General features: G+C 41.3%; 6 protein-coding genes across 8 annotated transcripts; 2 read left to right on the forward strand and 4 right to left on the reverse strand.

The window, feature by feature from the left end:
- Positions 1-4,760: 4,760 nt before the first annotated feature.
- Positions 4,761-7,593, reverse strand: kcnk3b (potassium channel, subfamily K, member 3b). The gene is made up of 2 exons (XM_076108421.1): positions 7,311-7,593; positions 4,761-5,629 (listed from the first exon to the last, which is right to left on the reverse strand). The coding sequence occupies exons 1-2, from the start codon at positions 7,591-7,593 to the stop codon at positions 4,761-4,763; spliced, it is 1,152 nt and encodes a 383-aa protein (XP_075964536.1).
- A 1,265-nt stretch (positions 7,594-8,858) lies between these two features.
- On the reverse strand, positions 8,859-20,939 carry LOC142967889 (ezrin-like). The gene is made up of 13 exons (XM_076107498.1): positions 20,857-20,939; positions 19,128-19,211; positions 17,537-17,632; positions 16,478-16,752; positions 15,479-15,562; positions 15,056-15,202; positions 14,606-14,702; positions 14,004-14,167; positions 13,745-13,875; positions 12,546-12,706; positions 11,955-12,047; positions 10,494-10,772; positions 8,859-9,651 (listed from the first exon to the last, which is right to left on the reverse strand). Exons 1-13 carry the CDS (start codon positions 20,866-20,868, stop codon positions 9,487-9,489), a joined length of 1,788 nt encoding a protein of 595 aa, XP_075963613.1. The 5' UTR covers positions 20,869-20,939; the 3' UTR covers positions 8,859-9,486.
- Positions 20,940-21,341: 402 nt separating this feature from the next.
- nenf (neudesin neurotrophic factor) lies at positions 21,342-23,820 on the reverse strand. Its single transcript, XM_076107497.1, has 4 exons — positions 23,587-23,820; positions 23,435-23,495; positions 23,078-23,181; positions 21,342-22,490 (listed from the first exon to the last, which is right to left on the reverse strand). The coding sequence occupies exons 1-4, from the start codon at positions 23,725-23,727 to the stop codon at positions 22,314-22,316; spliced, it is 483 nt and encodes a 160-aa protein (XP_075963612.1). The 5' UTR covers positions 23,728-23,820; the 3' UTR covers positions 21,342-22,313.
- Positions 23,821-24,703: 883 nt separating this feature from the next.
- Positions 24,704-30,456, forward strand: pacc1 (proton activated chloride channel 1). 2 transcript variants are annotated; one of them, XM_076107496.1, is made up of 8 exons: positions 24,704-25,002; positions 26,250-26,367; positions 26,494-26,703; positions 28,061-28,179; positions 28,617-28,759; positions 29,074-29,215; positions 29,302-29,409; positions 29,497-30,456. In XM_076107496.1, the coding sequence occupies exons 1-8, from the start codon at positions 24,967-24,969 to the stop codon at positions 29,656-29,658; spliced, it is 1,038 nt and encodes a 345-aa protein (XP_075963611.1). In that variant the 5' UTR covers positions 24,704-24,966; the 3' UTR covers positions 29,659-30,456. The 2 variants fall into 2 exon arrangements, with proteins under 2 accessions (XP_075963611.1, XP_075963610.1); XM_076107495.1 differs by having other exon boundaries at positions 24,724-25,002; positions 28,061-28,215.
- Positions 30,457-30,773: 317 nt separating this feature from the next.
- On the forward strand, positions 30,774-45,880 carry znf106a (zinc finger protein 106a). Its single transcript, XM_076107493.1, has 22 exons — positions 30,774-30,887; positions 32,535-32,617; positions 33,049-33,110; positions 34,699-34,893; positions 35,659-37,572; positions 37,655-38,114; positions 38,234-38,303; positions 38,518-38,672; positions 39,296-39,356; positions 39,453-39,752; positions 40,098-40,887; positions 41,102-41,151; positions 41,888-42,033; positions 42,122-42,256; positions 42,450-42,566; positions 42,759-42,950; positions 43,136-43,198; positions 43,329-43,448; positions 43,561-43,632; positions 43,869-43,940; positions 44,132-44,278; positions 44,369-45,880. Exons 2-22 carry the CDS (start codon positions 32,564-32,566, stop codon positions 44,420-44,422), a joined length of 5,229 nt encoding a protein of 1,742 aa, XP_075963608.1. The 5' UTR covers positions 30,774-30,887; positions 32,535-32,563; the 3' UTR covers positions 44,423-45,880.
- Positions 45,881-45,904: 24 nt separating this feature from the next.
- On the reverse strand, positions 45,905-59,451 carry capn3a (calpain 3a, (p94)). Of its 2 annotated transcripts, none has more exons than XM_076107500.1 (21): positions 59,200-59,451; positions 58,781-58,850; positions 57,775-57,893; positions 57,069-57,202; positions 56,078-56,246; positions 55,418-55,501; positions 55,203-55,297; positions 54,431-54,508; positions 54,103-54,263; positions 53,573-53,742; positions 53,224-53,235; positions 52,835-53,043; positions 50,926-50,962; positions 50,537-50,614; positions 50,237-50,294; positions 49,739-49,803; positions 48,742-48,810; positions 48,522-48,600; positions 47,495-47,611; positions 46,689-46,747; positions 45,905-46,522 (listed from the first exon to the last, which is right to left on the reverse strand). In XM_076107500.1, exons 1-21 carry the CDS (start codon positions 59,449-59,451, stop codon positions 46,496-46,498), a joined length of 2,142 nt encoding a protein of 713 aa, XP_075963615.1. In that variant the 3' UTR covers positions 45,905-46,495. The 2 variants fall into 2 exon arrangements, with proteins under 2 accessions (XP_075963615.1, XP_075963614.1); XM_076107499.1 differs by having other exon boundaries at positions 50,237-50,311; positions 50,512-50,614.
- Between the last annotated feature and the right edge of the window lie 9,898 nt (positions 59,452-69,349).

The following is a 69,349-nucleotide window of genomic DNA, read 5'->3' on the forward strand; positions in this document are numbered from 1 at the left end:
GGTGGACAGAAAAGCAGAAACACAATTACAAAGGCAATACAGTATCCATGTAGCAGCAATTTAAGCACCTAATGTCTATTTTTACTTCATAGAAATGGTGATTGAAGACATCAGTTAAAACTTATACATTTTGTTACCTAACAGCTCAATTTAAGTAGATCTCCGTTCAATATTCATTTAATTTGGTAAACTCTTATCCTTCATGTATGTTGACTTTGATTGTAGAAAAAAATTAACCAATTTCCATATTCTTTATACGATTATAACCAAAATACATTGTTCTTTTCAAAAAACGTATTGAAACTTCCTAGGGAATTATTTGGATATTATGCACCCGTAACATAAAGCATTAACATATAACCATGCTGAATCAACACCTTAACAAAAAAACAATATTAGAGGTGTTGTGGTGTCCTAATTAGAAACTATATATTAACAGCTTTTTCCATAACAGTATTTGCTGCCGTAAGTGTTTCTGCTATTTTGTCCACCCCCTGCTCGCTGTACCACATGGTGATATACCAAATATACATACTGACATAAACCATGACATAATGATACACCTCCATACTTTCGGCTCGTGACTAACCTGCTGTAGTTTGTCCGGAACTGGACTTCAGTCAGAAATCCGAGGGGGAAACCATCTGGACCAAACGGTTATTTCTATACATTCAGCAGGCTTTTCTCACACATCACAGGGGGATACACAGCATGAAGATGGTAAAATCACATGACTACATATTATATTTTACTTACACTGAATACAGAAATTCTCTGTAAATTATGATTTGTTTTAAAGGTGGTTATCCGGTGATCAGGACATCCAGTAAAACAACATTACAATTTTTGGATGAAATAGCCATGTCTTTAATGTTTTCTCTGGATGTTCTTTTCTATACTTGAGCAAAATAGTACAGTATTGTTTTGAATAAGATGTAGTGTTTATGATTTATCTTGCCACACACATTATTAGTCTGAACTCAGCACACATTTCTTAGCGAGTTAAGATAAATAAAAGAAGTTCATACAATTATGTCAAGTGCTCTGTGTACGTTAAAGTACTACTTTGCCCCCTGGCAACCTGAAACGTTATCTTTTCCAAGAAACCTGTTTGTGCTTGTGCAACATGACGTAGTTCTAAAACTAATATAGTACTTGCATAAAATATACAAAAAAATATAATGTATTTCTAAAAACAATGTAAAACAAAAAGCATCTAACTCAACCCATTTATGACCTTTGAGATGTATATGAGTTGTAAGCACCTCCTTGTTATCTTAGACTTGTATAGTTGCACTCTTCACACTTTTTATTGCAACTGTTGCACAGCAAATCTTATTTTTATGGTACTGCAATACTCACAGGACACGAATGCAGGACCTTTACTTGTAATAAAGTATTTTCACATTGCTGCACTGCTACTTTTACTGTGGTAAAGGCTCCTCTATGATGGATTTCTCACCGTAAATTTGTTGAACTGTAGTTAAAATATGATCAAATTCCTCGTAATAAAGGAACAAAAGTTTATCTTTTTTGACAAAAAATTGTCAGAAATCTCATTTGCACCTGCCAGAAATAAACTTAACGTAATGTCACGTCATGTCGCCTACAGACAAATATCACAACTTGACACCAAAATAGGCCCAGAAATACAACAATTGGTATTTGAGGGTGGATCTTTTTTTTCTCTTCCATCAATCGGAGAGACCAAGTCTATTGTGGCATAATTATCTGTGATTGACAACCAGTTTGTCAACCATTGTCAAAACACAGAAAACCTCTTGCCATCTGCCACTCCAAACTGCTCCCATAAGTAGTTTGCATCTGCGGATGGATCCAGATGTGATTTGTACAGCTCTGCACACTTCATGTCTGAATAGCTCATGTGTTATGTTCGACAGTCAAGACTTCTGTGACGCATCATCGTCCTCCAGCTCAAATGAGCAGAGTGGAAAAAACGGAAAATTCGTACACAAAACCAATGAATTACATTTTGTGACCCTTTCACGACCTGCCATGACACTGGGCTGGATAATTTGTGGTTTAAGTGGGAGCTTTGTGCAACCACTATCATTTGACAAACACCAGTTTATTCATCCATCCAGCACTTCAGTGCAGCTTCTCTGCTGGTTGCCTGCAACTGTATTCAGTTTGAATACAAATTAAAGAACTAGTTCAACATTTTGGTGGATATGCTCATGTCTGTATGCTAAATAAGAAGCTGGAGTCAGCAGCTGGTTAGCTTAGCTTAGCATAAAGACTGAAAACGGTGGAAAACATCTAGCCTGGCTCTGTCCAATCAAAGGTAAAAAACCGAGCCAGGCTAGATGTTTCCCCCTGTTTCCATTGTCTATGCTAGGCTAAGCTAACCAGCTACTGGCTCGCTCCAGGTAACTATCTAATAAGATATTTGCCGTAGAAAGTCAGAGTCAGGCTTGAGGAGGAACGGATACGGAGTTATGTAATTAGGATACAAAAAAGGTAACTGTATTCTGTAACAGTTATAGAAAAGAAAGTTTCTAAATATACCATTTAACAGAACGAACAATACACTACCTTATTTATGCGGACACATTACAACACTTTACGCCACAAGTCTCACACAATGGCCTCAAATGTTTGTGAAAAAATGCTTTAACGGAGTGGGTGGGTCCCAAAGGATATGAAAAGACAATACCCACCACAGCCACAGCCTGTTCACCCTGCTGCCGTCTGGCAAGAGATACAGAAGTATCAGCTGCCGTACCACCAGACGTCAGAGCAGCTTCTGAAGGCTGAGACTCCTAAATTCCTCCTCCTCCCTCCCTCATATATACTTTTGTTTTTGTGTGTTTGTCTTATGAAGCAATATGGGACTACTTACTGCATTTCGTTGCACAACCCTGTTGAGAATAAATGAGCCTTGTACCCGTGTGAATGTTGCCATTACTTTGTGTGTGAAGCAGAGAAGGGTACAGTACAATGAGAGTTATCTCAAAGCAGGATCGTTTGCACACTTTTCCAGTTCATCCAGATTGTTCTTGTTTGCCAAGAGGCATCCCAGCGTGAAAGGACTATTCGTAGGAAGCGAGTGAACCGCTTCAACCTTTTGGTCAAGCAAACATGATACAGGGCAAACGGGGAAATTAGCATGCAGGTTAATATAATTCAATGTAATTTACATGTGTGCTGCTGCTGCTCCGAGTTAAGATCCGGCAACACTAATGTGCCAAATGATTCGAGTCCTTGGATGATGAGAGCATTTTCACAGCTGGAAGGCAGAACTTGCACTGTACTGTGACCTGGTTCCCCTTATTCTGCTATGCATACAAAATAAGGGTGGAATTTAAGTATTCAAGTTACATTACTTTATGATACTTGCTTTAGGTCACAGACTACATTTTTTAGCATACAGACGTGAGAGTATTGATCTTCTCATCTGACAAGGAAGTAAATAAGCATGTTTCCCAAAATGTTGCACTGTTCCTTTAAACAATCAATATGCAGCATGTTAATATGTGAGTAGAGTTTTACCTTTGGTCAGAGCCAGGTTAGCTGGTTTCCCTGCTACCTGCTATTCTAAGCTAAGCTAATCACCTCCGAGCTCCAGACGCATATTTTCCAAAATGTTTAACTATTCCTTTAACAGTGTACTTCACAAGTACCTGGATGATTGTTGTGTATTTACTGCACTCTGGTTCCCGAAGGACTGATGGAAGCATCACAATAGAAACACCATGAAGCAGACCACTACCGGCTCCAAACTGACTTCTGAACCACCCGTCAGCTACAGGAGTGGACAAATTAACAGAAACACCAATGACCCTGCAGTGAATACCACGTTAGTCAAGATAACAGTTTTTGTTGAAACCGTCAGAGTTGTTGACTTAGCCCGATGATCTTCTTTAAGAGCTTAGTCGTGTTGTTAAACAAGTCCAGTTCAGTGCGTTTCAGTCAGTGACGGTGAGGATCTACTTGTGTTAATGCACTTTTACTACGTTAGGGATATGTCATCGTGATTTTTATTTTTTTATTTCCACGTTACATAACACTGCAGAGTTTATGACTGATGCTCCAGCAGTTTGGGTCGAGAGCTCTGAAAATCACACTAATAGAGGCGGCTACACAGAAGTAATGAGTCATATTGAGTTATCAGTGTGTGTGTGTGTGTGTGTGTGTGTGTGTGTGTGTGTGTCAGCTTTAGTACAGTTCTGACAATCACGATTTGTTTGAATAAGGTTTTAGGGCAACATGAGGCGACTAGAAACCAGAAAGTTGTCTGAAATTGTGCAGCCTCAGTCACAAATACGACGAAGGAAAACTATAACTTTAAGGAATAACCCCTGACTTAAATCAGCACCTCTGGAATGATTAACAAAAACACTAAATTGGAAGTTACTGCAGAGCTGAGCTGTTTTATCTCGCCATTTCGTTGTTAACTCGACCTGAACATCTTCCCAGCAGCACCTGCATTGAGAGCACCGCTCTGCTGTTCACCTTTGACATGTGCACAACCTCATGCACTGCAACGTGTTCAGATGACTTCTTACACAATTAGACCTCAAGTCAAAATATTGCATTTCTTAAAACACATTTTTGAGTAAGTCTTTGCTGTTTACAGTACTGTATGCTTTTCCCCTTCCGTGTGCCCTACTGTTTACTGGGATTATAGCACCACAAACATCTCAAACATGTCTATGTTGCGAGGACTGCCAAGTATCTGTTGTCCCCTCGGCACTATAGACGCACTGTGCTGTAGTAAAATGTGCTGCGCTGAAAGGCTAGACGGAGCTGCGTCTCTTGAACATCCTGAACGGGGAGAGAATGTGTAGGCCCGTTGTTATGGAGCTTATGCTCGAACACTGACGCGGACTGCAGACGCAGCCTGTTGAGCCGGTCTCCATGTAGTGAGGACAGTTACTGTAGGCATCAGAGAACGTCAGCTCCTGAGGGATCATGGTGGGTACGGAGCCCTGCAGCTTCTCCTTGCTGCGGTACCACAAGCAGGAGCATATAGTCTGGAAATGCAGCACCTCGGTGTAGACACCTTTTAAATCTTTAGCCTTGGCGGAGTCGTCTGCTACAGGTGTGGAGGAGGTCAAGGCTGAGACCGGCAGTAAGCGAGCCACCTCTCCTCTGGACATCAGGGCCCTCTGCTTGGCGTCCCTGCGCTCGTCCTCGGTGTTCATGGTCAGGAAGCGAAGCACCACCAGGTTCAGGAACGCTCCGACCACCGTCAGGCCCATCAGGATGTAGACAAAGCAGAAGGCCACGTACCGGGGGTCTTTCTGCAGCGTGTCGTCCCGCTGCAGAGCCACGTAGTCTCCGAACCCGATGGTGGTGAGCGTGATGAAGCAGTAGTAGAAGGCGTTGAGGAAGCTCCATCCCTCGCAGTGGGAGAACGCCACGGCCCCCACGCACAGCGTGCTCATGCAAGAGAAGAAGCCCACTGTCACCATGTTCGCCATGGAGACCTCGGTGTGACGCATCGCCAGGCACTTCTTGGCTTCGTGCAGCAGGTACCTGACGAACGTGTTGATCCGCTCGCCCAGGCTCTGGAACATGACCAGGGTGAGCGGGATCCCCAGGAGGGCGTAGAACATGCAGAACACCTTCCCCGAGTCGGTGCTGGGCGCCGCATGGCCGTAACCTGAGGGAGCAGACGTCAGAGTTTTACACCTCAGCACACGTGATGTTATGAGTTGTCTGAGCAGCTGTGATGCAGAGAGGCAGTTTGACCTCAAGCTCCTTTGATAAAAAGATTATTTCATCTTGACGTAATTCCACAGGAAACTAACACACACTCCCAGTTAATAAAATTGGTTGGTCACCTGGCATCAGATCAGCCAATATCTAAATTAAATTGCAATAGTCTGGTTTCAACCACTAGAGGGCAGTCACTACGGATATTAATAACACAATATGTAGATGTCAAGAACACTACTAAATACTACTAAATAATTGGTTTTCAGATGAAATAAATCTTTTGAGGGGGTTTAGTTACATTTTAAAGCCAATATAATAAGACAGAAAGAACAATACATGAAGGAATTTGAGTTTTTGTCTCACTCAAATTATATTCCTAGTATTTTATTTATTTAACAGCTTAATTGAGATACAATTTTTCTAGTAATGTATGTTTTTGAGGGTTTCTTTGTAAAGAAAGGCAGCAAAAACAATGAGTTACAAACAGCATTAGACAGATTAAACCAAATATTTTACAAAATAAAACAGAAATGTGATTCCAAAATCATGAAGGCAAATTTCTAATAGTCATGTGAATGATTTCATCCTAGAAACAGCATCAATGGTGCCTTAAAACAACCCAAGAGGTGTCTGACGATCATATTAAATAACTAAGGAGATAAAATCTACCAAAAATATGTTTAAACAGGATGTAAAAATGTGAAAAAAATGAGCATGTTGCAACACTTTTTTTGTTTGCTAGTGAAAAATGTATTAAAGGTGTTGGTTTGGCTCGCATGAAGGTAACAGTTTGTTTCTTCCATTTACCTGAAGGGTCTAAGGGAAGAGGGTGTCCTATGCTGATTGTAAAGTCCTTGAGGCAAATCTGTAATTTGTGATATTAGGCTATATATAACTATTAACTATCGTTATCTGGGTTTGGAAATAGTGGCACAATTTGAGAAATGGCTTAAAATTCTTTGTTGTCATGCAGCAAAAGAGTCTTTGTGGATTCTGTCAAAGTGACATTTTTTCTGAAGCTTAGCTCTATGACTCAAATGCAGTGGTGGAAAGGTCCTGCATTCAGAATTTAAATAGATTTAAATCGATTAAAATACAAAAGTACAAGCATCAAAAAAATATACTTAAAGTACCAAAAGTAATCATGATGCAGAATGGCTCATTTCAGAATAATGTATGTTATATTATTGGATTATAATTATCGATGCATGAATGTATAGATTACTTGTGAATGTGGAGCTATTTTTTAATTCTACAGCCTAAACTGCTGGCATTGTGAATTCCCAAGGAATCAATAAAGTCTTATCTTAACCTATAATAATATATCATAATTCATTTACTGATTATATTTTGTATTATTAGTCCCAATCTGCTAATAAACTATAGAATATGCCTCTGAATAGTGGAGTAGAAGTATAAAGTAGTAGAAAATGAAAATAGCCTTTTCAAGTAAAGTTGAGTAAATGTACCTCTACTCGTGTGTAATGTTTAATGATGTGCACGAGCTGAGACAGAGAGAGGGGGAGTATACTTCGGTATTCTTAAATCCCCGTCTCCGGCCCTGCACTGAGCATCTTTAAAACATGCTTTTAATTTGTGTGAATCGAGAAAAACTTCCGGCTCACCTATGGTCGTAATCACAGTGATGGCGAAGTAAAAAGACCCGGCGAATTTCCACTGGACCCCCGCCTTGTGCGGTTTGAGATGCAGTACGACGAGCTCCAGCTCCTCGAAGTTCTCTTTGGTCAAGTTGTACTTGCGCATGAGCTCGTGCTTCCTGGCGTCGAGCCTCCGCTTGTGACCCTTCTCCTGCTTCGACTCCAGGGTCTCGAAGACAGCCGCTCCCACCACCAGGTAGGTGAGGATGCTGACGATGAGCGCGAGAGTCCTGGCGTTCTGTCTCTTCATGGTAATCAAAGAGTTGCAGGTACAGGTAGGTGGGTGGGTGGGGGTGTGTGAGGGAGGGGAGGGGGGAAGACTCCTCTGCGACCTGCTCCTGATGGACTCCGGATCCAACAGAAGAGGGGGAATCTTTGGAGACGGAGCTGTTCTCTCAGCACCACCCACACATCACAGTTGGGTTGCTACTGTATTTGGACTATTTGTCACCGACTTATATTTAGATTCTGCAGAAAAGAAACACAAGGGGCAATCCCACACTGTCAGAGAGGTAGTGGCTCTAATCAACCGTTACACAAAACACACACACACACACACACACACACACACACACACAGTTCTTACCTGAGGCCAAAATAAACAAGTTGACTCCTCAGCAGAGCCTCCAACGAGCTCCTAACGTCGATACATATACCTTATGTGTGTCTGTGTGTGTGTGTGTGTGTGTGTGAGAGAGAGAGATTCACGTAAAACATTTGCCCAGTGGCTATTTACACAGAGTGGCTCTCCTGGCTTCACAAGTTGTCTAGCAACCCGAAAGACAACCTTCTTTCTTCCGTGAGTAAATATTTAAAAAAGCTACATCCTTTTTCCTTCTTCTTGCCTTCAGGTGAGCTGGCTGCAGGATTCTTCAGCTCAGACTTTAGTCACACACACAGAAAATGAAGGATTTAAAACTGTATCAGGGTTAGGGCATGGAAGAAGACATGATTTATGAGATGTTATACATGAAGTCAGAGACTTCACTGTTAATGCCGGTTTAATAGGATATTCCGCTTTAAATTGTAGCTGTAATTAGTGTTTTATTTTGACAAAAAACCCGGATGATGTCATAGTGATGTCATCAGGGTTATGGTTTAAGACTACACACATGTATTTAAAACTGAAAGTGTAGGCTAAGAAGGGGGGGGTCTGAGTTTGAAAGTTAGCGACTACACAAAAATATACAAAATGGCTTTATTACAATTAACTCAGATTATCTAGATACGGGAAGTCTCAAAGCAGAAGGTTGTTTAAATAGAAACATTATGGGATTAGATGATGTTGCTGTGTGTGTGGGGGGGGGGGGGGGGGGGGGGGGGATTTTCTTCTATCTCTGATGTGAAAATCATAAAACCATGTGAGATTGTAAGTGTATTGAAACTAGTTAAATACATTGTATTGTTATTTGGACACAGATGGAAACAGGTGCACGAGGAGCTGAAACTATTAACGGAAAAAAAGGTGACAAGAAAGAATCAACAACAATTTTTGATCATCGATAAATTGTTTTATGTCATTTATCGAGAAAAAATGCCATTCAGCATCTCAAATGTGAGGATTTGCTGTTTGACTCTCATTTATGTTTTTATAAATGGAATATGTTTGGGTTGGTTAAACAAGCAACATAATGACATGACATAATAATCAAAAAAAGAATCAATACAAGAATCAATAAGTGAAATTATTGTTAGTTCTGGTTTTACAAGTCACTGATTGCAATATGGGATGTTCATTGAATTAACCTAAATTTAACCTCTTCAGTTTGGTATAATAACAAAACTGAAAAGCCAAATTGCAATAAAGTTTTTGATCGTTTATCATATTTAATTTGTTCATACAGGATATCGGGAACACATCAGCTTTCTGATATGTTGTAATGGGACTAAACAGCACATTGGAGATGTTTGAGTGCTACAAAGAAAACAAAACACAACAGTGCTTGAAAGTTAAACCGACAAAATAAAACTCACGGAGGTACTCTCACGCAGATCAGCTTCACGCTTTTCTGGGTCTTTAAAATCAGGTGTGGCTGCAATTACATCACACTTAAGTTAAAGAAAGCATTGCTGAACGGGGGCGGGGGGGGGGGGGCCTTCATGAGGTATTTGGGCGAGCTCTTCATCAGGTCTCTGAGGTGTTCTACAAGGACTCAAACTCATCAATCCTCTGCTTGGTGTTGCCCATGCGGATCTGACGCAGGGTCTTGTACTTGTCGCGGCCAGCTCGGCGGTTCTCGGCGTGGAGGAGGTCGTTCTGGGTCTTCTTGTTGTCGTCTCGGGCTTCTGCCAGCTCTGAGCTCAGGGCCTGTGGACGGAGGACATTTCACTCATTAAACCAGAGAGTTTTACACTGTATCCACTTCACCAGATCAAATCTAAATGTGATATATTCTCACATTGGTACATTTCATCCGATTGTTTCAACGTACTTCACAAGACTTGAACTTGTGCTGTCGTTTACTTGAACTACTTTTCTATCAGTTATTGATTTCCTCAAATGTCCCACAATCAATTTGTCAGAAAGACTTGCTCGTTTTCCAGAGAAAAAGCTTCCTCTTGTAATTCTTTACTTGATACTCAACTCATGTCTGGTGGCTTCCTGATCGACTGACAGACTAATGTCTCTTTGTGTGGTTGTTGATTACGGTGAAACATTTTTTCCTGTCAGATTTTAGACCACTGAAAACATTTTGAAGTTACAATCTGGAAGATCTCTGTTCGTCACTACGCTCCATTCACAAACACAATCATTTCCCCTCACAGAACATGGCCACTTCACAAAACCTGAACCCACCCTTTCAGTTATTTTGTAACATGACTCAGCTAGTCGTGTTAACGACTGAGTGGGTGCTTCCGTTTGAAAAACCCAGAAAAGAGAGCAGATGGACCCACCCTTTAACTGTGGATGATAAATAAATGTTCTCTTTTGTGGGGTAGGGGATTGTGTCAATTCTTGTCTTATTTTTTGATCATCATGTATTTTGCAAATCAAATCAAATCTAATGTAATATGAGTTCTAGTGTATATTCGAATGGAAGTATATAGAACAATTCACTTGAACTGTGGTTGATCAGGTTTTTATGCAAACTTTTATGCTACTTCAGTAGCTTGCTTTAGGTGGGTTGTATGCTGGGACCCTGAACTCACCAACAGCTGTTTCTGCAGGCGCTGGTTCTTCTCGGCCTCGGTAAGTCGCTCCTCCTCCTGGCGGTGGTCGTTGATGTCCTGCGTCTGCAGCTCGGCGCTGCAGGTGCTGTTCTCTTCGCTGTGCTCGTGGTCGCTCTCGCTGTCCGAGGAGGAGGAGGAGGAGGAGGATGAGGAAGCAGGAGCCTCAACAGGAGCTTGAACAGGAGTTGAGATACTAGAACTCCTCACATTGTGCAGCTCCTCCTTTGTCTTCATCAGATTCTCCTCCACTTCCATAACCTGGGACGAAGAGGAGAGGTTTTGTTTAGTTTATTTGACAGGGACAGAACAAAACAGTGTTAATGAACCAGAGTTAGCCTGAAAGCACATTTGTCACTGGACAGATAAAGATAGATACATTAAAAAGGATATCAGCGTCTTTCACTGTGTTATAGTACAACATCGGATCTAAACATACAGACTATGAAGTAATGGCATGTATTGCGTATCAGTATGTCTGTGACCAGTTTATGGTCAAATGAAACTAGCAGGCAGAGCTGGACTCTGATCTCAGGTCTTAATTTCGCTTTTGAAAAACTGGTTTATGACGACTTGACTTTATCTTTTTCACGAATGGATGTTGGTTTTATTCATTTATTCAAGGATTCTAAGCTTCATTTGCCAAGTAAGATATTTGACGAAACGCAACGCGAAAATATAAATATAGGGTGTAAAATCTTGCATGTAAGTAAGTTCAAATATGAAACATACAGGGCAGTGCATGGGATTGTTAGCTGGTTAATTCATATGCATGTATATTTTTCTTCCAATATCACAAGCTATTAACGGGTCTTTCCCTTTAGAAAACTGAGTGTAAATGGCCTCCAGCCTTTATTGATGGGTCGGTCAATATCAATGTATTAATTAACTGGATGATAAGCTGTCACAATAACATTTCTGGAGAGCAGTATACAAACATTTCATAACAGGTTTATAGCACACTATGAGGTAATTGTACACAACTATAAGGGCATTTTAAGTGTTTTGTAATGTACATTATTTTGAGCCATTTTAAGACATATCTTGTTCTATTGTTGTATTTATTACAACTGTGTAGATTGACATTTATTATCTTTTCATACACCAGCATCCATTTGCAGTAATTAACACTTATATCTGCGTACCAAAACATTAAAGTGTGTTCTTAAACATTTCATAAGTATTTATATACTGCTCATAAATGCTTAAAATGAAGTGTTGCCCAATTTGCTCCGGTCTTAAACACATCCCAGATAGCCGGTGAACTAAATATAAATTAATCCATTTTTGTTCTAACAACACGGAAGATATAGAGAAAAGAAAATGCGTGATCGCAGAAAAAAAACACCAACTGAAAAGTTGATGAGCGGGAAAGAGAATGTTATGACATATTCCTGGTAATACCGTACAGGTAGATCTTTTGATCAGATTTTGAAATGTCACCTTGATGTGCCATGACTCAGCCTCTTCCTCCTTGACTCTCTTGATCTCCTCCAGCAGAGTGATCTTGGCGCTGTACTCGGCCAGATCTGCAGACTGAGGGGGGGGGGGCACAAACCGACAGTGTCGTTAAAAAGCCAGAGAATAGACACTCGGCTATCTGAACACGGTGTCATTTTATGAATGGATGAACAAAACCAAACAACCCACGATTAAATAAATGTAGTGCTTCTCATTCCAGTGCGTTTACCTGAAGGCAATTTACAAATGAAGACTTCACATTTAACTTCCAATAAGCTCAGAAAATGTCATAAAAACATAAAAGTATCCTTGTTTTGCTCAGTGACATCATGGATATTTGAATAAGGAGTTTTAAAGTGAGAAAGAGTCTAAAAGAACTTTCTCATGCTGCAAGAGAAACTAAATCCCAGACAAATCCCCCAAACTAAAAGAACGCATTAGTTCAAACTGCAACCAAAACAGTTAATATGTGTTTATCCTGAATGTAGGAGCTTTGTGTGTGTAATGAGTGTTTTTCTATCACGACTTTTTCTCACGTGAAAGATTTGAGTGCTTCTTGCACCGTGTACTCACCAGCTGCTCCTGGCTCTTTATCTGGTCCTCAGCTTGCCTGACCAGCTCCTCCTTGGCTATTACGGCCTCCATCCTCTCAGCCTCCAGCCGGGCCGCCTCCTGCTCCGCCCTCCTCCTCTCCTCCTCCAGCCTCATGGCCCTGTCCAGCTGCTCCTGAAGCTCTGCAGGACAAAGTCAGTGAAATTATTCTACAGGGTGAACTCTTTACTGCATTCTGCTGCAATTATAAATCATTTGTTTTACTTGAGGTGGTGGTTCCTGTTCTTTGTGGCTTATAAACCCTAAATATGCAGCATTTTGAATGTAGGTGATGTAGTTTCTGATGTATTTGATGATGAATATGACACAGTGTCTATAAATACCATATAAGTTGATAATAATAAGTATGGCTTTTGTATTATTGTTTTTATGTACTTTTTCTATGTATTTTATTGCATTGCTAATTGTTTGTGGATGTTTGATCACTCTGCTTTTTTTGGATGAACCACACCTGCCGGCACAGAGCTTGTTAGCTTATTGGTGTACATGATGTAGAGATACGAGTGTGTGAAAGGTGGGAACCACAAACTTTCTGACCTGACGAAGATCAAAGTAGAATTGAAACGTAGTCATTTATAAATCTTTGGTGCACGGAGTAGAGTGCAGACGTTGCCTTTTTTTCTGATTCTTGTTCTGACAGGCTTTTATCTGCGTGATGTGCGTTTAATTCATCTTCAACACCCAGGTTGGGAACTTCTGATTTGATGCATATGAGCAAAAGTGTTTCCCAAATCAGACCATCCCGCAGCCTGGGACTTGTTCTTTGTGCTTTGCATGTTGTCGCACCATTTTCTAGTGCAGGAAGCTGCATTCTTATTTGTTTTACGAAAATACTCGGTTATTTCTTGCTCAGAAATCAGCTGCAATCATTGTTTCAAAGCCATTCGATGCAAATTTAGGGAACTTTCAAAGACAAGTCGGCCCTGTTAATCTCTGGCTCAAGTATTTGTAAGCAAATACAAACATATTCACTTCACTGTTAACCTTTTTAATATAAAGATGTATTTCAGTAAACAGAAGAGGGCGGTAAAGCCTTGCTACTTATTTAAGTTTGAAACGTGTAAGACAACACAACATAACTTATACTGTTGATTAACTTCAGTAGCGTAATATGACCAGTATGGTCCATAAGGAGTCCGAGTTGAGCTTCTCCGTCTCACCTCTCTCTGCTCTCTTGGTTGTCTCTTCAAACTGGTAGAGCTTCATCATCAGCGCCTGCTTCTCTCTCTCCATCTCGTCCTTCTCTTTCTCCATGGTCGCCCTCTTCTTCTTCTCACTCTCCAGCTGATCCCTGCAGAACACAAGAACAAAAGACTGATCATACATATTAATCACGGCCTGAAGATTCAAATCCTAATGCTGAGAGACCATGACAGCAACACGTGTGACTTTAAAACTTTTAAAACCCCTCCCCCTTACCTCTCCATCTTCTTGTGCAGCCTCTCCTCTTTGGCCTGAGCCTTCATCTGCTGAACCTCGATGGTGTCGGTCTTGCGGCGGCGCATGTACAGCTCATGGTTGCCAATGCACAGCTGCAGGATGCGCTTGTTGACTCGCAGTCGTGGAGCGTAGAATAGAAAATCCTTTAGAAATGAACAAAGTGTCAGGGTTCGTCTGTATAGTTGTGGTTCCATTTTCTTAACCTCTAACTAAAATGTAGTATATCCAACTTATTTGACAAATAAACGTCCTCAAGGTTTATGTTTGATTTCCTATATATCAAGGATGTAATTATGAAAGGAAACGGTAAAAAGCTTTTCTTTTGTAAGAATGTTTGAATTGAACTTTAAGTGTGTCAGAGTCTCTTTGCACAGATACCTAAAAACATGTACATACAAATGTACCTACAATTGTTGCATATGGGCTTTTTCAATACAATTTGTACAACTTTAATCCCGTTCTTTTTCTGTAAATGTGCACCACATTACTGCTGCTTCATGGTGCAAATCTGCAACATATCTTTACACATTTTTACATACACATGATATGCTACGGAGGACTAAGACTCGTTACATACTTACAGGAGCTTTCTTATCTATGGGCTTGATGACGAATTTCTTTTCGTTAAAAGAAATGTTTCTTATTTCACTCCAGGGGAATCCAATCTTTGGAGTAAGTCTAGAGGACGAAGACAAATCAGACAAACTCAACAGGATGTTTAAAACGTTGGTTTGGGCTTACAGAATATTCACAGGCGGAAAAGTCTTTGCACGTAACATACTGACAACAGTGTTCATGTTGTAGTGGAATCAAGAGAATTCGGTCAATGGCCATTCGGTCAAACGTTATTTAAAACTTGACCGACTGGAAAGGGATAGCAGAGGTCGATGACTGCTCGTGTGTTGCCCTCCCGTCTGCAACTCTTTGTCATCAAATCAATAAACACTACACTTATGATGTTAGGAGATACGTTGAGAAGTAAGTTCTGTGCGGCAAAACCAGTGAATCAAGTCACTGATTTGTTGACTCACTTGTCGTCCTTCTCATAGATGTTCAGTCCCAGAGCGTCGACTCCCAGCCACAGGTCTGAGCCCTTCTTGTTCTTGATCTCAAAGTAGTTGACGCCGTACATTTCCAGGTCCTGAGCGATCTTCAGGTACTCAATCATGGACTCTTCCCTGTTCAGGGTGAACAGACGGATGAAAACATGGAACAACACACACTGATTTCATCAGTTTATGGTAGCATTTCCTTTTTAATTAAAGCATTTATCTTTTACTCAAACAGGTGAGATGAAAGAGTTGATTCTTTTGAGTTTCATAGACTAACACAATAAGTAGGGTTGGCTTCCATTTCCAGCTCCATTTAGGTTCAAAGTTGGTAAAATACACAAACTTGTTTAAAAATGTATTATCGAATATTTTCAGTTTAACATCAGTGAATTTATCACTTACTTCAGCATCGATCTGTGCTCCTCGTGCCAAACCTGGATCCTCTCCTCCCACTGCTCCTTGGACAGCTTGTGTTGTTCCAGCACTCTGAGGGGAGAGACCGGTTATCAGCAACCCACTGGTGAACATGTAAACAGTCTGTGTATACCTACACAGCTAAATCAAACGCATGCTGCATTGTCTTGTCTTGTTATATCTATCGTTGGCGATTGCGAGTGTGTAATAGTACACAGGTTCATATTTGAGCCATTGAGGGAGCTATTCAGCTGGAGGATTTACATTATTTTCCAATTTATGGAAAGTAAATTCACAGTAAATGGTAAAGTTCCTTTTCTTTGTTGGTTAACCCTGTTTAAGTCAGTTAAAGCAATATATTTATCATTCTTTGCCCACAGAAATCAAAGCAAAGCACATATTTAGACACTTAAACAAGTTGCTTCTCCGACAATAGAACAGTCCTTTCATACATTGGTGCTTCATTAACTCATTTCACGTATAGTTACTGTCTGGAGAGCAGGGCTTCCACCAAGTCGTTTTTCTCATCATCTATCACATTAGCTATATAAACATGTCAAACACATCCTGTTTGCTGTTAGTATACGAGTAACCGCTTTATAACAGACTATTAAAGACTTAATAGTATCTGCCTCGCATATTGTTTAACACTTGGCCTGTTTCCAAAACAGTACAATCTGTCTTTTGACTTGAAGAAAACATGATTTGTTTCATTTAAATAAAATTGTGTTCTTCTGGGAGTATTTTACTGGGAGGTTCTTGACCTTTTCCATTACCTGCTATCTCTACTATCCACCTCTTCGTGGATCAATCTTGAACGCCTCTGAACAGCGTTATTACTTTCTATATTAACTTATCAATACGTTTATTATCAATTACACAGATAATTAACACTTTCAAGGATTGAAAAGTTGTACTTGACAGGTGATCTCAGGCAGTGAAGTAGACACCAGAGATCACACAGAGCTCATACATTCTCACACTCACCTCTTGGGCAGCAGGCGCTCGGAGGACAGGTAGCCGGGCTTAAGCGCCGACTTGTCCTGCTCTCCGTACTTGGACTGGACGGCGTAAGAGGCCAGCAGCACAGCGGACTCTGGAGGGCAGTAGATCTCCTCCCCCAGAACGTCCTCCTTCACCTGCAAGAAGAAAAGCCTGCGGGTGACGTCCTGGATCAGCTCCTCGGTCACGTCCTCTGGGTAAAACTTGGCCCTCAGCTTGAACAGCAGGGGAGTCTCCTTCCTCACATCCTGGACCATCACCTGAGCAGAGCACATGTCATAAAGGAGTAAGGCAAGGTGTTGGAACAAAGTAGAGTAGAGAAGGAAAAGAGTGAAGCAGTGTTCCATTACAGTCTGACGGAGTACAGTAGAAAAGACAATAGAGTGTGAACATATAGAGTAGAATACAGTACAATGGAGTGTAATAGGATACAGTAGAACAGAAGCAGGATAGAGTAGAATAAAGTTAAATATAGAAGTTTTGACCGAACAGAGTGAGAGAAAGTTTGTTAACTTATATTAATAATTAGTAAATTAAGATAGAAAGAATATCTTGGAGTAATAAAAAGTAGTTTCCCAATCATGGGTACTTGCAGGAGTAAGTAAATATGTAATCCCACATGTTTGTGTTTAGGTTGAAAAGAAGCACACAAAATAGGTTTATAGCCAACACACTACCAGCTACAACAAGAGGACTGTAGAAGACACACGTCCCACCAACCTGAGTCCGTTGTAACACCTGAACATCACATGCTGAACATGAACAATTCCAGGATCACTGTGTCTTCTATGAAAGTAAATTGTTACAATATATTAAAAGTATTTAAGTAATAGTATTAAATACCTTCCCGTTTAAAATCCATTCAAATTAGCACATTTGGTGTTGATTAAGGGTAAACTGCGAACCAATGCAGTAGAGTAGAACAGAAGAAGAACTGCAAGAAGAGCAGCAGAGAAACAGCAGGTCAACAGAACAGGATGATGAACAAGAGCAACACAATGTGTCAGTTATCATCACTCTGACTCAGTGAAATCACAGATTCACCTTCTTTTCAGAGTTCAGCCAGGTGATGAATCCTTTGGAGTCGATAAACTGAAGCCCAAAGTACCAAATCTCACGCAGTCCGATGGTCCTGGCAACCTGAGAGAGAGAGAGAGAGAGAGAGAGAGAGACACACAGAGAGAGAGAGAGAGAGACACAGAGACAGAGACAGAGAGAGAGAGAGAGAGAGAGAGAGAGAGAGAGAGAGAGACTTCACTTCTTATTTTCTTCATTCTTCACACTTCTGCTCCTGAAGAAACAACCTTTGGTTTTAGGATTATGCACAGACTATAAATCAGTCTCACTTATGATAATGTCACTGTGAACAACTGCAACAGCAGCTGAGGTGGTGAATATACTTTAAAGCCTCGGGGACCCCTTCATCACCGAGCTGCCCGTCAAGTACAAAGGTTTAAGTCGTCACACAGAGAGCTCCGGGGAATACTGTCGTACTGTTGGGCGGTGAGGTCACCTTTCAGTACAAGTTATTCATCATGTATGGGTGAGTGTTAACCATTGTGTGAGTGTTTTAACTTTTACAACAGTGTGTGGAAGGATTTCATGAGACAGATTGCTTGAAGAATCTGTCTTATCTTAAGTTTACAACATGACTTTGACAGAAAGTCAACATATTTGGAGAATTGCAGCTTTAACTTGACAACAGAAGTGTATAATTAGCTGCACGTTCTGTCCTCTTCTTCTAAACATAAAATGCATTTTATTCAAATTGTTTCACCTCTGATATAATTCATTACAATTAAGTTTTTTTTACCAATAGGATACATTTAAATGCAGTATTATCAATGAATAATTCAAATAATAGGAGTATCTGGAAAAGCCTGGGAGTGCTACCTTTTACTTGATTTAAAGATCTGACTCCTAATTGCTCTTTCATAAGATATCACAAGTGGAGGAAAGTAACTGAGCACATTTACTCAAGTACTGTACTTATTTGAGGTACTTAAAAAAACTTTCATTTTTATGCTGCTTTATACTTATTCCAGCACATTTCAGAGGGAAATATTGTGCTTTTTACTGCCTTTGGCCGACAGCTGTTACTTTGCTGATGGAGATTTTACATTGAAAACATCTGATTATCTCATAAAAAGCACATTTGTAATGGATTAAACAACCCAACGGTATTAAGCTACTTCCATATTAATTCAGGAGTAACAATAATCCAATAATATTATAACAGTGTAGTGATTATAGGGGCCATTTTTGTGCATAACAAATACTTTCCTTTTTTATATTTTTAGTATATTTTGCTGATAATACTTCTGTGTAAATAAGATTTTGAATCCAGCACTTTTACTTGTCGGCAATTTTTTTCTACACTGTTGTATTTCTACAAAATATCTGAATACTTCTTCCTCTACTGAAAACAACAGCATCAAGTCGGGTCTACTGACCGACTTACTACAATCAAATACTTTGCCAAAAATGTTTATGGCTAGACATGAACAGAACTTCCGGTGCAGCTGTACTCTCTGTGCTCAAGAAAGCTGAAACCACTGAGTTGAAGTTCCCAACTAAGACAACAATGATCCCATGAATCTGCGTCCTGGTGCTTTTCATACAGTAACATACGGACCTGGTCAAAGAGCTGCTTCCCTGTGGTGTTGGGGTGGAAGGAGAACTCCAGCTCTGCGTCCATGGTGGTGACGCGAACGTTGACCTGAAGCAAAAAAAGATCAGTGAGTCTCGTGACGACACGGATATTGGTTTGGATACATAACTCTTCTCATTCACGTTCATTTCGAGCATTTATCTGTTTTCACTGATATGTATCGGAATCCATCAATCCTGCATCTCCCATACCTTTTCAGCATGCCCGATTTAGCAGAAATATTGCTTTTTATTTCGGGCACATTTGACGGTTACATTATGAAACAACTTTTTCAAAGTAAAAAACTTAAATAATAGAGTCAGTTGTGAAAGCTGAGCTGTGAAAAGGATTGTTCATAAACCATAATTGCTCACTATCTCATCAGACTTTGGACTACCTTTGCGAGGTGCCACAAGGTTGAACATACGCAGATTAAAATATCAAAATACTCCGTTTGCCAAGTTGCCTTTAGACTTTACCATTGTTAGTAAGATCAACCTGTTTTATAACAACAGCAATTAAACTGCCACATAAATCTGACTTTTAATTGTTTCTAGAATTAATAATTAAGTATTATTCTCAATATTTTCCACAAAAGCCCAATAAACTTTGAATAAAAATTGCATGACCCTGGCCTGCAGACCAGATTGGGCTTGTAGCAGTTACACAATCATTTTATGAAGTTTCACGAGAGCACACCCTGGGTGTCATAAAGATAAACCCACTGAAACTTAGGCAACAAGAACTGGAGCATCTATTTATGAAACCTCCACCATGTTTCTCAACTGTTTCCACTTTCCATGATCACAAGCGTAAGATAACTTCTTAACTCCACGACGTCCTGCTGATGCATTGCTTCCACTTTGAGGTTCAAACTTTGGAGGCTTTTTATGTTTAGTTTATATATTTCTTAAATCTAAGACAGAGTTCAACTCTTGAGTCACGTCTTCAGCATTTTCCAGAACACAAGCGATACCTGCCACCATGACTCATAATGTTTGAACTCAAGTTAGCTTAACATCAGTGAAATCATGGAGGCAGATGTCAGCATGACCTCTTAAGAGGGGCTTTCTCCTTGGAGAGTCAATATAAGCAGCGCTGCAGTCGTAATGCACAATCCGGCCTTTCTTATCAGTTCTCCTACAGACTGATGCTGAATACTTAAGTACATCTAACTGGGAGAATTAGGGACTTATAGCAAATAAATGCATAAGGGCTTCTTTTGTTTAGGATGGAAAATAGATTATTGATGACTGTCTTATAAAATCAAGGCAGTTAAACCATACAGTCATGAGTTGTTGGTGAAAGTTACTCTTGACATTTACAAAATCACTTTGGTCGTTCATGCACGACCACACAGACAAAATGCGGCACTGTTCCAGCCATGAAGTAGCATTTCAGTGACATTGTTTCTGCCAGGAATGTGTGCAGCATGGGTCAAACTCTACATTTGGTTAATGAGTAAATGCCAAGAAGAACAGGTGCCTCTTAGAAACAACTCACAAGCTTGAACATAGAAAATGATCTGTAATTAAAACGGTAAAAAATAAATATGGTTGACCCTTAAATTTGTTTTTTTAAAAGGTGTTTCTCCTGCAGTATTTAGACAGATGAATTTATAAAAACATCACCCCCCCCCCCTTTCAAACTTAAACCAGGAAGAGACATTTCAGTGACGCATTTAATCTTTTCACCAAAATCATGAGAGTCTTACTGTTTTGGGCATCTTGGCTCTGGTTGGGGGACGAGGTCCAGCAGAAGAAAGTGTTTCCCAGGTAGACTGAGGCTGCAGTGGTCGACTCCCAGCAGGATCTCCACCTGATAAAGAACGCAGCTCCGCTCTCGCCAGGCAGACTCAAGGGCAGGGCTTGTGTCCTTTGAACTCGGCTGTAGAACACTCAAAGTGACGTGGGAGGTTCAACTTGGCTACGATCACACAAACGGACAGACTTACCTCCAGTGTGACCATCCGGCAGGGCGAGACGCACGGCTCTACCTAAAGTCAATCACCTGCCTCACCACCGGAACGGATGACCTTTGATCGGAGCATGCAAGGCAATATAAGCCCGGACGTACTAGTTATGTTGCCTGCTTGGAGGTGACACGAGTGAGTCATGAGCTGTAATAAAGCCAGATCGTATCAAGATAACATCTCGACAGCAGTGAGCGGTAAAACTCAAGTGAAACAAACGTAAAAAGTTTGAGATTTACAGACTTTAATGATAATTGTACAAAAACAACATAAGGCAGAAAACATTCACAGAGCTGCAGATTCAGTGGTTTTTAATTACATAGATACTCTGCTGGACGATGCATTCAATGACAACATGTTTTACTAAAATCTAGAGTTTAATTAAGCAATTCATGGAAAGAAAGTGAATCGGCAACAATCATGTATCAAGCAACAAGGCCAGATATTTTTTGGCTCCAGCTTCTCAATGTGACAACGTTCTGCTTTTCTTTTCTTTTTTAAACATTTAATCACTGTAAATTTAACATGTTGGGGTCTGGACAAAACAAGACATTTGAAGAGATTATCATGGGTTTGGAAAGAAGTCCTGAGAATTTTTCACTATTTTCTGATATTTTTAAGACGCATTCCTATTTATGATGAAAAGCATAGTTAGTGGCAGCCATACTAAAGCTTAATTGGAGGGAATCTGAGGGGCGATGTTTAGTTTGTTAATTACATCTGGTTTGTCGGCTGACTCTTCCTTTTCTAAATAGATAGATGGTGTTTTGTGTTTATGTCTTTCTATGGAACGAATCAAGTTACGTTCCTGTATGTTCATTCACTCAGTTTATTTGTTTTTTATTGCCCTGAAAAATGTAAAAGACTATCGCTGTAACCACATATAATGCACTGCAATACCTCTCCATTCAAAAAGGTATTTGGCTTATTTCTACTTCATTTGCGTTCCACTGTGCAGAATGACCGTGTGTAGTTTGAGACGAGAAGGATGTTCCCACAGATAACAGAGGATCATGTAAACCTTTGGTTGACGTCAATATGCATACAAAGTGTTTGTATCATTATGTATTTTGCTCGTCTCTTGTACACATATTGCGCTCGGCATATTACGCTCTGATTCTGGTCAAGTAAAGAGAAAATATTAAAAAAGCAAAAATACTTTTTTTCACAACTATGTTTTACAAAAAGGTAAAATGAGATTAAAACTCATCTTTGATTTGAAAATGAGGCTGGTCCTCTGGTTTGAAGGCTGCGTTGGGACTTCCATCGTCCGTGAGGATGCGTGATGCTGTGTAACCCACGATGGGATACTTTGTTTTGTACGTCTCTTCAAATATACTATCCAGAGACTCCAGCTGCTCGTCAGTGAGGCCCGTCTGTGGATGTACAAATGGAAAACAAGAACTTTGATTAGCAGTAGTCATATATGTTATGCAGATTATGAAGCCCTTTGAAGTCATTGATATCTTTACAGTAAGTCAACAAATGAACATGTTGGTAGCAAAAGAAGAAAAGTACAGGAAGAGGCAGTCTGGAAGTGAAGAAAGTCCTTTGATACTTGCACAAACAAACAAACAAACAAAGAGTTATTAGTCATTTGTGCTGAAACAGTTAGTTTTTACCATCAAATCATTGTTTGTTGTCCGGTCCCAGTGTTTCTAATATGTAGAGTTCGTGTGCTTACTGCTTCTTCCTTTCAAAAGTCTACTAAAATACAGTTGGAAGAGCAGACCGACTGACAGGTCTACGGTGTGTATGGTGCATTCAGACGAAACTGGGAAGTTTCAGTCTAGTTGCATAGTTTATAAACGCAATGCTGTTTTTGCAGCCGACACTCAGGTGTCAGATGTCGGTGCTCCCCACCCATGGGAGTCAACCATAACTAATGCACTGCCATGGGGAAACACTGCGGTCCAAACAACTGGTGGGTGAATTGTTGCCAGGACAAAAACACTAAACCTACAGTATCTGATGTCAGGTCTGCTGGGTCCAGAGACATCTTAGCCACAGCTCGCGTGGAGTCCTTGCCTACTAGGGCGTTGTAGGCTGCACCTTTTCCATAAAACTCTGCAATGTGTAAAATAAGATATCAATTCAAAACATCTGTGCATTTTGAGTGGACAAATGTCTGGTCCGAGTGCAGATTTCAAATGAAGTCTCGGGCTCTGGAGAAGGACTGGAAAGCTTTCAAGTGGGCATCAATGTGTTCATTTTACTTTCATGTCACAGTTTTGTTTGAATGAATAAAGCACATTTAAGTGACAAGGCAATTGTTTTTATTGTCTTATAATTCATTATAATGTTCAGGGTTTGTATTTACCTTTTCCCTTGGTGACATCAAACACTACTCCTTTTACTGCCATGTAGATAGGGTGTTCCTCCTTAAACAGGGAGGGGGAAACAACGGAAAAGAGATACATGGTTATCGTGCACACATGCATGAATGGATTACGGGTTCAAAATAAAGTTTACCACGCTGCCGTCGTATCTCTTCAGCTCCTCCTCGGTGAATAATCGGACAGGTTTCGTGGATGGTTTGTATTTTAATTTAAAGTCTTCTGCTGAAGTCGCAGAGAGGACAACAACCAGGACACAAAGCCGCGCATTTGCCATAGTGTGATTGTGTGTTTGGACGCGTTTGGTTGCGCTTTGAAGCAGACTGACTTTGTCATCCACTTCCCTGTAACTGCACTCTGGAGTCGGTGCTGCATTTACTGCCGTCGGAAATTTTAGAGTCACCCAAAAGGGACTTTATGTAATGATTCATGTTTCTCAGGCAACACACACACACACACACACACACACACACACACACACACACACCCTTCATGTAGTGTTTTCCAAACTCCTTTTTATTGTTTTAATGTTGCCGACATTTCACCTTAACAGTCAGTATAGAATAGCCCATATCTAAGAACATCTACTCAAGTACCGTACTTAAGTACAATTTTGAGGTACTTGTGCTTTACTTGAGTATTTCCATTATATGCAAAACTACTTTTTGGAAGCAAATATTGTACTTTTTACTCCACTACATTTATTTGACAACAGTACTAGTTACTTTGCAGATTCAGATAAATAATAAATAATTTAAATAAACTAATAAATGATTACCTTTACCAGCTGCAGCATTAGTGAAGCTTACACATACACGGATAATTCATTATAATCATAAAATATAATATACATTATTTTGAAATAGGCCATTCTGCAAAATGAGTTAAATTATATGAACACATTTTGAATGCAGGGTATTTACTTGTAACAGAATATTACTGTTTTTTATTTTATGCTTATGCTTTATGTGAAGCACTTTATATTACTTTGTGTATGTGTGTTATATGAATAAACTTGCCTTACTTTTTCCACCACTGTTAACATTACTATAAAGAGAGAAATGACAAACATGAACCAATCAATCAACAGGTAGGTTACTTGGTTTAAAGCTCCTTAAAGGAGATTTACTGAAATGTTTATGGAGAAAATTAATGAAGTATTTATGTCCAATGACTTGTATAATGTGCACCTTAAGGCAGCACAAGGTTTCAATCTAAGAGGAGGAGGGGAAGGAAACCAGGAAACGTCAAGGACACAAGTGTTACTATTGGAGCGCGGGCTGTAGGTGCCTGTGATGGGATGGGCCAAAACCAATATGATTGTGTAGTGTGTGTGTGTGTGTGTGTGTGTGTCTCTGTAACGCGGAAAACTGGGACCTAAACACGGGGGGATTACATTTCCTTTAAAATGTATCGGTTATTTATTAAAATAAGTTTTCAGACTTCGCACAAATAGTCCAACGGTTCACCTGGAAGAGCAGAAATAGCTGTTTGTAACTGAAGGAAGTGCAGAGGAATGCTCGGGAAAGAAAGATCCCGGTCATACCATGAGGTAGGTCAACTACCTTCGTGTTTACGCTCACTCTGGTATTTGTAATGTGATAATCAACAATCAGAAAGCTGCGGGTTTATTAACTGTCCTTCTCACTTGACATCATGTGACGGTACAGCTGACGGCTGCTGTTTAAAGCTACTTCCTAAAACATGAAATTAGCTGACTTCATGCTTTCTTTCTTTTTTCTTTTTTTTTTGCCAGGAAATTATAGTGGAAGGTCCAACCTGTTCTTTAGAAGCCAAACATTATGTCTGCTCTAAACTCTATACAGTGTGTGTATATATATATATATATATTTATATATATATATATATATATATATATATATATATATATATATACATATTAAAATGTCACCAGGACTATTTACCTGATAAATGTAAAGTTGTTCTGCTGTCAGAGGAAGCAGATCTTTTACTGAAGTAAAAGACAGTTGTTGAAGGTAACTGTACATTTACTCTAGAACAATCGTGAGGTACTTTACTTGAGTATTTCCATTCTGTGCTACTTTATACTTCTACTCTACCTTTCAGAGGCAAATGTTGTATTTTTTACTTCACAACAGCTGGAGTTACATAACTGATTAAGACTTTACAAATAAAACACACTATCACTTTCTAAATATAATACTTCAGCATTAAAAAGTTAAAGCATCTGTAATAATATTCCTCTAATATGATGTAGGCTTATGAAATAATATTGCTCTCTGAAATGAACCCAACAAGTACTTTTACTTCATCAAGTTATGTACATTTTGCAGTTACTACGTTTTTACTTCCCTGAAATCTTATATTCGTAGGATTTTTACTTGTAACAGTATTTTTGTACAGTCAAGAAATATTCTGAGTTAAATAAATTTGACTGAAGTGAAACTACAGAAGTATCAAAGTACTGTGCATTATAATTATTGATGCATTAATGTGTACATCACTTCAATGTCGCAGCTGGTAAAGGAGCCGCTAATTTTAATCACTTTATAATTTATACTGCATGGTAGTTTAGCTCTTATCTGCTCTTAATACTATATAATAATGAAATTTTTGATTGTATTTTGTATTACTAATCTTAATCAGAGTAACTTAAGGTGTCGAATGAATGTAGTATATATGTAGTATATAGTATATATCTCCCTCTGAAATGTGCAGTAGAAGTGAGTTCTTTTCTTCTATTATCTATAACCGACGAAACTATCTTTCTTTGGTGCGACTGCGCTCTGCTTCATTGTCCCTTTCCTAACCTCACAGCTCATTGATGATGATGAGGATGAGGCTGGTGATGAAGGGAACACACAGTCTCCAGGCTTCTTTGACGATGCCACTGAAGACCTGGAGCGCGAGGAGCACAACGACGGCAACTCACAAGGTGATGATGACCTGCTGTGTGACAACATGGTGGACACTTTTATCTGGAGCGTCTCACAGACTCACATTTAGCAGGATTTTGTTCGTCCGGGTTTCAGTGTCCTAGTTTGGCCCACTTTCATTACAGAGGACGACAACAGGGGAAACGGTCCACCGAGGAGATTCAGTAGAACCTGCCTGAGGAATTTCTTCACGGTGGTGCTCATCTTCATCTACCTGCTGCTGACGGGCGTGGCGGTGTTCCTGGCCTATCAGACCATCTCGGACTTTTTGGAGAAAGTCAACCACCCTGTTATGTCCGTCACCTACAAAGAGGTCGACTTCTTTTCAGCACCAGGTTTGTAGAAATAACACGGCTGCTTTAGTAGGTAACAGCCAATGTGGGCAGAAAGATAGTCAGATCTTTTATTGAAGTATAAAAAATGCAGGAATCTATTAACATGTAAAACGACTTAAAGTACTTGTTATGCAGAATGATTTATTCCAGAGTGTAAAACACGTAGCCAACATTTTCATGTTGCAGCTGGTCAAGGTGGAGCCAGTTTAATTACTTTATATACTGTTGGGTTGTTCAATCAAGATCAGACAGCTGTGGGTGAGGGTTTGAGCGGCCGACCTTTAATCAGAAAGTTGGATGTTCGATCCCCGGCTCCTCCTGTTCGCACGTTGAAGTGTCCTTGAGCAATACACTGTGCCCACAACAGAAAGACTATTTAATCAACTTAGAACATGTTTCTTTATTTAAAACCTTATTATTATGTAAGTAATAACTATAAATGTAGTGAAGTACAAAGTACAATATGTGCCTCTCAAATGTAGTGGATTAGAAAATAGAAATACTCACAATACTCAAGAGAAGTGCATCAAAATTACACTTAAGTTCAGCACGTGAGTCAATGCATACTTTGCACCTTTGCTACTAATTAATAGACACAAACTGTATTGAAAAATATATTATAGCTGTCCGGTTTAGTTAACCTGAACTAAACCGTAGATGTTTATTTGATAGCTAAAAACATTAAACAGTGTGAGGCTAATGTTAATAAGCACCTTTGAACTAAAGATTACAACGTGTTATGCAGCCAAAGAATAAAGCAATTACATGAAAGCTAGCTGGCCGGATACCATGGTTAGTTAGGCTAGCTAACAAGCTAACACTTATTGGATGTGAATCCAAACGATTAGATGAGATTAGAAAGCTTCATTCATGTCAGCTTGTTGAATAATGTACAGGTTAAACTGTAGAACATGGATAACAGCTCTTCTAATATGGCCCCCAGTGTGTGTGATAAATAATAAACCCGGCATCGTTACAGAACACGTGATTCTAAATTACTGCAGACTTAATAATACCAACGTTGATGTGTTTTAGGTTAACCGTGTTCTTTTTCATTTTACTTTTATTTTACTACTTTTATTTTAGTTATTTTTCATGTGATGCAATGTGTCTTGTTCTGCTACTTGCTGCCATCTGCCCCATTATTTGAAAGCAGGACTCTTAAAAGGTTTATGATGATATAAACTTTAATCATGGTGTTGATATCATACAGTCGAAGTTTGAGTTGACACTGAGCATCATAGAACTCCAAAGTAGACAACCAATACATGTCCAAGGGCTTGCTGCTGTGTTTAAGTCTCAATATCTAATGATTCATTAATAACCATGTGTGTGTTTTTGTTTTTTCTTTGCGCAGGTATCGCTCTGTATCCGGGCAAAGCTCGGCTGTTGAGCTGCAAACATCACGACCACGACTACATCCCACCTTTAGTGGACCCGGGAAAGCCTCAAGAAGGAGACTGCAGGATTACAAACGTGACTTACTTCGGGCCGTTTACCAATCAGACGGAGGTCAGCCTCCCTTTATTGAAGCCGCCAGTTTAGTTTATTCTTTTGCTATGCAAGTCCAGATTATGGCGCTCTTGAACATTTCATTAACTTCATTATTTTATGTGCCGATTTTTATTCATAAACAGACATTTTCTTCATCACTCCCTTGGTTTTTACCTTTTATCTTTGAATGTAATTACCTTCTCAATTCAGTTACTGAAAATAATGGAACCTTTTTCCCTAATACCGCTGATTGAGTTTGTTTATAACTGTGTATATATATACTTGTGTATGTGTATTATACTAGCTACATATGTTCTGTAATGTCGATGTTTACCTGAATTCTCTGTATATTATATTTTGTCAATAAGAAAAACAACAAGATCAATAAATAGGCCTAACTCTCATATTCGTTCCCACAGAAAACAGCTGTGGTGGTCCGCGGCCCAACTGACGTCAGAAGCAAAGAGTTGATCTTCGTGCAGTTCAGTCACAATGAAACAGAAGAGGACTTCAGCGCCATCACTTACATGCTTTTTGCCAAGTTTAGTGACTTGACTGACAGGTAACTGCAAACACACAAGTGTAGACGATCCTGTGACGTCTGACTGGTCTGATTGATGGACTGGGGTCATACAGGATTTTCCTGGTGCGTGTTTGTTTTGCTTAAACTCTTGTGAGGAAAGGAATCACAACATAAATAACGCACTGACCGCTTGATACCTTCCACAGGGAAGTATTTACGTCATTTAAATGCCAATTTAGTGAACCGTGACAACTTACTGTATCTACTACTTCATGCTTTATGAAACAAAGATTTGACTCGGTCACATACATGCATTTTACTTTCTGTGACACCTGTGTTTTCTGACTCTCTAGTGCGAATAAATCACACTTCATGAGGGATTGTGAGAGGAATTACTCCATGTGGACTTTCTCTGGAGGGTTCAGAACCTGGGTCAAGATGTCTTTCGTGAAGACGTCTGGGAAAAACAATGAAGCTGTCGAGTTTCGTCAGGAGGTATTTATGTGCGACCAGTGTACTCATACTAACACACGTGATGATTTTAGAGGCGTTAATGTAATCGTTTGTGTTGGATCTTCTAGTCCGCTGTGGTGAAATTCAATGACAAAAGGCCCGAATCAGAGAAAACCAATCAGCTCTTCTTCGCCGTCTTTGAATGGCGGGATCCTTATATGCAAGAAATCCGACTGGTGAGTCCTCCTGGACATTTTATCCTGATGAGAACTGTCTGTGTCAGTGTTAAAGTCTGTATTACAACTTTGCTTTCTTCCGAACAGATCGTGACGGCAAATCCCTGGAACTCTATCGCCATTCTGTGTGGCGTCTTCATGGCTCTCTTCAAGGCTGCTAATTTTGCCAAACTCACGATTCAGTGGATAATCAGAATGCGTAAGAGGCATCTGAGGAACAAAACTCGGGAGCTGAACCAAATAAACTGAAACGTTTTGCATAAAAACACCGATGACACAATCTGACAAGATCCGAATCATCCAAGTGGGTTTTATTTTCACAAGACAGTCTTTCACAAGACTGTTTCTTTTTAGGTCAATACTTAATAATCTTTCAATGATTGGTAAATATTCTCCACACTAGGGAATGTTTATTCATAACATGTTTTATAGATACAGGGATATGCTCTAACTGAATACTATGATGGATTAATCATTTCCAAATAATGACCAGTTTGACAAGAATTTAGTGAATTGTTACTTGTTGCATTTCAAAATATGTTTTGTACACACGTAAAATTGTTGCTGAAAGCTGAGGCACTCAAAATGTTTTAGGGTTTGAGAGCTTTATAAACGATGCTTTAAGGTTTGTCTGTTTCAGGTGTAAAACTAAGAAAATGTGAACTTTGGTCAAAATGTTGCTGGATTTTATAATCGTATTATAAAGGGAATATTGGAGTATTTTATGTTTCTGTCCTACTTTTCTTTCAAGAAAATATCCCGTTTGAATCACAACGCATTAGAAATATATTGATAACTCTAAAGGGATTATGATGAACTACTTTTCTTCTGTCAAAGTGATCTGCTGTTTTATTTTTGTTTAAATCTGTGCTGCCCGAACTTTGTCTTTGTCTATTGTTTTGATTTGAAAATAATGTAAAAAAATATAACGCTATATACATTGTTGTTAAAGTTCACTTGAGTGAATGTCTTAATTGTGTCGTTTTTTAAGATTGTATTTCACACGCTATGTTGTTAGAAATGTTGGAAAATAAAATGTTATATTTGTGTCTGGATTTTGTGGTGAATAACGACCTTAATGTGTTATGAACGCACATGCTGCTTGACGCTTCCCAATTTAACAAAGTATAGATAATCACATAATACGGAGTCTTAACTATAATTGTGAGCTCTAATAAACTTCGTTTTTATTGTCATTATTTACCTATTCTGGCTAAAACGGCTCCAAGTTGTAATATATTCAAATGTCCTCGAGTAACAATCACAAAACCTGCATACTTAACAGTTAGCACTGACCACGATGTGAGGTTGTCCTGAACGGTGGTGTGTTCTTGAATGCCTCACAGGTTGTAGTTTCGGGGCGAGGAGGAGGAAGATGTTTCAGTTAAACACCACAGAAGAAGAAGAGGATGTTATTGTTAGCTTCAGCGGTGGATGAGAACATGCAGTAGCCCCTCACACATTTGGATGTTATAAAGGTAGTCAACAGTAATATCTCAGCATTTACAATGCACAAAAACATTATGTCTTAGCTGCACTTCATCACACTTTTGCAGTGGAGTAAATAATTGACTTACTAGTGTAGTAACGTCGGTTTCGCTGGCTAGCATGGCGTTGCTAACTTGCTAACCTACTAACGCTAGCTAACTACAGCTGTTCCTTTACAGTTACGGTTAATTATGTTGGAATAAACTAATCGTATGTCTGCTGATCTTTTTAGCGAGCTAGTTTTACGCTCACCATTGTTGTTAAATCGCTTTGGGCAGACTTGGTTTCACTATCTCTCTCTTTCTCTGCTAGTTAGCTAGCTTATGCTACATTTGTGGAGATCTCTTAACTCCTCAAAGACAAACTTTGTATGCATGTTGTCTGCAAAAGAAAGCTCTGTGGGGAATCATTCCCCATCAAACATCTTCCTCTTACTGTGTCTGTTTTCAAACAGTGATACCCTAGGTGTATCAGTAGGTAATATCTGATTAATTTGGTGTGTTTCACTGTCCTGCCTGCTGCTGCCCTGTAGAGATTCAGTGACTGAAAGGAAATATGACCCAGGGATCTCACCGGTGTTATAAATAGCTGCCCTCTGGTGCTTTGAAAGTGAAGACACAATTTGATGGAGGTTTTGTGAGACATGTCTTATACAGAATATAGGCCTAACTAATGAGGCTGGTGGGACCTTACACGTGGTCTTTATTATACACACTCTATGATAAACTTAGCTGTTTAACTGATTAATCACCAAGATGGTAATGATAAGAAAGTTGTGTATAGACAGATAGAAAACAGAACACTGCATGTAATTATAAGAAGAAGGCAGCTTTCATTAGGTCAAAGAGACAATTAAATGGCATAATTTTCTCTAACTGACGATCAGATTGTTGCTTGAAGAAGGTGTATGTGGCCATTACTTGATAAATAATCTAATTACTGGAGCTACTTTCAGACTGCAGATATTCCTCCTCATGAGATGCTTTTACTGACTATACACACTGTTCTTTTTCTATTTTAATATTTTACAGCCCTAAACTTCAACAATATAGATGTTGTTCTTTTCTGTTGTTGTTATAGTTTAGTTTTAGACGGTACTAAAGCTGTTATAAAGACAACACATTTATCCCAATATCTATAAACCAGTAACATTTTAGAACAGAGCAAGGTCTCCACACGGTCAGTTGCTTCTTCTTGAGAAGGCCATTGTTAGAAAAAAACATAACCACGAGCGTGTCCTCACCAGCCTTTGACCCGTGGGTGGCGGTAGTTTCTAACTTTGTTGGTGAACCTTCAACACGTCCAGACATATAGCTCCGATGCTGCCTCCGGCCCACAGAGCTGCTCTGTCAGCAGACTGGAATTAGACCAGTGTCCAGGTTGAACTCTGCGCTGACATTTGGGCAGTGGTACCGAAGCGTGTCGTTGAAGAGTGTGCTTGTTTAGAGAAAATGAGCCTTGACCTCCCTCCGCTGTGTTGGTTCGATGAGTCTTGAGTTCACAGAATTGTTTTTGATCGTCACAATATTCACACTCACCACATAATATATTTATAATTCTGGGTGGTTTTGTTGCTTTGCCCTCGTACGCTGTGATTGATGAGACCTTTTTATTTATTTAATTCTCTCCATTGACAGTAATGAGCTGATTTATCCTGTGTTCCAAGATGGCGAAAAACAGAGAGTGCATCCTCTGTGAAACAGTCCACTCCTCCAAGCAGGTGATTCACCCTAAACACCGACACACACGATCACAATTGTAAATGCTGTATTATTTCATGTGAGACATTCAGGAGCTCCGGCTACATTGACGCTGGAGTTACACAAGTTATTTTACAAAATGAATATTAGGGGTTTGACAAAATAATAAATTCAGCATTGTTCTTTATACATTTGGTTGGGACTGTTTGTGTTTATTATACTATTTTAAATATCTTTTGCACTCATCAATTGAGTCCAAAGAAAATCTATTTTTCAAGCTTTAAAACGACAGCTTTGCTTTCATCTTGTGATGAACATTTTTTCAGCTAATTGGGTATTTTAATGGTTTGTTTAGCTTCAGAAGAATCACGTTTCCAGTTTATTTGAAAACTAAAAAAGAAATCCAATAATGGCTCAAATACAAACTTTATGTTTCAATGTGTATCTGCAGGAGATGGATGAGCACATGAGAAGTATGCTGCATCACCGCGAGCTGGAGAAGCTCAAAGGCCGGTGAGTTGTTTCTCCAACGTTTCTCCAAAAATCCACAACATGCACAGATGTCATGTTATTATATATCATGACTCAGGATTTCACAATGATTTCTTTACAGAAATTAGTAATATCGAAACATTTTGTTTCCCAAATATTCATGGATACCACGAGATCTAGGAGTTTTACTATCATGATTTCAATGCACTATTTTTAAACACATTTGTAATGTCGGTGCTAAATGATCGAAGAGTTTTGTCCGAATGTATTTGGGTCATGAGGCACGTGTGTGCTCGTGTTCATCACAGTTATCGGGTGAGTGGATATACGGGCAGCTGTCTCCACCGCGGCAAATATATTTAGACACAATCTCTCCGGAACAACAGGCATGACCGATAGAAGGCAACTGGCTATCTTGTGACCCCCGTGTAGATTAGTAAAAGTATGTGGCCCGTCGCTCAGAGGGACGAATCTGGAGCGGAGAAAATACTTGATCGAGGGACGGAGTTGTTGCTACGTTACTGTGATTTCACACAAACATTGATGTGCAAAGACGGCATCTTTTTAAACGTGACTGTCGGGTAAATTTGCATGAAGAAAAAAAAAGAAAAGATACGATTCAAACAGTATGCAGCAAACAGTATGCAGCAAGTGCAACGAAAGAGAAGGTATAGTTTCACACGAGTGCGTGGTGATTTAGAGAACTGTCTCTGCAGGAATGGGATGACTGAAGCTTAACTTTAGCTACAGCTTGACGCAGCTCTGAGCGAGGTTCACGCTGACTTAGAAATTGCAATCTCAGCAGAGGAATTCATCATCACCAAGTCTGGTGGTTGCATTTCTCCCAGCACCACAGTCGAGAAATAACGTGGCAAATACATGAAAGTAACCCTATCTAAATATAAAGACTTGGCCAACCGCACGAGAGGTCAGAAAATGGCAGCATGCCATGACACAGATTTGAAAAAGAGAGTTGAGAAGGAGCCAGCAGAGTCACGGGGTGGCATACTTGGGAGAGGTTTTGAAGTGGAAGGCGATATGAGCAGCTGCACAAGGCTCCAGTTACGCAGGCTTTGCTCGGGATTGGTCAGCAGGATGCTCAGGCCCCGTTCTAATAACACATGCTAGGCTGGAGGGGGGCTGGGTGCCCGGCTCTCTGGGAGGGAGTGTGAAGTCAAATACAGACATCGCCTTCTGTAGAGTCTCAGAGCGCAGCGGACACCATCATGAAAGAGGACTAGGCTGCGGGCGCCGTGCCTCTCTCCCCTCCACGCGTCCCGGTGCTGTGCTGCACGGCTGGTTCTGGTGGCTGGACATAAAACAGCTAGATGAGCCCGGCTGCTCCGCCTGCCCTCGCCCTGCCGCCTATGTCCCGCTGAAGAAAGGAAAAAAAAAACAAGATCAGGAAGATTTTTTGAACAAGAGAAAATTACAAGTTAGCTACCTCCTGATCTGTGACACATAGAGAATTCGGACAAGTTATCTTTGAAGGATTGTTGAGTATTCTCCTCTCCTGATTTTATTTTGACTTATAAGTAACAGAACCTGACTAGATCAGAACAATGCCCGAAGGAACGATTGAACGCCCGCTCTCGCCTTCCCTCCCCAGGGACTGCGGACACGAGTGCAGAGTGTGCAAGGTAACCGTGGCGAGCCTGACTGATTATGCCAGCCACATCTCCAGCCCCACGCACAAGCAGAATGCGGAGGCCGCAGAGCGAAAGCACGCTGGGAACGACCGCGACGAGGTCTACTTCGACCAGGCTTTGGTGGCGCTGATCGAGAAGAGAAAAGAACAGATCAGGTAAGAAGGGGCTTATTTATTCGTGAAACATACTATTTGTCAAATACGTTTTCTTTTCAGTGCTTTTAATAAACTGTTAATTAAATTGTTTGTTTTGTCAATATGAGAAATCATCAAAAAAAAAAGTGTTTTAGAAAAAAACACCATATTTGATATTTGTCAACATGGCATTTGATCTCTAGTCCAGGGCCAAAAATAAATATTGCCGTTTAGGCAAATCTATTTCCATTACAATATGTCTTTCTTTGTTACTAATGTGTTAAGATTTAACCACAAATGTAAGTGACAGCTCACGTGTTTGTCGTTTGTGTACATGCGCCATGTATAGTCACATTCTAGCTCGGTGGAGCCTACGGGCCTGTTTTAGCTGCTGCTTCGAGTTGAGATGCTGCTGGAGTCGTATGTCAGGACTGCAGCCTAAAATAAAAGCATGACCGCACACACAGAGTACAGGCACTCGCCTACTGCCCTGGAATCAATTACAGATATTTTCCTTTGATATATAATTGTGGTTCTAGGATTGAAAACTCAAACCTGCAGCAGAAACAAGCTGTGAACACAACTTCTACATTTTACATCACCTTTAAAGTTGATATGGCAGTTGCCTATTTACACATTCGTCTAATCATTCATGAAAACAGCTGCCTGTTGCCGCTGGAAAGGATGCTGTTGAGCACGGTGAGAGTGAAACAAGACGATGGAAAACAGGCTAAAATATAGTGAAAGATAATGACACATATTGATATCTGTCTTTGTTTTTTTTAGAAAAGAGAAGGATGCTGCTGCTGCAAAACTGGCAAAAGAAGAAGACGATCGGAGGAGAAAGGAGGAGTTTCAGCAGAGGTTAAAAGAAACTAAGGAGCGTTACCGGCTGGATTGTGCCTGGAAGCAGCAATCACAGGGGTTCAGTGGATCCAGTCACCACAGAACCTGGTATGGGGGCAACCAATATAATGCCTACGCAGGGGAGGGACAACCCTGGCAGCACGGCACACAGGGAAAGAGCGCCACCTGGCATGCTCGGGAGCCTCCCAACTTTCAAAGATGGGCATCTGGAGAGTTTGCTGGTGGAAGCTTGCAATGCCAGGAAGGGTTTGGCAACAAGCAGTGGGATCAGGGTTCGTTTTTTGGCAATCAACGAAGTCGACTGCCTTGGCTCAGCAACGGAGGCAGCAGTAACGGGGTCTATGGTCGAAACAATATTTCCCAGAACCCACCAAGGAGCCGGCCCATGAGCTTTCTCACGCCGTGTCCTACGTATCCATCTCCACCCAATTCTTTAGCCCGGGGTAGCCAGTTTCAAAATACAGGCAATGACCAGAGAGGTCCACAGGGTGATGGGTTTCAGAACGGTCAGGGGCAAACAGCAGAACCCGACCACAACAACAGTAAGAGCTCTAAGACCATTGGTAGCAATCCAAAGCTGGACAAAGCCTGCCGCTGGTCACCCTATCCAGTCACAAAGGGTTTTGAATCTGCACCACATAAGGACACCAACCCAAACCCATCAGAGCAGTACGCCAAAGTCCCCAAACCCCAGACACAAGACAAGGCCCGTGAAACCAGTGCCTTTAACAGACAATCCCGACCTGAGCAGAAACCGGGGCAGTTGACCTCAAGTGGACAAAGTGTGGGAGAGAAAGGAAAGCAGAAAACGAACCCCCAAACCAAATCCAGAGATAGTAGTACCAGCAGCAGTAGAAGCAGCAGTAGTGCTCAGAGAGATGGCCCCCAGAGCGCCACATCTGGTCCTTCCAATCAGAAGGCAAATAAGCCATTGCCGCAAAAAGATAAGAAGATGTCCTCCCTTCCTGGTCTCAACAGTGGAGCACAACTCAGCAAGGCCTCCAGTCAAGCGCCCGCACAATCAAAATCAACCGTCAAGCAGAGCGGACTCAGTTCTCAGACTCCACCCATTGGGCCCCTTCAGTCCATGCAAGAACGGCAGCTCCCAGAAACCCTCAAGAAAGCCCGACAGATTGTGTTCGAAAAGAGGAGCTCCTTGGAAAGCTCCAGAAACAACAGGATGGAAGTGACACTCCACATTGCGGAGGAGCAGCAGAGGGATCGCGTACAGAGTCAGATGGGAGTGAACAAAGAAAACAGGCAGAAAGCAGCTAAACCAAATCTGCCGGACCCCGTCAGGCTAGAGAAGCCTGCATTGCAATCTTCAGACAGCAGCCGGTTCCTCCAATCATTGCAAGTTAGCACCTCTACCACGGAGAGCTCAGAGCCCGCAGCCTCGAGCCAGGACGACGAGGAGAACAGGAGGAGAGCGGAGAAGGAAACACGCCCGGTGGCCCCAGACGAAGCCATGCAGGCCGCTGACGCCGGGCAGAGCTCAGAGAGTGACACCTCCAGGAGTGGCGAGGCTCAGACGGAGTCGGGTTCAAACACGTCAGGTCCGTCCAAACTCGACCTGTCTCCCGTCTTGAAACGTGATCTGACCAAACACATCAGCTCCAAGAGCAAAACCGGTGGCCACGAGCCCAACCTGAACATTGCCAGACGGGTGAGAAACCTGAGCGAGTCGCGGAGAAGTGACACGGAGAAGGACTCGGGCCTCAAACCAACTGTACGGCAGCTCCTCAGCTCCTCTGGGTCTCGACGCAATGTGAACTGGGACCAGGTGTATCAGGAGGTCAGGAAGAAGCAAGACAAAGGGAAAGGCATGCCAAGGTGAATGTTTGATCTTACATTTAGAGTGTTAAAAGTTATTTTTGATTTCAGTTACTCACGTTATGTCCTCTATGTCCTCCAGGTTTGGCATAGAGATGGTGCCGATCGACCAGGAGGACCAGAGCCAGGAGGAAGAAGGCATTCCCCTGCTGGAGGGTTTCCAGTGGGAGTCGTTGGTGGACATCCCCACCACCCGAAGACGCTCCTTATCAGAGAGCAGCGTCGCCCCGGCCTCCACTCACTCCCTGTTTACATCCCTCGTGTCAAAGGAGACGGAACAAAGAGACGCCCTCAGCTCAGAGGAGCAGGGATCCTCCGATTCTCCCAATCCCATATTCGCTCAAGGGAACAAAGACCATCAGCAAGAGGTGGAGCAGATGCTTGACCAGTTAGAGGCTAAAGAGGCACCGAAGCAGCCAGACAAGCTAACGTCTGCAACGGTGAAGGCCCTCCAGCGGTCTGATTCAGTGCTCGGGGACAGCAGTTCGGGGACGGAGCTGTACGACGGCCAGGGAACAGGAAAGAGGCGGAGAGCAGCTCGGGTGAGTAAAGGAAACGGTGTTAAAGGGGAACTAGTATGTTTACAGGTCTCAGGGAGTACGACTGCATGTGTCTACTTTAATATCGTCAAGAGTGTGACTCTTTTCTTTCTTCCTTGTAGGACGTCCCAAGTCCGGAGACGTCTTGCTTGGAACACAACAACAAAAGAAGGAAAGTCAAATCCAAAAGAGGTACGTGTCTGTGAGTTCTGTTGCATTATTGAAGTATATGTTTTTCTTTGTAGTGTATTGTCTCAGCTAATGTCATTTTAATGATTTTGGTGGAATAATTTGACAGCTTCGATCTTGATCTGATCCAAGTTCATTTTTTAAGATCACAAAGACGATTTTGGAAATGCTGAGTCGTGCCAATCTGCCGATGGTTCATAAGTGTGTTTTGGTGCAGAGCGTTTACAGATCGACCGGCTGCTGGCCGTGTCTCTGCGGGAGGAGGAGCTGAGTCGCTCCCTGCAGACTGTGGACGGCAGTCTGATCCAGGCCCGGGCCGCACTGGAGGCCGCCTACATGGAGGTGCAGCGCCTCATGGTGGTTAAACAGCAGGTAATCATGTTGATTCGAGAGCAAGTCAGTGTGCTTTAGTTTGCAAGTGTTAGTTCTCTCCTGGAGAGTTGCCTAGTTTTTGTGGCCGGCACAGTTGAAGCAGATGTCCACAGTTTACTGAGCTTAGCGAGTGTTGGTTGTCTTGCCAGCCTCTTCATTACATCTACTGATGAGGTAGTGCAGGGTGTCTTAAAGGGTACTTGTATGTACTATATGGGCACAAGGAGAGAGCCTCTTTACTCAAAGAACCATGGTTACATATGCAAGTTCTTATTAGTGTGTGTGTGTGTGTGTGTGTGTGTGTGTGTGTGTGTGTGTGTGTGTGTGTGTGTGTGTGTGTGTGTGTGTGTGTGTGTGTGTGTGTGTGTGTGTGTGTGAGAGACTGGATGATAGGGATAGTATTTGGTAAATATTCACATTTAGTTTTTTAGGCCCCTTACTTTTCTTACTTTAGTGCTTCTAGTTTTATGTCATAGTATTTTATATTATTTTATTTTATATTTTATTTTATTTTATTTTATTTTATTTTATTTTATTTTATTTTATTTTACATTTTATTTTATATTATATTATATTATATTACAAGCAGAAATATTCATTTTTGATCATTTTGTCTCACTCAGGTGACTGGAGAGATGAGCACACTGAGAAACAAGCGCATTGAGTTACTTAGAGGGATGCAAGGTAAGGACTATGAAATACATGATAACATGTTTTATTAAATAGTAACTTTTACTGCCAGTGACCACAAACTAATTTAACTTATTTTTAATATACAAGGTAATTTGGAGGAAGCCCCTCAGTTCAAACTGAAAGAAGAAAAGATGGATTCAGTAGACGCTGAGCCCCGCGTGCCGTCCTCCATGCTGCCTCCCTCTGTCGCGGCTGCTGCCCCCAGTCCAGGTCCTCCCGCCTCCCCGCCCTCCTCCAGCCTTCCCTTCGTGCCTGTAGTTATCAAGCAGGAGCCTCAGTCTCCTGTCTATGTCAGCTCAGAGTTGGACCCAGTGGACAATATAACCCACTGTGCTCACAGCACCACTCCAGAGCTGCATGCCGCTCCTGCTGCAGCCTCTTCACCAGGTAACACCTCACAGTACATTTCTGCCGATGTCTTCATGCATTTACTTCGATGGACAGATGGTGGCAGCTATATGCAGTCAAAAAACAACTGCTATCTAGCAAAAATGGATGTAAACATTGCTTACTCCAAAATATCCCCAGATGATGTTTAACGAGGAAGGGGATGCATTCAGCACATTAGACCTCAAAGATGTGTTTTGCTGTTTTCATGGGTTTCTCCTGCCAGTTTTTTTTCAACTGTTCAATAACTCAAGGGGAAATAGAGAAAATGTCTTCTCAATATGTGTTCATGTCCATTAAATTAATAACAATGTACTGATCCATGCACATGTGAAACTCTTGCAGATCCGGCCCTTAATTCTCAGCCATCTCCTGAAACAAAACAGTCCCCAGACCATAGTTGGGAGAACTTCAACGACCCTGCAGACTGCAAAGAGAGCTTATCCGGTCTGGTTGAGACAATGGAAAAGGCCAAACAGGCATCGAGGAACTGTCTCGCCCCATTGCCCGACTCCAAAATCCCAGCCAGCAGGAGGAGCTCTGAGGCGGGGAGCGTTGTTGACTGTGCAGCCACACATTCCTTCGAGCCCCCCCCTGACTTCAATCTGCCCGCCTCTCCGTCCGAACTGAGGAGCGGAAAGCGTGTAAGGAAGCTGAAGAAGAGGAAGGTGCTGAAGAAGGCCCAAGGGACGGAGCAGCCCGAGAGCAGCGACACGGAGATAGATGGCGACGCCTTGAGGCAGCGGTGGCTTCGACCGCGCAGGAGACCAAGTGGGAGCTCTGTGGTCAGCACCTCCACGCCGCCCTCGGAAGACAGAGAGGGTGACGTGAACATGGAGTTGGGCGAGGAGGCCTCCAGGCGGCTGTTTCCGACCGTCCAACTTGAGAAAGAAGACCTCAAGTCCCCCGAACACATGGTGGAGCTTCCCCAGGCGGCCCCCGCCGAATGTACGGCGAACTTGGATTCAGAAGAAAGCATGGAGGTCACCGCAGCCTGTCAGCAGCCCCACGTGGACGTCCCGGTTCCAGCTTCCCCTCCGCTTCAGGTCCCGGACTCATCCAGACCAGAGACGCAGAGCCTGGCCTGCAACGAGGTCACCTCCACCAGTGACATGGACGTGTGTCGATCCGAGAGGTGAGACTCATTCTCGACCTCTGGAAACAGCCGTAAAAATAAATAAATATGTTAACTCGAGGTCCAGTTACCAGCTTCTCCTAGAGCTTTCAACCATGTCACATTCTGCCGGCTAAAGACCCGTGATGATCTTTTGTACGAGGTCTAATCACAGATCATTCAGGATTAAATCCAAACTAAAGCCACTCATCATTCCCTTCTTCTCTCCACACAGCGACCTGCCGTTTCCCACCACGTCGCCCAAGATAGCGAAGATCTCATCGGGTAAGTTCATCTCTGGAGAGTCGTTCCTGTTCTAGGAGGAGGCGGGTTCTACTCGGAACACGTCCGTACGACACGCAGAGTGAAACCCCAGCTGTAGCAGAGAGGGAGGGAGATACGATATTGTTCTAATATGTGGATAACAAGCGCACATTTTCAGACGGTCTCGGAGCTGGAAAGAGAAACCCGACGAATCCCGCAATATCTGCTTTTTTTTACTATCATGTTTCTTTGCAATGAAGGAAACTTTGGAGTGATGGCGGCACACCGTCACTCCGCTGGTAGAATTGATGTTTCAACACAAAGCCAAAACCTAGAACTCATACCACCCTCTGAGCAGCTAGGATTAGAAATGCCTTCCTCTTTGAGCAGGTTAAAAAAAGACCCTCCGAGTGACCAAATTACTTTTTATGGGCAAGATATTCATAGAGGTGTTATTTGACTTTCAGTGACGCTGTATGAGCGTGAAGAGAGCAGTGATGAATAGACACAACCTTCTGATAACGTGTATATTTATCCTGAGGCGCACCGATCGTTTTTCTCATTTAAATGTTTATCCAGAGAAAAACATACAAACCTACGCAGAGGATATTTGTTAAATCAGGTGCTTTGAGCAGCAAGTTCTAGCTGAGTTTATTACCAAGAAATTATTTAAAAAATAGATTAAAACCTGGAGAGCGTTTAGGGAACTAGAAATCAACTGTGGAAGCATTCAAGCTGTTTTCTGTGTGCTTCACAGATGCCTCCTCTGACCACGGTGAGGAGGATTTGCCCACTGAGGGTGTGTTCGAGGGCCACCAGGAGGCGGTGACCGCCATGCAGATCTACAACGGGGTGCTGTACACGTGCTCAGGAGACCGCACCGTCAAAGCCTTCGACCTGGTGGTGGGTGCCGTCGTGGGGGGGTCAGGGGTCAGGGTGTTTATCTGTGAAGGCAGCAACCCAACAAACTTGTATTTTCTTGCCGTTGCAGAGTCATAAATGTGTCGGCGTGTTTGAGGGTCACAGCTCCAAAGTGAGCTGCCTGGTGGTGTCCGCGGCTCCCAGTCTGCATCAACGCCTTTATTCTGGTTCCAGTGACCAGAGCATCTGCTGCTACAATCTCAAGGTAAAAACACCTCTGATCCAGTTCGAGCTGGTCACAAACACACTACAGGATTATTTTTGAGTAATGCGTTGATTAATAACGGCAATGAACATTCTTTATTGTTACTCGTGTTTGTGAGTGCCGTTCTTCACCCTAAAATCCTTTTCTGTGACGCATTCAAGTGCACTCAGTCGACGTTGTTTCACGTCCACAGACACGAGAACTCGAGCAGCAGTTCTCTCTGTCGGACCGAGTCCTCTGCCTCCACAGTCGATGGAAGATGCTGTACGCTGGTCTGGCGAACGGCACCGTGGTGACCTTTAACCTCAAGGTGAGAGAAGCAGTGTGAACACAGCATTGTTGTAAATGTAAAGGCTTCTTCAATGTGACGATTTGCTGCTTTGCATCTGTGGGGGGAAAAAAACGAATCATGTCAGAAAATGTATTTAGCTCTGTTGGCTATCTGTTGATGAGGAAAAGGTGAAAACGCGTGACTATTTTGGTTTTGCGATCGTTTGTTTAGACAAACAAGCAGATGGACGTGTTCGACTGCCACGGGCCGCGAGCCGTGAGCTGTCTGGCCTCGTCGCAGGAGGGAGCCCGCCGGATCCTGCTGGTCGGCTCCTTCGACAGCACCATCAGCGTGAGGGACGCCAAGAGCGGCCTGCTGCTGCGCACGCTGGAGGGCCACACCAAGCCCGTGCTCTGCATGAAGGTAACCTGAGCCTCAACTGCTTCCTTTTTTCACTGAAGACATCCATCCATCCATCCAAAACAAGCGTATTATCTGTGATACTAATTGAATATCTATCCCTGTCTCTATTATGTCATGTTTTACATTTCATGGGAGCTGAGGATTCATTGTTTTAGAGTTTGACTCCCTCTTTGTTGCTCTCTCAGGTGGTCAACGACCTGGTATTTAGCGGCTCCAGTGATCAATGTGTCTACGCGCACAACATCCATGTGAGTCATCCCGTTTATCTCTTTATTCACAAGGATTTAATGTCACTCTTTTACATGTTTATGATTCCTCCTTTGAAAATACAGGCCACGGTATTAATACGCACTTTATGTTTCTGTGCCGCTCGTACAGACGGGGAAGCTGGTGCGGGTCTACAAGGGCCACAGTCATGCTGTTACAGTCGTATCCGTCCTGGGAAAGGTGATGGTGACCGCTTGTCTGGACAAACTGGTGCGCGTCTACGATCTCCAGGTCGGCATCCTAAACACATCTCTGTCTCTACATAATATTGACCTTTTAGCCACAATTAGCTCATTTACATTCGGGTGTGAAATCAGATTTCAACCTGTTGTTCTTTCCACAGTCTCACAACCAGCTGCAGATCTATGGTGGACACCAGGACATGGTGATGTGTATGGCCATCCACAAGAACATGGTGAGAGTCCTGCTTCTTCCAGAGCATATATCATTAGACATCATCAATTCTAACTGTGTTAAATGATTTGATTGGCTCCCAAACATGGTGAAAATATTTTGTTTTTGTTCTGCCACATGTTTTTAAATTAGATTTCAACCAGCTGATATGTTTTTCTAAAATGTATGACATAGAAGTTCTTTTGATATTTGTAAAACATAAACTCAGGGATCTGATTGTAATCATTTGTGTTTCAGATCTACACCGGTTGTTACGACGGCAGCGTGCAGGCCGTCAAGCTGAACCTGATGCAGAACTACCGCTGCTGGGTGAGACGAGGGACGGGGAGCAGAGCTGAGGGGCGGAGTTTGTGGATCAAGAGAGTTTAATCAGATGAACTCTCTTTCAGCCAAATGTATATTCTCGCTGTATAGCTCGACAGCGAAACAGATCAGCAGAGATCTCTCAGATCTGCAGACGTCCTGGGTGTTGGTGATTAACGGTGTTTTTGTGTCGACAGTGGCACGGCTGTTCGCTGGTGTTCGGGCTGATGGAGCATCTGCAGCAGCACCTGGTCAACGACCACACCAGCGCCAACTCCCAGGTGCACAAATGTCGCTGGAAAAAGTGTGACGAGTTTATCTGCGCACGCAACAGCCTCAAGCAGGTATTAAAAAAAACTGCATTTCGATGTCTTTTAAAGTCCGTAGAGGAGTATGTTTTGGTGTTTGATTTAGAGGATGCTTCTTTGTTGCAGGGGATGCTGGTGCACATGCAGAAACATGCTGAGGAGACTGAACTGGAGGCTTAAGGGTTAGGGTTTCTCCTCCTCTGCCATTTTTAACCTCCCATATTGGGGGGGGGGGGGGTGTTTTTGGGACCCACTTGACTTCGCAGCGCTCCTGTTTGAGCCCGACGAGTGGCGTCCGACGACTCCATCCTTTTATGTTCGACGTTGGAATCCAACCATAATACAATGATGACAGGAGGCTTGGTTGTGCTGCTGTTTGTTTTTTTACGTTCTACAGAAACAGGCCTTCCTCTCTCTCTCTGTCTGACCACTGCAGTTCCTCTTTTCACCGACCAAAGTAAGACAAAGAAACACGTGACTTTTTGTTTATTGAAGAAACTTCAGCGTTGCCGGTATCCGAGGGATTTGTTCTGCTTTTCTGTAGAAACTGCAACAGAAAGCGATAACCGTCCTCCAGGCTGGTTACACTATGGCATGGGCTCCCAGATGTTTTTATTGTTAGTTGTTAGTAGTGCAGTTGTGATGTGTCATGTGGAGCAACCTATTAAAGTTGACATTATTCACTCAAATTAACCTTCTGTTAATGACAATGAGTACATTTAAGTTTTCCCAGATGGTGTTAGAGTTCAGTGTGATTGTTTGTGTTGAAGGAGTTTCATTGATGCGACACAAATCCATTTATTTCTGGTTTTTATTTTGTTCTCAGAAAACAAATTTTAACAAACTTTTTCTTTTTCTTTTGTTGTTGCTCAGTGATATTAAGGCGTTGAGGGACTTGGCCTGAAGATGCCTTTTAGAGAATTGACATTTGCAGTGATAACAGAGGTGTGTGTGTGTGTGTGTGTGTGTGTGTGTGTGTGTGTGTGTGTGTGTGTGTGTGTGTGTGTGTGTGTGTGTGTGTGTGTGTGTGTGTGTGGGGGGGGGGGTTTATTCGTCCTAAATGTCGACAGTGGTTTAATCCTGTTTGGCGAACCCTGTTTTTCACGAGTGAGTGTGACGCACTGTTTTTATTCCTTCTTGGAGATGTTTTTTTGGGGCAGTTTATTTTATAATTGGAGCATCGAGCAGAAGGAAGCAGAGCTGTATTTTCCACAGTGAAGATAGTTTTCTAATGAAGTGTGGAGGTGAAGGATGTTTCGCGGAGGTGTAGATGGGAGGAGCTTGAAGGGAAGAATTAGGATTCATCTCCCATGCCATACTTCACCCCCTAAAAACAGACGAGTTGGTAACACAAAAGCCACATTTGAAAAGGCAGATTCGACCAGTTTGGTGCGATTACAGCTCTCTCGGGTGTTAACCTGACGTTTCTCACAGCCGCCATCTTCCAAACTCACTTCATCCGCTCGTTATTTATGTCTGAGAAAAGCGTGCAGTTCATCTCTTACCTGGCATTCCTGAGTTTCTTCAAGTTTTTTCAAGTTGTTATTAAACATGTGAAGAGATATTTTTTAAGAAGTGCAATCTTAGACATTGTTAACAATAACAATAAAATAAAAATGGTGCAACATCATAAAACAACTGTGTGTCTTCTTTACCTTGTGATTTTACATTTATTCATTTATTTGGTTAAAGATGCAGTACACTCATTTGACCAAAGCCTTAATAGGAAAAAAAATGAAATAAAATTCACAAAAAAGCTGCAGTCCAACCCATTAGCCATATTCTGTCAAATCCATATTTGTAACCTCTAATAAAAACTCATCCATCCGAATGAAGAGCTGAACGACTGGACAGATGTGGGGTGATACTGTAGAAGGAACTCTGTGAGGTATTATGACAGAAGAGAAAAAGAGGTTGTGTGTGTTTGATGCCTGAGAAAGGTTTGGAACGAGTGTCTTTATAAATAAAAAAAGGCTAATGGCTGAAAGGATAGACTGATATTTCGATGATAATGGAAGGACGAGAGCAGAGAGAGAAATGCAAAAGGCCGAGATAGAGGTGACTATGAAGGAAAGATGAAAGATGGAAGAAGCATGGTGAACATTTTGGGAGTATAAAGAGCAGAGCTGAGGGGAGGCTGGAGGTGAAGTGGATGAGAGAGAACGACAATCGGGCACACTGAATATTGAGGTAAAGGCTGGCAGGTCTGGTCCTCGTGTGGAGTGGAGCTAACCTGGAGGAAGACGGGTCTGTCTAGGCGTACATGGTCAACTGGAGCCACTGAAGATGGAAAAGATTCAATAAGTCCGGCGGTTTAAACAAGTATACAAGATGGATGACCCATAAAAAATTAGAGCAACAATTGAACAATCGGGAACACACAGCAGCTGCTTTAAAAGGATCACATCTCTACAGTTTACAGCTAACACGTCGTCGTAGCTCTCACCTCCAGGACGCTGAGTCTGATCGTACCATCTCCATCCTGATCGAAGGCCTGGAACGCCCCTGGAGAGAAAAAAACAACACACCAACACAAGTGTGATCCACTTCATCTAAGAGCCCTTTAAAGATACCAAACTAAAGTTACACAGACACAAGAGGGAGAGGCTTTATGATTCTAGACACAGCTGACCTCGTTCTCCTGTCTTGTGAGCTCTGATAGCGGCTGTATACGTATAATAGTTCACTAATAGAGTAACGTCCTGTTATCCTAGTAAAAGGGTTTTGGGAGACGGGAGCATGTATCTCTACGAACCTTCTCGTTAACGGCTGAATGTCTGCTCGTAGGTTTTATATCTTTCAACCTCTGGGGAGAGAAACATCTGTACCTGACACTAGGATTTAGTAACATAGTAGTAATGGCATTATTATTACTATCATGATTATTGTTATTAATCAGATCATTATTGGTATTATTTCTACACTGAACCGTACAGCTTTCCTTTTAAAAACAGATATATTGTACACGTTTTCTTAAATATTTTGTCATATTGTTATTGTACATTTTTCGATTCTATATTTATTTCTCTGGAATTTTGCAGAACTTGCTTTTTTATTTTTTCTTACTATGTTTATGGCAACAAACCTGTTTCTGATGAGTTGTGATGTGAACGCCCTACTTTGTGAATAAGGCTCATAAGCCTTATTTTGAACAGACAAAACAAGTCAAATCCAGATGTTCAGAGTAAAACAACACAACGGCTTTCTCCAACGCAAATCATAACGGCGATGGCGTTTTTGTCGCCGACTCACTGAACATGGCTTCGAGCCGAACCAGGCAGCTGATGAAGCTGTCGAAGTCGATGTTCATGCCCTCGTTGGCGTAGCGCATGGTGATGATGTCGTACAGCTGGTTGTTGAGACGGAAGCCTGAGCGGGACACAAGACACATGACTGTACAGTGAAGAGAACATTTAGAGGGTGAGTTCAAGCTGTCGGTTCATCTGCAGCACACACACTTTCAAATAATCCCACAAAAAACATGCACGTTTACGCCACAAAATATGATTCAATGTCGTGGTTTTTCAAAATGTTGCATCAGACAAAATGACACGATGCATCATTTCATTATTGTATATTTGTTTTTAAACTCCGCTAACAGTTCAGCATTGATAGTTACTGTGTATTTTCAGGCCTATTTGCAAACAGCACAATACTGTTTTAACTACAGTAAGCTTTATTTTTTAAACAGTACAATAACTATATTATAGCGTATTTGAACCATACACAGTACAGTTGTTTGAAAAGCTCTACTTTGAACAATTAAGTGTGATTAAGTATATAGCGAAGCTGTATACTTCATTTATATTAATGTAGTAAATATACAAATGTCAATTAGATGGTAATTAGTATGAGAAATAAAGAAAAAGAGGAATAAATTGTTTATAATAATCATCTGCTAATAATGAAGAGTTTGACAGATGTGATCACTATAAGAGGTTTCCACTGTTCATGAATATTGTAAACAACAACAACCTTAAAAGATCAGTTGACCAGAAACACAAAGATCCCTTCAACTATCTGGCCGCTCAGATATTTTGGGTTTTATTTGCTGATGCTTTGAGATATGTTTCTCTGAATCCAGTCTTTCCTGATTCATTGTTACTCTGGATATTATTCAATTCTCATTCGTCTTCATTGCATCAGAAATCTAAGACACAGAAAATCTCAAAACATGGGCAAGAAAAGACAAAATATCTCTATGGATTAATTTAGTAAGTGGAAAGCTAATCTGTCTTTTAGTGATGAAGTGAAATAAGAGAAGAAGAAGAGTGATTACCTGCATCATTGACAGCATTCCTCATCTCGTAACTGTTGATGCTACCGGACTGATCGGCGTTATAGTGATTAAAGATTCCCTGAAAGAGAGCAAGAGGGACATTTGATGTCTAAACTGCTGCTGGTAGTGAACGCATCTTTTCAGACTAACTTTAACTGCGAGTGAATAAAAGAGGGAAACGCTGTCGAGCGTCAGACAGAGAGGAAACCTGCATCCCCACCTGCCACTGTTTGATCTTATTCCACAGATGTCTGAACTCCTGAAGATTGAGTCTACCTGTCCCGTCCATCTAAACAGGAGCAGTTAAGACCAAAGTGGTGTCACATATTTAGTCAGAAAACAATCATAATCCAGTTTCCCTCTGTGAGCCTAAAACTGACATCTATTTGATGTAAAAGGGGTTTATCTTGTGTGTAGTTGTGGCTATCCACTGATAGAATACTGGTGCAGCAAGACACTTCAATTTTGAACTTCTTCTCCAGAATGTATATTAGTAAACTGATTGTAATAAAACATCCTGTCCTGGCACTTTGACCCACACTGACTTTGTTATTATAGTTCACCTGTTTTGTGTCACGTAAAGCTGAATAAACTATTTTAAAAAATCCCTTTTGGATCAGCTACAAAAAGCAGCGTCACAAAGCTGCAAACGGGGCTGTTTTTCCCCCGACAATACAAAGATATGACGATCTTATAGAATATGATGCATTGCTGTAGATTAAAGTTCACAATAGGAGTTAAAATGATCACAATCTTAAACATCTACAGCAGTAAAATGCAACATACACATTAATATGAATGCAAAAACATCATATATATTATATAAAGGTGAAACACAATGAGTACTTTGTTAATACTGTAAGTACATCCTGCTGATAATACTTTTACTTAAGGAAGGCAGGAGGTGTACTTGTGGTGGAGTATTTTCACAGTGTGGTACTAGCACTTTTACTTAAGAACAGGATCTGAATACATCTTCCAGCTGAGCGGACTGTGTAATAATTTAGCGTCTTCTCGTGGAGTCGGCGGTCAAAAGCATGTTGCTTGATGACAAATGTGAATGCGTTTCTCCTCAATGTGACCCGTCGCCGTGTTTGTGTGGTGACTCGAGGCCTCGGCCCGCTGAGCGTCCGTCACAGACCCCGTTCGGGGGTCTCGGCAGGTTGTGCCTCCTACAGACAACACAGCCAGCCCGATGCACTCGATACAAAGGATACGTCCATCAGAGCAATCATGCTCCTGCAGCTCTCCAGGCTGAAGCCCTCTGTGTTCAGGTCCTTATCTGGAGGGAAGACAGGGACACGGGGCAAGATCATATAATTATGAACTAGTTTTAGACTTAGACCTAAAATTAGACTTTTAAAACCCCTGTTATAAACGAACATAATGCATTTTATCTAGAGCTGGGGTGGCCAAACTACGACCTCTTGGCATGGAAAACCAATATTTTACCATTTCTGCCGGTTGTGTTTGTTACATCTAAATATAAGACATATTTACATCTCAATTTTTGAAGTGCACACTAAGACCATGAACAGAAACCAACACATACATTCATCAAAATGTTTCAAGTGGGCACTTAGGCCATGCACTGTATTAGAGCATGAAAGTAAAAGAAACATTTACATTATATTTAAGATGCAGCAGATACAGTAACCAATAAATTAAGTTATTTTGATAGAAAATCTTTTTGTTGTTGATCTAACTGGACTCACGTTTGGTGATCACGCTGTTGAGAACGTTTCTTAGTTCGTTGGCTGTGATTTCCATGTCCTGCGAGAGCGACCAGCGTGGAGGAGGAAACAGTAGAAGAAGAGAGAAGAAGACGGCCATTAAAATTTGACAATTGTTGCGCATATTTCCACAATAAGCCGGCGATTTAATGTCGTCAGCTATTAGATGTAAAAGACAAAACACGAGAAGGTAGAAGACGGCAAAGTCATTCATTAGGATCGTTTGAAAACACAATCTGGTTATTTTCAATCTGGATGTTTCGCTGTACTTCTTGTACTCACATCGCCGGCTATCTCCTGAAAAATAGTCCTGAACTGCTGGTCCTCCTCGCTCTCCTCCCCCGCTGAGGCCGGCGCCGGCTGAGACGTCACCGAGCCACAAAGTAGAAAGAGATGAAGAAACAAGGAAACAAATGTGGAGATCAAGTTTGTGAAAAACTCTCTTTATATGGTACAGAACTGCCTTCATGTGTGTTTCTATTATTCATCATTAAGGATTAAGGACGCCGGGTGAACATATTGAAGAAGTAGCTTTAATATGTCTTTATGTGACTGAGACACTGCACTCTTTTCTGTGGCTTTTCTGCAGCTGTTTTTCCAAAACTTAAAGAAAAAAGATGAGCCAAAGCTCCAATTCTGCCGAGTCATGAAAAGAAACGAAGGACACTTACCACGGGATGATCGGCCTCGATCCTGTTCTCTATCTCCCTGGGTGAAGACGAACAAACAGCAGTCACGATGGTGACAACAACATCTCATCAGGACCACTCATCTGTTTACTACAATCTCGTTATTCTCATCAGGTGACAAACAAGTAGTGACATCCTGAGCTCAGTGTGCAACATAACTCGTTAAAGTCCCATACTCACATTGGACTGAAAGATCAAACATGATTCCACAAACACTCAAAGAAGCTGTGAATAAAATGCGTTAGTTCAGTACCACCTGATGCTTCTTCCAGTCAAGAGTACTTTCTCTTGGTTTGTTCTTATTTTGGGCCTTCTTGGTTGTCGAAGGCGTCCTCTTCTTGATTTTGAATCAGATGGGGTTTGAGTAAGTTTGTCAGTTGATAAATTGCTATGTGATAACCCACACACCCTTGTGGTGTTCAAGCAGGTTAAGACTAATGTTATTTTACAAGCAAAAACATGTTCGATCTAAAGCCATGTTTGGTGATTCAAAGCTCCCGACAGTGAGCAGCTTGTGGTGCACATCCGTCCCACAGGTCCCCGGGTCCTTCAGAGCTGCACGCTGTCTGTCCTCCACAGCTGCAGGGAGGCGGGTGCTTGTTGATTTGCTTGAATATGCAGAATTGAATATTTTTGAAAAGTTTACCGGATCGTGCCCATATCTGAAGTCGCTTGTCCTAAAAAAGATTCCATAACAGCTTCGAACTGGGGCCGATTTCTTCCAGTTCTACAAATCAAATCGCCGTTAAAATTGTTTGCTCTTGGTGGTTTGTGTCCCGCCCACCCAGCACCCCGACACAAGCCCACCCTCATTAACAAACACACACACCCGCACTGACAAAATGCACATGTTTAGATGGGCTAAATCAATCCTGCTGCTAGTTTTAATATCAACAGGTAGGGCTGGGTATGGTTGGACATTTGGCTGTATTTAAAGTTTTGGGTTCAATAATGTAACTTTTGGGATACTTGTGTAGTGCTGAAGAATATGTCAATTTAATCATCTACAAAAAATGACATCTATAATTCACAGACATCTTTCTTGTCTCGAGTCCAAAAACTGTAGTTGTGATTTCTCACAAAGACTCGCAACACTTCTATTTAACTATATTTAAAAAAGTAACATTTGAAATGACTCTTCATCACGTACAGAGGAATTAAAACAGTTAAACATCACGTTTCTAACCGGTTCTCGTTTGATTCCTCTACACCGGACGAAGAGCCAAGTCAGGCTTAAAACAAAACCTTTGAAATGTAAGTTTATTGGGAGCGTTTAACAGTCAGTTAATCGACTTGTTGATCCACAGAAAACAAGTATTTTGAGTCATTTCTTAACTAAAGAAAATGTCAAATATTAGCTGGTTCCAGTTTCCCAAATGTGGGTAATTGCTGCATTACTTTGTCTTACTCTATCTTGAGCTTTTGAACCGAAACAAGACGTCTGAAGACATCAAACCGTTGACACTTTTCATTAGCTCCCCGGAAAAAAAACGGTTAACGGATTAATTGAGTAAATGGACTGTTTAATCAAAGATTAAAATCCTCCGCTCTAACCGGTGTTGCAACTCTTTGTGAGGTAGAAAATGGAAGAAACATAATCATGTTTACGTCTTTAGGATAAGTGCATCAAAACTCCAAAATACCTCTTGATGAACTTTCTAATACCTCTCAATATCCTCTATGAAACACTGCCAATGCCAATAACCAACATGGTTTTGATATGCGATGTATTTTAATACCCAGCCCTACTAAGAAACATCAGTGGAGTGAAATAATCAAACATATCTCCCTGTAAATATGTTATTCTAACAAGGGAAAAGCAGCGCACCCGTTCCCTCCTCTTACCCTGCTCGCCCCCCGCAGGCCACCCTGATCGCCCTCACCCACTCACTCTGAGGTGTTCCTCTTATCAGAGAAGACTCGCAGGATGAACTCCCCCTCCTGGTGCGGCTCGTACGTGGAGGGAACGATGACGTACTCCCCGGGGCTCAGGCGGAAACGCTGCGTCACCTCGCGCAGGTTGATGTAGGACTTGCAGCGAGCTTTGGAGGAGTTGAACAGGAAGAAGTCCTTCTGCATGTGCTGCTTGTTCCCGTGCATCTGGAACGGGAAGGAGATGCTGAACGGAGACAGTTCCAACACTCATATAAGATGCACACGGTTTAGCACTATTGTGTAGAAATGAGTGATGATAATAAAAGATGGAAACATAGAACAAACAGTGGGATGTAATCAACTTGCAAACTGCTGCTCCTCTGTGAGAGGTTACACCTTCCTTACCTCCTTTGGCACCTGCAGAGAAACAGACGCAACGTCAGTGTTTGTGTCATTTAAGGGTGCAAATTAAAAGCTCATTTCTCTCATGGTGACAGAGGGACATTCAAAAAAATGTATTAAACGTGCATCAGAACTAGAACAAATGGCTCTTTTCAAAAACTTAAATGATTTATGCAATTTATGTATATTAATGTATGCTGCAGAATTATGGAACATGCCACAAAGTGCTGTATAATGAATTAACATGATAATATTTAAACTTAATGTACAAAAAACAAACACGTATACAAAAAACACACTTGACAAAGTCTGTCACACAATCTCTTTTCCGCGGTGACTAAGAACAGGACACCTCGTAAATGGCGAATCCGATGGTGAAGAGGTTGGCGCCCATCTTGCGCTCTTTCCGCCTGTTCTTCTGCATCAGAGCCACCACGAAGGTGCAGCCCACCTCGTTGTCCTCGGGATCATCGTCCTCCTCCAGCAGACGGAGGCGGTACTGAGGGTTGGTCCAGAAAGTGTCTGCAGGACATTTAGCGTTCGGTTTCTATTTTTTTGAAATGAGTGTTTTCCCGCATTGTTCTTTAAATACATCGTGATAGTGTTTATTAAGTTTTGAGTGGTAGAATAAAACTGAGTATATTTACTCAAATCTTCTATTTAAAAAGGAGCCATTCAGGCTCTTCCAATATAATTATGGTCTTTGAAAGATAGACAGAAAAAGAGTGTATCTTCATATTTGATTCTCTGTATTCTCTGTTATCGATAGTCAAAGACTAAACTGGCCGTGCATGCATTGAACACATCGATACGTCAGAGGACACAGTGACTGATCTCCTGCTTGTGGTGTAAGCTGTTGTGTTGTTCTGCAGACTGAGGTACCTGGGTAGTTCCTGCAGCCCCCAGCAGAGCAGCCTCTCACCCAGCGACCCTCGTTCACAGAAACCGTCCACTTGTGGATCTTGTCCTCCTCCAGGGCGTCGGGGGTGAGGTTACAGATCTCGATCTTAGTGTAGTTCTTCTTGAAGTCCTCGAATGACATCCTGGAAGAGATCAGAACACTAACATCTGGCATCACAGTTCAGCACAGTGCAGTTCCTGACTCTCTCCAAATACCGATAAAGGTTAATGCTTTTAATACAGGGTGCAGATCTTTTGTTTGATTTTTGGATCCTGAACCCGGTTTGAAGCGTAAAAACGTGCGTCTCACCAGAATTCTCCATCCTCGGCACTCTGGTGCTGCAGCTTCTCTTTTTCGGTCTTAGAGAGAGCGGCCCACTCCTTAGAGCTGTTGGAGAGGACGGGAAATAGTGAAATCGCCTAAAGTTACGATTAAGTAGGGATGCTGTCACACACCTATCGAACACTGATATCGGGCCGATACTGACACACACAGCTGGATCAGAGACCTCCTCAGTCCCGATACTAACGCATGGGCTTTGGATATCAGATTATTATTTTATGTCAGGAAACATCCGGCTTGACTTCATCATTTCTTTCCTAACTTTTTAAAACCAAATACAACAAATACATATATAGATATAAATGCACTTAAGTTGTAATAGAGTAATGGGATCTAATACCAGACCGAACAATCGTCACGATACACGATACAGCTTTTTTGCTTACGTCTTCGATTACATGTCAACTGTTTGGAGTTATTTCATGCTTGCTATGCCAACAAGTTCTGTCTAAAATCGACTTTTAAAAACTTTTACAAAGTTAAGAAAGCGATGTTTAGGTCAAGCCTGATGTTTCCTCCAATTAAACCAGCGGTATGGGATCAGTAGCCCAGGTATCGGTAACAGTATCGGGACTGAAAAAGTGGGATTGTGCTCCCCTAGATTTAAATAAAGATTTGAGTTTGATTATTTTAATAAATGGAAAAGAAGGTTTAAGACCTTCATCCATCTTTAGCAGCTCTGTAACAGAAAAGTAGGGCTGACAATAAAAAGATTTAATGATGAGGAAATGATGGTTACTTGTCGCTCCAGGGACCGTTCCACTCCACTTGACCCCACGGGTTCCTGAGACGCACCAGACGCACTTTAGATTCCTTGTGCTGAGACGGTTTACACTGCAGGAGAAGTGGAGATTCTCACGTATAAACTCATACTCGCTGAAACTGTATTTAACTTAATGATCTGTTTTAAAAGCAGCGTCAGTGAACCTCAAACTAGCACTTGTCATTGTTTACCTCCTCCACTGCCGTCACAGAGTAGGCGTGACCCTTCACCAGTCCCGTCACAGTACGAGTCTCAAAGCGGGCGGGAACCAGGGACTGCACACAAAATACATGTTGCACCCGTTTATAGTGTAGAAACAACTAGCAGCTTATTTACAGTAAAGCTCTTCATTAACAAATATAAATGACACGTTTTGCCAAATAGTTATCAGAATCTTTCACAATTATTTTCTATGAATGCTAGCACGCAGTTTTATTTCCTGCATGTCTTTTCTGTTTATTATTATTATCATTTTATTGTATTTATTTTGTATTATCGTTGAATATATTTTAATAGTCTGATTTTATTTGCATCCCTGAAATGTTTTAATCTGGTTCAAACATATACAGCGCTTTGTAACATTTGTTTTGAAACACGCTAAATACATACAGTTTATTATTATTATTAATGTTGTTATTATTATCAATGCAATTTGCAAACAAAAAACGTGTTCAGGTGTATTCAATATAGTGTGACATCACTTTAAAGTGTGCGTACAAATGCAGCAAACCTTCAGAGAGACAAAGGTTTTTCAGTTTGGTCTTAAATGTCTCCTCTGATGATGATGACAGCAGAGAAGTTATCAGTTATTAACCAGGGCGTCGTGGTCCTGTATGTAATGTGTGGCTCACATCGATGGAGCAGCCCATGAGGGAGCCTCTCTCCAGAGCTTTCATCATGATCTTGTAGAGCTCTTTGGGAGCTTCCTTCATCTCGTAGAACTCCGTGACTCCACCAGTGAAGTCCTCCATGGCCTCGGTGGTGTTTCCTCCCTTCAGGGCCTCGTAGGAGCCGTGCAGCCTAAACAGATAATAAAAAAATCATTCATTCAGACACACCCATGTTTTAATCCTATTACAAGTCATCTGGGTTCCTCTGGCCTTGATTTTTTTTATCTTAGTGAGACACTTTCCCAGTTAAATAAAGTTGTTTTTCACCTCCCATCATTATTTAGCCCTAACCTTACGTAGTGTGTTTGCATGCCAAAAAAAAGGCGTATTATATGAGACAGACTGCTTCTCTCATTTCTTTACTTTGTGCCTCCTCGTCTCCTCTCTCCTCCATCTTCCTGTGAGCTGGAAATCAATCTCACCTTGAAAGGACATTTCAATTCCTAAAACGCATCTCGAGGAGAGAGGAGGCTTGCCGGAGTCGCTACGAGCGAGGATGCACAAGAAGAGGCCTTTGTGGAAGTCTTAAACAGGGCATTCCTGTCACATAATGCCATGTTGTGAATTGAAATAAAAGTAAGAATATAAGTTTAACGCTTTAATGTTCATCTGATGGAGATCATAAGGAGTGTATTAAAACAATGGACAGCTGTTGCAGCTGTGCAACACGTCATATTTTATTGATGTTGCATTAAAATGACGGCTCCAATGCACAGATGTCTCTCTTTGTTAAACGCCTGCTGCATCAACTCCTCGCATCTCTTCCTCGCCTCCTTCGCTTGCATCTCAGGTGGGAGGGAGTAGGACGTAAGGAGAGCAGACGAGGAAAGGAATCGAGGATGTACAAATTAAGAAATGAGAACAGCCCTTTGATTGCAGCCCACAAATTCAGCTTGGAATAGATCGACAGCGAGTACAGCAGCTCAGCAGAGTAGAATAATTCAGCACTCACTTGGCGTAGGCCTTCTCCAGCAGGGCGCTCCAGAACTCGTTCCTCTCTGCGGACTTAGTGAAGACCAGCTGGTTGTTGAAAGTTGGGATGCGGTCATCAATGATGACGTCGACCCAGTCGCCGTAACGCCAGAACTGAAGGACAGAAGGAGAAACAACACTGAGGACGAAGGATGAGAAGATGTTCCTTCAACTTCTGCAAACTTTATTAAGGAGAGACATTGAACAGGGTAAATAAAATAACTAATAGACATCACCATGAAACCTCCCCGGTTGATTACTTACATTAAGGAAACTATTTTTGTGTTTCACGTTTTCTAAAATTGTATGTTTAAATATGCAAATGAGACGTTATCTTACTAAATATGTGCTCATTTAGATACATTTCCAGATGTAAACATTGGATGAAGTCAGGTTAATTTTGTTAACATATTAGAGTCAAAGGCTTGTATTAAGACAATCATTTTTTGCGTAACAAGTTTTCTGAAATGTTGTGTTTAAATATGCAAATGCGTGATTATCTAATGGTAACTTTTGGGGAAAAGTAGTAAAATAAAGACCTGAACGTATGGACGCAACAGAAAGACAAAATAGCCCAAAATCTCTAAATGAAATTAGTTTTTGCCTGCAGTGTCTCGCTCTCTGTTTAAGACTAATTAACGTAGTTTTCCTCATCTGTTTCAGTGAACCTGACGGTTGTTTCTGACCTGGAAGTGGAAGATGCCTCCATAGCCCTCGGAGAAGCTTTGCTCCGGAGGAACGACGCGGTAGAGAAGCTTCTCATTCAAGGTGAGACAGGCGATGGCAGCCAGCAACCAGCAGTCGCCTGAACACAGACAATCATTTCATTTAATTAAATACAATTCTAACATATTTTATGACAGCCACACATCGTACATAAAAATAACTGTCTGACGTCTTTTGATTGACATTCGGTGTGATCTCTGAAACCTTCTGCTGTATAGACGTTAAGGAACATGTACCTTTTCACCGATTGTGTTTCCACTCACAACAAAACCAAAGACGACAGGAACTTCTTTGCCGGACCTATTTTTGTTTTACTGGAGCAAAAGACAGCCGCCGAGTGCTGACGTTTGTGTTTTCTGATTTTGTCCAGGTGTGTGACAGACGGGTGTGTTACTGGAAACAATTAGGTTTTTCAACAGGGAATGGTTACCAGTGTCTGCCAGGACCTTTGTCCCTTTTGGTCGCCCTTTATTTGCAGCCTGAACCGAACAACAATGAGAAGTGCTGCTGGTTGGATTCCCTTCCAAAAGACTAAGCACAATATGGGGAGGCCGCTGCGAACGGAGAGAGGCCGTGTGCGAGGGGATCGATGGGATGTTTGCTACCCTGTTAGCCCCCAAAACCGCCTGAATATACTGTGACTGAATGATGAATACACTGGGAGTGGCTGCATACATTATATACAGCTCACCTCACGCACTCCTGTCACACTGCATGTGTGAGTTTTTCCTTCAATCAGTGAGTTTAAATAACACCTAGAAACCGTTAATACGCCAGCAAGCAATAACAGGACAGTGTTTTAAGGTGGATCTTGTCATTCCACAGATGTGTTCTTCTTGTTATCAACCTCATTATGATGGGGTTGATAATTTAGTCTATCGTCATTGAAACTTTCCGTCATTGTGTAAATCAAAATTAAAATCCACCTTCGTTTCACAAAATGAAGTGTACAGAGGCACGATTTACCAAGGTCTCCCTGGCAGATGTCTGTCCGACTCGCTCCTCCAACAATGAACTGAGGGTTCTCACAGATTTCCTGTTGACAATAACAAACATAAATTGTAAACCAGTAATCAATCTCATATCAGGACTGATGCTTGTGATTTTGACTGGGGCTAAATTACAATCATCTTTAAATAGATACGTAATAAAACACCCATAATGTCAGAGCTACGAAGCCAAAACAAAGTCATAAGAACAAAATAAATGTCCGATCCATCTGTGTGGGACTGGCGGGGCGTATATGGATCCCATCCGAGTCTCCGGGTAAAATCCCACAGCAGCAGTTAGTTTTCCACTCAGGTTCGATGATGCCATCCCCACCTCCCACATGTGTGATCCATCCCCTCCTTATCTTACCCCGATCTAATCGCCCCCTCTCCTACCTTGGGCCTCTTCCAGACGATGTTCTTGACCTTGTTGGACTTGTGTCCGAGCTCCTTGAAGCCCAGAGACTCCACGGTGGCCGGGAAAGAGTCGTCCTCAAACTGGGTCTTCCTCTGAAGACACTCCTGCCTCAGCGTGTTGAAGTCCTGGGCGTTGAAGCGGAGGGGCTTGTTCAGAGACCCTTCCCCGTCTCTCCTCTCTCGTTCCCGGATCAACCGGTCACAGAAAAAGCCGGACGGTGTATACGGCATCTCGTCGCAGCTGACTATTTCCTTTTTTTTAAAACTGGCTTTTGCCACTTGTACTAAAGTCTTACAAGCCTAAAACCCCTGGCATAAATCCAAACAGCTAATGTCTGATTGGCTCTTTCTTTGTGTGACGTCCCCCTTCCCTTCGTCACAGAGTTGATGCAAAAGCTCGGTGTGAAAGACTCCACATGCATTCACCTTCCTTTGCATTACCATGCACATACACACACGTGTGCACAGAAACTCACACATCACATAAACCACCATTTGTTGCGCTCCCATTGGCTGACCTGGACAATGATCTGTGTGGTGCTGTGGTGCTCCGGTGCCATCATTGTTGGGTGACACAAAGGGCCAGAGGGCATGTAAAGAGTGGTGGGTAGATGCCCTGCCTCAGCAGAAGGCATTCAACCCCTTTAAACCTATTCTCAATGGAGCTCAGCATTGAGCAGTCTCAGCATAACTAGAGCAGGCCAATGCTATGAAGAAGAGTATCAGCCATCTTTTAGCAAAGTACAAATTCAATCCCATGTTTTGGGTATTGTTAAACAGCATAGATGACCACCAATAGACGGCCAGTGTGATTCTTAAAGAGGTTAAAGGTCAAAGAAACATAACGTTCAGTCTGACGTGACGCTCTTTCTGTCTAAGATATGAATGCTGTAAACAAAACACAAAAAAACACCGAATACAAAAACTATTTCTGCGATGGAAATAGAAAAAAATAGATCAGTGTGACGAAGTCTCAGCGAATTTTTTATTAAATTATTTTCGCTTGATTTATATACTAAGACCATTTCCAGTAACTCATTATACCTCAAAATAATAATTTAGTATCTTAAGATAATGATTTACTTAGTATCTCAAAACGAAGTCATTATAATGAGAAACCTCCGCAAAATAATGACACGGTTTCTCAAATGAATGACTTCAAATCACAAAAATAATGATTTAGTGTCGCAAAATAATGAGTTAGTATGTAAAAATAATGATCTTAAAAAATAAAGAGTTAGTATCTCAGAAGAAAGTAATTATTTTAAGAAAGTTTCTTGGTATTTTGAGATACTTTGTCATTATGTGGAGAAACTAAAAAGAATAAAAGGTCTGTCACAGGAAGAAGCTGCACATTGGTGAATTTTTTTATTCAGTAAACTTTCACTGCACAACTTTAAAAGCTTTAATTGATTATCATCAATAACCAATCTTGAGAAATAACAATCTCATTGTTCACAGATTAAACTATGTTTCTTCTGTTCTCTTGATGTTTCTGACCCATATTTAAAATACATACAGTACTCGATGAAGCAGAAGTCAGTGGAGGGATTTGCTTACATTTTTTTTTAAAGGTTCTAAAAAGTAAATCTGAAGTTCCAAAAAAGTTAAATAATTAAAATATAATCATGGAGTGGTTCATGCAGTCCCCTTTTGCAGGTTTTTATATATTTATATTATATACATTGTACTTCCTAATAAAAACTATTGTGGCAGGTTTACCTCCCATGAATAAGAATCCAGAGCAGAGAAAGTCAGTGACTGACACCAACTGTGAATGTAAGTAACTTCAGAGCTGCTCACCTGACACATGCACCACCACGGAGGACGGTTTGCTCTTCAGCCCCAGGACAGGGACGGACTGTACGACGGTTTCGCAGTCAAACGTCCCTTCTTCACTGGCAGGACTGCGAGACGCAACAAATTATCATGTGTGACGTGATTCCTTTTCAAACATTCAAACTATTTGAGGTTCATTTCAGCTTTTGGCTTTCATGTCACTTGTAGAACCGAAAAGAAAAGAAAAGTGTGTTTGTTTGACTTTTTTTTAGCTCCTTTCATGTGTGGTCTAAAAATGGATGCGTCTTCAGGAGGTGTGAGTTGTGACTCACCGGCAGAGCAGACGGCCTGACAGCATGCTGAACATGCGCAGGCAGAAGGCCTTTCTGTCACGGTAGATGAAGGAGTGGCCGTGGTCCAGGTACAACTCACCATCAGCGACTCCCTGCAGAGAGAAGGGACCGCAGTCAGGATTCCACTAATTCAATATAATATATATATATATATATATATATATATATATATATATATATATATATATATATAGGTGTCTGCAGGATTTGCAAAAAGTTGGAAATTATGGAAACTCAGAAGCATCAAGTGTGATTGTAGTAACTTTTACGTTATAAAACGTTTTATAGACCATGTCACAGTTTCTTAGTGTGTTGTATTTTTAACTTAATGACAATCTGTGTGTGTGTGTGTGTGTGTGTGTGTGTGTGTGTGTGTGTGTGTGTGTGTGTGTGTCTGTGTCTCTTTCCAGTTATCTGCCTGCTGGTCATAGTGCTATTGTACATGATGTACATTTTTACCTTTTAAAAATAAATATATATAAATGAAATTCTATGTTTGCATACTTTCTATGCTATTTTCATATATGGGGTTCACACTAATGAGGAACGATGGAAAGGAATCTCAAGTGCTTTTTACTACAGTTTATTATTATTATTATTATTATTATTATATGATATATATATTATTATATTATACTGAATATTATTATATTATATAGAATATTATTATATGATATATATATTATTATATTATACTGAATATTATTATATTATATAGAATATTATTATATGATATATATATTATTATATTATACTGAGTTCCCTGTGAGGGTGACAAAAATAAGATGTCCTGACGTGTTTATCAAAGTGTTATTTACTGCTTTTTTTTCATGTTGGAATAAAGGTTAAATATTTAACTGCAAAGTAGTAATACGTGTTTGATACCTTCATTTTCCTTCTTTACATGATCTACTATAGCAAGAGAAGAAGCTGCACAAGGGGGCGGCATTGTTGCAGCAGGTCGAGCACTCCAGTACCTGCAAATAGCAGAGGAGGGCGCCGTTGTAACAGCAGCCGAGAGCCACGCCGTGCTGCTGTTTGTTTGGTGGGGCCCTTTGGTTGCCATGTCGTGGTTCGATGGCTTAAAGGTGTGGAGTAAAAGGTATGTGTGCAGCTCACGACCACAAGATCGTCTCAGGTGGCTTTAAGATCTGCACAACGTACAGAAAGTCACCTTGTTACAGAACTTGTTTCCTACTGTCATTTTAAATTAAATTAAAATTTTGTTTTTATGTGAAGATACATATTTCTGGTAATAGAAGTTCAAATTTAAGCTGCCAACATGCAAAAACACCCTGAACAGTTTATTGCTTCTGTTTTCTTCACCATGTCTTTGTATAGCCCGGTGTGGTTTTACCTCGTCGATGAAGCAGCTACAGAGTAGAAAATGTTAAATACCTGTCATGTCAGTGTGTGTATATGACTGTGACCGTGGTTAAGAGATCACTGTAGCTCAGTAGCATCTGACAGTGGAGATAAAATGATGAGGGGAACTGCCAACTCCCACTAGCACCAGGGCCAGCAGCAGGGCAATCTGGGGAAGGCAAACAAGAACAGCATGCGGCTCCGATGTGTCCTCGCGTATACCCCTTTTGCTTGTTCCAAACCGTGGGAGGAGGAGGAAGGTAGGAGGAAGAGGAGGGAGACGAATAGGAGAGATGGGAGGAGACGAGTGCAAGAACACAATTTTATCTGACTATCGTACAGCTGGAGAAAATTAGAGATCAAAGCGAGATCTCACAGGATTTCAATGGAAAACACTGAATCACAAAATTGCATGAAAGCTCATTCGCATCCATTTCTCAATGTCGTGTGAGTTTGAAAAACTGCATTCATCTTTTCCATTTGGGAACACACTTCTGAGGAAATTCCTCCAGCTTAATGATAACTCACACTTGCGATGGTTTTGCTGAGCATCCGTCACTCGGACGCACGGAGAAGACCGCAGCTTATTTATCACAGCCGCGGTAAAATTACACCGTCAGCAAATCCCTCTGGGCTCAGACAACATGTGTCGAGAGGAAACCCGGTGATCCTGGCCAGGTGAGCACGAGAGTGTGTGTGTAGCAGGTAGAGAGAGGAAATGACCCATTCACACATGCAAGAACCTGTCATTATTCTCAACCTCGATAGGCCTACTGTATAAGCCTGGACATCAGATCTGAGACCAACAGGAGGTGTGATATGAGGGCTCTCAAGATCCTGCCAAGTCCAAGAGGTGGTTTCTGCCACAAAGCAGTTCAGATTAGATTTGATACACATGTTCGTATTCCCCAGAGGATTCGTTATGATAACTTTTGTGCTGACTTAATTTGACATTTTATGTGTAGCGCCACCTTCGGCTCAAATTTTTTCCAATACTTTGATTAAGTAACAAAATACATTAGCAAATGTTAGCATGCTAACAGGGTATATACTAAGATAGTGCACATGGTACATATTTTACCCGCATAGCATCTGCATGCTAACATTGTTATTGTGATGCTGGTGTTAGCGTTTAGCTCAAAGCACCGCGGTGCCTCAGTACAGCCTCGCAGAGACACGAGCAAGTCTCTAGACTCGTCAAGCCACGAGACAGTCTGATCGCAAAGTTTATTCAATATTAAAATGAGGTTTCTGTCCGTCCTTCAATCACTTCAGTGCTGGTTTTAACTCAAAAAATAACGTACTTATATACGTTCATCATAGACACAGGGAGACGAGGGTGCAAAGTGTCACATCAGACTCATTTTCATGTTTAATTGCACTATAATAGTTATTCAATGTCCTTGTGTTTTTGAAGCTGCTGGAAGCATTTGAGGAGAAGGGAGTTTACCAGACGGTTACCCTTTAAGGGCATGATTGATTCACCAAGATCATTTTCGGAGATCCAGGCCCAGGCTCAGAGGCCTGGCTGCCTCATTATCTACCCCAGCGCAGAGGCTTCCTCCTGGGCTCGGAGTCACTGGTGAATACAAATGCTTATGGCAGCAGCTCTTCCTTTTTATTTTTTGCTCACACACTGGATCCTTATTAGCAATTACAGCACCAGAGGGCCTATTTATACGCATGTGCTGAGACGGGGCGCCGCAGTGGATGCATCCAGCAGCACTAATCAACTGCAGCCCAGTAATGGCAAATGAGATAGGATGGAAGGAAGGAGGAAAGGAAGGATAAGAAGGAAGGCATGATAGGGGGAGGGATTGCGGACACAGGGAGTATCTGAGACAGCCATGCATATTCAATCAGAGCAATGAGGACCAGATTCTGCTCAGTAACCACCACAAGGCCTGGCTGGTCATCTGCAACGGATGAAGCTCTTCTCTGGAGGCTCTGGATCGATGCGTTCAGCCAGACTCCAACAGGACTGAACCCGCTCCCCGAGTTAACATTTGTCAAGGCAGGAGGTTGTACGGGTGCGTGTTTAACCAAATTCACACGCTGGATTTTATTTGGCCAGTGATGATGATAGAAGGGTGGCGGCTGATTATGAGACAATAGGCCCCTAGAAACATACATGCAAAAGGCCCCACCATCTCTCCTACGTAGGAGCAAAACACAGACTAAATATTTAATGTTTTGCGTCTCTTTGTGTGTAACTCTATATTGAAGTAGTCATTTTCTATGTCTTTGTCTTTGTAGTTGTTTTAAGTCTCTTTATGGTCATTTTGTTTCTCTTTAGTATTTTGGAGTAACTTTGTAGTAGTGTGTGTATTTGTGAGTCTCTTTTTCGGTTTTCTACTATTGTGTCCCATGAATTGTCTTGTGACCCTTTAAATGCATATCTGGATTTAGCTGCCATAGCAGTAACCCATTCAAACATGGAAGCAATTATGTATTTTGATTTAACACTTCAACAACCTTGTAGAAAATTATAAACCGCATTACTAATGGGAAAAACTCCTCTGACATTTGTGTTAACAGTTAGTTATAGTTATTTTTTTAAGTCATTTTTAAGGATCAGCTTTAGAGTGAGTTAAACGTATATGTGGTAGATTTCCTGTTCACGTCTTTCTTTAATGCTCCGAAATTACTTTAATATGTTTTTGGGAGTGGAAACTTTTGGAGTGGATTATTTACACAAATAAACTTTATTATTTTAAGTGGTCTACTTTAGAAAGTTCAATCAAAGACAGATGTTAAAAATAATAAAAGCCTGTTGGCAAAGACATGTGTGTGTCCATATTAAAACTGGTAGGGCTGATTTTATGGCTTCCACCATTTCACACATGTGATAGAGTTTAAAGTCCTCCGTGTTGGGCTCGAGGATATGAAGTATTCTCCCCGTTCTTTAGTTGCACTTATTGTTAGAAAAGCAGGAAGACCGTGTGTGGTAATCTCTTTAAGAGCCTAAAGATCCTCTTTTACTAGACTTAAGAGTGTGTTTAGGAGTAGATCCATTCATGTCAGCAATAAAACCTACTACTAATAAACTACTTGTTGCATTAACTCTGACATGCAGATTTTAAACTGCATTTCCAGATGTGAACACAAATGTGCAGGTTGAACACTAACACGGGTATTTGTTACATAAATTCTGTGGCACCTTTTGGTCCTGTGATGCCAGTAATTTGCCTTTGATAGTTAAAGAAACTACTTATCTAAAGCCGGTATGTTGTAAGATATGAATTGAAACCGATGCAATAACTTCTTGGCTGTGTCCGAAATCCCTCCCTGCTTACTTCACGGTGCACTATTCTATATTTACCCTCCACCGTGTTATTTTAATTGTGAAACGTATCCACATTATAGCGCTCTGCAGTGGTGGAAGAAGCATTTAAAAGTACCAATACCACCCTGGGAAAATACTCTGTTAGTAAAAGTCCTGTATTCTAAATTGTACATGTAAATATTTGCAATAAGAAGTGTATCAAACGTAAAAGTGAACAAGAGAATGGGCCTTGTCATTAAAATGCTACTTTAACATATACTATATTATCCTACCATTGTTACTATAACACCCTTATATTATCAATGTTGTAGCCGGTTGAGGAGGAGCTCATTTTAATTACCACAATTTATATACGTTACTATTTGGTAGTTCATTCAACCTTTAACAATATATTGTTTTAAAAACTAACTTTAGGTTTTCTGCATAAAACCTTTATCTGAAAAATAAGTAAAGCTGTAAGTAAACCCTTTAAAGCTGTCAGATGAATGCAAACTATAAAAGAGTGGAAGTACAACGTAGCTTTAAAGGGAAATACTCACGTAAAGTCCATCAAAGTTGTACTTTAGTACAGCACTCGAGTAAATGTATCAAGTTACTTTCCACCAATAGAGCTATGAAAAACTTCCCACAGTGGAACAAAATTAAATATCCATGACATTTATATTGCTACTTTCTGCAAACAATCCCACAATGCAATGCTTTCTACAGATGCAAAACAATACTGTTGAGTACAGCTGTCAGTGACTCTACAATATGATTACCAAGTGTCGTAAATCTCCCTTTGCTGATTGCTGTAGAGTGAACTATCACGTGTGTATTCGGGAGTATTCAATGAGGCGTATCAGTGTATCTTTTTATAACTACCACTAGGAGTCACCAAAGTCAGACAGTTTCAAATCCAACCACGAGCAGCCTTAAATAAGAAGGTACATTTGTTGTTTTTGTTAATTTGGAAGTTTAAGCCTGTTGTACTCCTTGAAATGAGTTTAATTGATTCTTGTATGTCTGACCTGATGTTGTTTTCTCTTATAGTAAGATAATTACTTGATTTGTTTGTTGGCCTGGCCTATCTTTACTCTTTTCAAGTGCCACAATGAAAAAAGGTCTCGGAATGAACCATATCTGCTTTCACATTTGTAGATGACGATATTTTACTCTCATAAAAAATATAATAAAGTTAACTAAGCCACACCCTTACGGTGCACTGGACTCTTTCAATTAATCTATTTCTTACTCTTGGCTTGCCAGGGCTGCATGTGTGCATGAGGTGTAATAGCTGTGAGATACTTCTACACTTATTTTCCAGCCCTTAATAGGTTTATGAGTCTAATTTTACGGTTTCATGACTGAGGGCCGGTGATTCACGCTGACACGGCAGGTTGTCGGCTTCCCTCTCCTCCTGCTCGACAGAGGAAATAAAAACTGGTAACACTTCACTAAGTGCAGCGTAAGTCACCGTAAGTGCTTTACAAATGTGCTTACTGCCTCCACAATGCTTTCATTGTGATCATATCAGGAAATTATCCTCATTAGCTCTCGACATCATGGACCAACTATGTGCTGTTAGACTATTATGAGCCAGAAATATATCTCCTTGGTATTTACTGGTATCTACCCACGATCAAACTGTGAACTTTATTACTGCTGCAGGTTTCACACAAACATCTGGATGCGTCACCATGAAGACCAAGATGTTGGTGTTTTCTGTGCAAAAAGCTAAAGAGTGGTGGAGAGATATTTGCGTTCTCAAAACTATTATCATCAGAAGAGGAATCTAAACACACTTCACCAGACCGTGTCAAAACACGGAAACACTGCACTTCAGACAGGGAGCATCAACCCCCTCAGACCTCATATTAATATCCATCACAAAGACATTTTGCACTTTATTATATCCGTCTCCATGTAGAAATAACCCTAACTATTTGTTAGCTAGGTGTTTACCTAGCTAGCTTAGCAGTAACTGTTACTTCCGAGGCCGAGCATTAGTTCGTGGCTACAGGTTTTTTGAAAAAAGCACCACATGACCCCACTGTGTGCACACATGTCTTGGTTGCTACTATATCAGAGTTTAGGGTTAACAATGGGAGCTCTGTCCTGCTCTTTATTGAATTTGGGAAAGTTTACCAATCGCATGAATTAGCCCTTATCCTAATAAGCTTTCTTTTTCTCACATTAAAAATTAAAACACGTATGTTAGAGCGTAAAATACCTGAATGATTTTACACTTTTGCTCATCATACTTAAGACGTTAGGACCAAATGTTACTTTATTTCCGTAGTTCATCAGATGAGGATGCTAACTTTTTCCCTGGGACCTCTTAGCTTTAGCCTCCGTCTTTCAGCACAATATTCATGTGTGCAGCCATTAAAAGTATACTATGCTGTGTGTAATTTATTTATCTTTGTACAAGATTCTTGTTTTAAAACAGATTCTTGTGAACAATCGACTCAGAGTCAACGTTAGCACGATTAGCTAGCTAGCTAGAGTTGATAAAAACAGCAACAGTTGTCATTTACGCTAAAATCTGCGGATGTCGACTAGAAATGCTTCTTTTGTCTGTTTTAAAATTACTGCAACTTCTTAGTAGAACATCTGTGGTTATCCATCCATGTGTTAGGCCTAAGCAGCAGTAAACATAGATTCTTGTCATTTTAAAATTGCAAAAGTATTGTAGCTGAGTCCTTTTAGCATTTTTGTTGTTTTTAAATTTAATTTATCTTTATTTCTGTCTTTAAGTTAAAAACCTAAGTTCTTAAACAGCCACAAAATAATGAGTAAATGTCAAAAACAAACGACAGCAATGACTGAAAAGGTGCAGGCTGAAACCATAGGTCATGTTATAGGTTATGCATGAACAAGCTACATTTGTGTTTCGTTTAACAGCCAGTTTAGAGAATAATCTGAAAAATGCTTCATTGCCAAAGAATCCTCTGCATGTTTTGCAGAGTTGCCTCAGTGTCTGTGACCTTGGTTGTGATTTCCTGTGACAGTGAGCGTCTTTGTTGCAGAATAAAAAAGAGAGGGTGACAGACAGACGGACGGACGGACGGCTGGGCACACTGGCTGTCTGTTGGGGCTTGTTTGTGTCTGTTGCCAGAGCAACTGTCGGGGGGGGGGGGGGGGGGGATGGCAGAGGCTTCTGGTGGTGGGTGGCGGCTGCTTCCTGATTCACGGACAGCGAGGGCGGCCGTGCAGAGCAAAAGTTTGGCAACTGAACGCAAAAGAAGCAAAGAGGTGGATCTGGAAAATCTCAGGCCGGCCTCAGCAGCCCTGTCTACCCACAATGCACCAGCAAATGTCTGCATTTGGTAAAAAACATTTGAAGGTATTTTGATCTGCATCA

This window comes from Anarhichas minor, unplaced genomic scaffold, assembly GCF_050575085.1.
Source record: "Anarhichas minor isolate MPS153535 unplaced genomic scaffold, ASM5057508v1 ptg000040l, whole genome shotgun sequence".
Classification (NCBI taxonomy): domain Eukaryota; kingdom Metazoa; phylum Chordata; class Actinopteri; order Perciformes; family Anarhichadidae; genus Anarhichas; species Anarhichas minor.

What these genes read in the sequence shown, in the direction of transcription:
- kcnk3b (XM_076108421.1), bottom strand. Translation starts at nt 7,593, where the DNA reads ATGAAGAGACAGAACGCCAGGACTCTCGCGCTCATCGTCAGCATCCTC. An exon ending in CACTGTGATTACGACCATAG is followed by an intron (nt 5,630 to 7,310) that starts GTGAGCCGGAAG and finishes CTGCTCCCTCAG; the next exon opens with GTTACGGCCATGCGGCGCCC.
- LOC142967889 (XM_076107498.1), bottom strand. An exon ending in TAAAGAGCCAGGAGCAGCTG is followed by an intron (nt 12,048 to 12,545) that starts GTGAGTACACGG and finishes CCCCCCCCTCAG; the next exon opens with TCTGCAGATCTGGCCGAGTA. An exon ending in GCCTGCAGAAACAGCTGTTG is followed by an intron (nt 9,652 to 10,493) that starts GTGAGTTCAGGG and finishes CTCCGTCCACAG; the next exon opens with GCCCTGAGCTCAGAGCTGGC.
- nenf (XM_076107497.1), bottom strand. Translation starts at nt 23,727, where the DNA reads ATGGCAAATGCGCGGCTTTGTGTCCTGGTTGTTGTCCTCTCTGCGACT. An exon ending in AGAGATACGACGGCAGCGTG is followed by an intron (nt 23,496 to 23,586) that starts GTAAACTTTATT and finishes TCCCTGTTTAAG; the next exon opens with GAGGAACACCCTATCTACAT. An exon ending in TGATGTCACCAAGGGAAAAG is followed by an intron (nt 23,182 to 23,434) that starts GTAAATACAAAC and finishes TACACATTGCAG; the next exon opens with AGTTTTATGGAAAAGGTGCA.
- pacc1 (XM_076107495.1), top strand. Translation starts at nt 24,967, where the DNA reads ATGCTCGGGAAAGAAAGATCCCGGTCATACCATGAG. An exon ending in CAACGACGGCAACTCACAAG is followed by an intron (nt 26,368 to 26,493) that starts GTGATGATGACC and finishes CTTTCATTACAG; the next exon opens with AGGACGACAACAGGGGAAAC. An exon ending in CGACTTCTTTTCAGCACCAG is followed by an intron (nt 26,704 to 28,060) that starts GTTTGTAGAAAT and finishes TTCTTTGCGCAG; the next exon opens with GTATCGCTCTGTATCCGGGC.
- znf106a (XM_076107493.1), top strand. Translation starts at nt 32,564, where the DNA reads ATGGCGAAAAACAGAGAGTGCATCCTCTGTGAAACAGTCCACTCCTCC. An exon ending in TCATGGTGGTTAAACAGCAG is followed by an intron (nt 38,673 to 39,295) that starts GTAATCATGTTG and finishes TGTCTCACTCAG; the next exon opens with GTGACTGGAGAGATGAGCAC. An exon ending in TGCTGCAGCCTCTTCACCAG is followed by an intron (nt 39,753 to 40,097) that starts GTAACACCTCAC and finishes AAACTCTTGCAG; the next exon opens with ATCCGGCCCTTAATTCTCAG.
- capn3a (XM_076107499.1), bottom strand. Translation starts at nt 59,451, where the DNA reads ATGCCGTATACACCGTCCGGCTTTTTCTGTGACCGGTTGATCCGGGAA. An exon ending in CTGTGACGGCAGTGGAGGAG is followed by an intron (nt 55,298 to 55,417) that starts GTAAACAATGAC and finishes CTTCTCCTGCAG; the next exon opens with TGTAAACCGTCTCAGCACAA. An exon ending in GGGCTGCAGGAACTACCCAG is followed by an intron (nt 53,743 to 54,102) that starts GTACCTCAGTCT and finishes AATGTCCTGCAG; the next exon opens with ACACTTTCTGGACCAACCCT.